Source organism: Aegilops tauschii, chromosome 3 (assembly GCF_002575655.3).
Source record: "Aegilops tauschii subsp. strangulata cultivar AL8/78 chromosome 3, Aet v6.0, whole genome shotgun sequence".
Lineage (NCBI taxonomy): Eukaryota > Viridiplantae > Streptophyta > Magnoliopsida > Poales > Poaceae > Aegilops > Aegilops tauschii.
Genome location: NC_053037.3, coordinates 28,956,410 through 29,028,117, shown reverse-complemented (window position 1 = coordinate 29,028,117; position 71,708 = coordinate 28,956,410). Strand labels below are relative to the sequence as shown.

Below are 71,708 nucleotides of genomic sequence, written 5' to 3'. Positions count from 1 at the left end.
ACGGGCCAGTTTCACCACGGGCCGTTAATAGGCCAAGAGTTACATAGGGCCTCATATGGGCCGAAAGACGTCATGGGCCATACATGGGTCAGAAGTGAAACGGGCTGGAATCATATTGGATCGCCCAGATGACGCTACTGGGCCTAATTCGGATAGGGCGTAACGGGCCTTGGGTTAGCGGGTTGTAAATGGGCTATATGCGAACAGGCCATTAACAGGCTTTCCATGGGCCGGCCTGCCACCTTTTGACCAAGTCAAACGGGCCGGCCTTTTCACAGGAATGGGCCTCTGTTGGGCCGTGCCATGTGTCGACGTATCATAGGCGCCTTCCGTCCAATGAGTGGATGACATCTGTCCGAACGATGAGCCGACACGTGTTTCCTCCAGCCAATGATGATTTTACACGTGGAAAATCCCCATTGGTCGGGGCTGTTAACGGGTTATCGGATCCAAAACCCGACCCGATAGCTTAACGGCGTTCCGTTACGGTGGATGCCACGTGTCGGTCACCCTTGACGAAAGCACTTCTGTGACGCGCGATTTATCGTCATGGAAGTGGACACTTCCGTGATGATAATTTTGGCAATGTCATGAAACACTTCTACGACAGCACAGGTATGACTATCTTTATTCTGTCATAAATTTGTCATGGATGTACATGCATGACAGAAAACGCGACCTACTGTGACAAACACGTATCATCACGGAAGTGTATTTTTTTGTAGTGACTCCTAGTAGCACCAGGGTATTAGATACCGGTTCGGTTGCTAAGTGTTGGTAACTCGAAATAAAAAGCTACGGAATAAATGGAGACTAACTAAAGGTGAGATGACGATATGTGTTGGAAGTGTTTCCAAGGTTGATGTGATCAAGCATCGCATGCTCCCTCTACCATCGAGATTGGTGTTAAACCTAAATAATTGTTATTTGGTGTTTGCATTGAGCATAGACATGATTGGATTATGTTTATCGCAATATGGTTATTCATTTAAGGAGAATAATGGTTACTCTATTTATTTGAATAATGCCTTCAATGGTCTTGCACCTAAAAAGAATGGTTTATTGAATCTCGATCGTAGTGATACACATGATCATGCCAAAAGATATAAGATAGTAATGATAGTACCACATACTTGTGGCACTGCCATTTGAGTCATATTGGTATAAAACGCATGAAGAACTCCATGTAGATGGATCTTTGGACTCACTCGTTTTTGAAAAGATTGAGACATGCGAACCATGTCTATTGGTATATATGCATGAAGAAACTCCATGCAGATGGATCGTTTGGACTCACTTGATTTTGAATCACTTGAGACATGCAAATCATACCACATGGGCAAGATGACTGAAAGGCCTCGTTTTCAGTGAGATGGAACAAAAGAGCAACTTGTTGGAAGTAATACATTTGATGTGTGCAATCCAATGAGTGCTGAGGCACGCAGTGAATATCATTATGCTCTTACTTCACAGATGATTTGAGTAGATTCTAAGTATATTTACTTGATGAAACACAAGTTTCAATTATTGAAAGGTTTAAGTAATTTCAAAGTGAAGTTGAAGATCGTTGTGACAAGAGGATAAAATGTCTATGATATGATCATAGAGATGAATATCTAAGTTACGAGTTTGGCACACAATTAAGACATTGTGGAAATTGTTTCACAACTAATACCGCCTGGAACACCATAGTGTGATGGTGTGTCCGAACATCATAACTGCACCCTATTGGATATGGTGCATACCATGATGTGTCTTATCGAATTACCACTATCGTTTATGGGTTAGGCATTAGAGACAACCGCATTCACTTTAAATAGGGCACCACGCAATTCCGTTGAGACGACATCGTATGAACTATGGTTTAGAGAAACCTAAGCTGTCGTTTCTTAAAAGTTTGGGGCTGCGACGCTTATGTGAAAAAGTTTCAAGCTGATAAACTCGAACCCAAAGCGGATAAATGCATCTTCATAGAATACCCAAAACAGTTGGGTATACCTCCTATTTCAGATCTGGAAGCAAAAGTGATTGTTTCTAGAAACGGGTCCTTTCTCGAGGAAAAGTTTCTCTCGAAAGAATTGAGTGGGAGGATGGTGGGGACTTGATGAGGTTATTGAACCGTCACTTCAACTAGTGTGTAGCAGGGCACAAGAAGTTGTTCCTGTGGCACCTACACCAATTGAAGTGGAAGCTTATGATAGTGATCATGAAACTTCGGATCAAGTCACTACCAAACCTCGTAGGACGACAAGGATGCGTACTATTTCAGAGTGGTACGTAATCCTGTCTTGGAAGTCATGTTGCTAGACAACAATGAACCTACGAGCTATGGAGAAGCGATGGTGGGCCCAGATTCCGACGAATGGCTCGAGGCCATAAAATCCGAGAGGATCCATGTGTGAAAACAAAGTATAGACTTTGGAAGAACTACTTGATGGTCGTAAGGCTGTTGGGTACAGATGGATTTTAAAAGGGAAGACGGACAATGATGGTAAGTATCACCATTAAGAAAGCTCGACTTGTCGTTAAGATGTTTTCCGACAAGTTCAAGGAGTTGACTACGATGAGACTTTCTCACTCATAGCGATGCTAAGGGTCTGTTGGAATTATATTAGCAGTTACTGCATTATTTATGAAATCTTGCAGATAGGATGTCAAAACATTGTTTCCTCGACGATTTTCTTGAGGAAAGGTTGTATGTGATACAACCAGAAGGTTTTGTCAATCCTGAAAGATGCTAACAAGTATGCAAAGCTCCAGCAATCCTTCTAAGGACTAGAGTAAGCATCTCGGAGTTGGAATATACGCTTTGATGAGATGATCAAAGATTTTGGGTTTATACAAAGTTTATGAGAAACTTGTATTTCCAAAGAAGTGAGTGGGAGCACTATAGAATTTTTGATGAGTATATGTTGTTAACATATTGTTGATCAGAAATGATGTAGAATTTCTGGAAAGCATCCAGGGTTATTTGAAAAGTGTTTTTCAATGGAAAACTTGGATTAAGCTACTTGAACATTGAGCATCAAGATCTATAAGGATAGATCAAAAACGCTTACTAGTACTTTCAAATGAATACATACCGTGACAAGATTTTGAAGGAGTTCAAAATAGATCAGCAAAGAAGGAGTTCTTGGTTGTGTTACAAGGTGTGAGTATTGAGTAAGACTCAAGACCTGACCACGGCAGAAGAGAGAGAAAGGACGAAGGTCGTCCCCTATGCTTTAGACGTAGGCTCTACAGTATGCTATGTTGTGTACCGCACCTGAAGTGTGCCTTCCCATGAGTTAGTCAAGGGGTACAATAGTGATCCAGGAATGGATCACATGACAGCGGTCGAACTTATCCTTAGTAACTAGTGGACTAAGGAATTTTCTCGATTATGGAGGTGGTAAAAGAGTTCGTCGTAAAGGGTTACGTCGATGCAAACTTTGACACTAATCCGGATGACTCTGAGTAGTAAACCGGATTCGTATAGTAGAGCAGTTATTTGGAATAGCTCCAAGTAGCACGTGGTAGCTGCATCTACAAGATGACATAGAGATTTGTAAAGCACACACGGATCTGAATGTTGCAGACCCGTTGACTAAAACCTCTCTCGTAAGCATAACATGATCAAACCCTAGAACTCATTGAGTGTTAATCACATGGTGATGTGAACTAGATTATTGACTCTAGTAAACTCTTGGGTATTAGTCACATGGCGATGTGAACTTTGAGTGTTAATCACATGGTAATGTGAACTAGATTATTGACTCTAGTGCAAGTGGGAGACTGTTGGAAATATGCCCTAGTGGCAATAATAAAATGGTTATTATTGTATTTCCTTGTTCATGATAATTGTCTATTGTTCATGCTATAATTGTATTAACTGGAAACAGTAATACATGTGTGAATACATAGACCACAACATGTACCTAGTAAGCCTCTAGTTGACTAGCTCGTTGATCAATAGATGGCTATGGTTTCCTGACCATGGACATTGGATGTCATTGATAATGGGATCACATCATTAGGAGAATGATGTGATGGACAAGACCCAATCCTAAGCATAGCACAAGATCGTGTAGTTCGTTTGCTAAGAGCTTTTATAGTGTCAAGTATCGTTTCCTTAGACCATGAGATTGTGCAACTCCGGGATACCGTAGGAATGCTTTGGGTGTACCAAACGTCACAACATAACTGGGTGGCTATAAAGGTGCACTACAGGTATCTCCGAAAATGTCTGTTGGGTTGGCACGAATCGAGACTGGGATTTGTCACTCCATATGACAAAGAGGTATCTCTGGGCCCACTCGGTAATGCATCATCATAATGAGCTCAATGTGACTAATGAGTTAGCCACGGGATCATGCGTTACGGAACGAGTAAAGAGACTTGCCGGTAACGAGATTGAACGAGGTATTGGGATACCGACGATCGAATCTCGGGCAAGTAACATACCGATAGACAAAGGGAATTGTATACGGGATTGATTGAATCCCCGACATCGTGGTTCATCCGATGAGATCATCGTGGAACATGTGGGAGCTATGGGTATCCAGATCCCGCTATTGGTTATTGGCCGGAGAGGTGTCTCGGTCATGTCTGCATGGTTCCCGAACCCGTAGGGTCTACACACTTAAGGTTCGGTGACGCTAGAGTTGTTATGGGAAATAGTATGTGGTTACCGAAGGTTGTTCGGAGTCCCGGATGAGATCCCGGACGTGACCAGGAACTCCGGAGTGGTCCGTAGGTGAAGATCGATATATTGGACGAAGGGTATTGGAGTCCGGAATTGTTCTGGGAGTACCGGGTGACGACCAGCGTGACCAAAAGGTGTTTCGGAGGCCCCGGCAAGCGTTGGGGGGCCTTATGGGCCAAGGGGAGGGGGCACACCAGCCCACTAAGGGGCTGTGCGCTCCTCCCAACCCCTCTCACGTAAAGTGGAGAGGTGGGGGCGCCTCCCCTAGGGCAGCCACCCCTCCCGGCTTGGGGGGCAAGTTTCCCAGGGGTGGGGGCGCCCAAACCCATCTAGGGTTTCCCCTGTGGCCGCCGCCCCTCCCCTAGGGAACCCTAGGGCGCCTCCTCCACCCCCCTTCCCCCTATATATAGTGAGGGAGAGAGAGGGCAGCCGCACCCCTTGCCTGGCGCAGCCCTCTCCTCCTCCAACTCCTCCTCCGTAGTGCTTAGCGAAGCTCTGCCGGAGAACCACGAGCTCCATTGCCACCATGCCGTCGTGCTACTGGATTTCTCCCTCAACTTCTCCTCTCCCCTTGCTGGATCAAGAAGGAGGAGACGTCCCCGGGCTGTACATGTGTTGAACGCGGAGGCGCCGTCCGTTCGGCGCTAGATCGGATCTTCCGCGATTTGAATCGCCGCGAGTACGACTCCATCAACCGTGTTCTTGTAACGCTTCCGCTTAGCGATCTTCGAGGGTATGAAGATGCACTCCCTCTCTCTCGTTGCTAGCATCTCCTAGATTGATCTTGGTGACACGTAGGAAAATTTTGAATTATTGCTACGTTCCCCAACATCTATTTCACCTAGGTTAGCTCATAAACGACCCATTTCACCTAACTTAGCTAAAAACGATCCATTTCACCTAGGTTAGCTCCAAAATGACCCATCTTACCTAGGTTAGCTCTAAAATGATGCATTATACCTAAGTTAGCTCATAAACGATCTATTTCACCTAGGTTAGCTCATAAACGATCCATTTCAACTAAGTTAGCTCATAAATGATCCATTTCACCTAAGTTAGCTCATAAATGGCATATACTTCTTCTTCTAGTCACCTTTTTCTAACTTTCTTATTTGCCATTTTGCAGATTTCATTCACTTCACGGAAGCTAGCTTGCTATGATGGAGTGCTTGTTTTTTCTTTCATTCTCCTCTAGTATTCTTCTAGCTTGCTATGATGGAACTTGCTATCTTGATGAAACTTTGTATGGATGGAACAATGTGTATGTGCAACTTGCTATGTATGAATGGATGGAACTATATATGTATGCACGATGAAACTTATGTGTTGGATATGTCATATGTTTGCTGTTAAATAGCCCTATGAAATATATATATATGTCATATATTTGCTGCGAAAATTGCTGGATTAAAAAAAACAGAAAAAAGAGGCACCTTTGCCGTCAGCCGCTGATGGCAAAGGCTCCTTTGCCGTCTGCTGCGGACGGCAAAGAAGCCACGCGGCGGCCACCTGTGCTCCCTGGGAGCTGACCCATTTGGTCAGTTTGCCTACAGCGGCGGACGGCAAAGAATGCCCACATTTTCCTACAGCAACAGACGGCCAAGCCTTGTCCCGCAGTGACGTCCAGCTGACGTCATTCGGCGGACGACAAAGGCCGGATGCTCTTTGCCGTCAGCGGCGGACGGCAAAGGCTACCGTTAGCCGCCTAACGGACTAACAGCGCATTTATTGTCGTCGGCTTTCTTTGCCGCTGATACCAAAGGCCCCTTTGCCGTCCGCTTCAAAAAGCAGACGGCAAAGAAGCTCTTTACCGATGCCTACTTTGCAGGAGCCTTTTGCCATCCGCGGCAGACGGCAAAGGCCTTTGCCGTCCGCCATCCTTGCCTTTGCCATCTGCCGTGGCAGACGGCAAAGTAGCTGATTCCTGTGGTGTCTGTAGTAGTTCTTGTTGGGGAACGTAGTAATTTCAAAAAAAATCCTACGCATAGGCAAGATCATGGTGATGCATAGCAACGAGAGGGGAGAGTGTTGTCCACGTACCCTCGTAGACCGATAGCGGAAGCGTTATTACAACGCGGTTGATGTAGTCGAACGTCTTCACGATCCGACCGATCAAGTACCGAACGTACGGCACCTCCGAAGTTCTACACACGTTCAGCTCGATGACGTCCCTCGAACTCCGATCCAGCCGAGTGTTGAGGGAGAGTTTCGTCAGCACGACGGCGTGGTGACGATGATGATGTTCCACCGACGCAGGGCTTCGCCTAAGCTTCGCGACGGTATTATCAAGGTGTAATCTGGTGGAGGGGGGCACCGCACACGGCTAAAGTATCGTATATCAAGTGTGTTCTTAGGTGCCCCCCTGCCCCCGTATATAAAGGAGCAAGGGGGAGGCCGGCTGCCTATGGGGCGCGCCAAGGAGAGGGGGGGAGTCCTCCTCCTAGTAGGAGTAGGACTCCCCTTTCCTAGTCCTACTAGGAAAAGAATGGGGGAAGGAAAGAGAGGGAGAGGGAGAGGGAAAGGGGGCTGCGCCCCCCTCTCCTAGTCCAACTAGGACTCCTCTGGGAGGGGGCGCACCACCTCCTGGCTGCTGCCCTCTCTCTCCCCTCAAGGCCCACTAAGGCCCAATACTTCCCCGGGGGGTTCCGGTAACCCTCCGGCACTCCGGTTTAATCCGAAACTTCTCCGGAACACTTCCGGTGTCCGAATATAGTCGTCCAATATATCAATCTTTACGTCTCGACCATTTCGAGACTCCTCGTCATGTCCGTGATCACATCCGGGACTCCGAACAACATTCGGTACATCAAATCACATAAACTCATAATATAACTGTCATCGCAACTTTAAGCGTGCGGACCCTTTGGGTTCGAGAACTATGTAGACATGACCGAGACACCTTTCCGGTCAATAACCAATAGCGGGACCTGGATGCCCATATTGGCTCCCACATATTCTACGAAGATCTTTATCGGTCAGACCGCATAACAACATACGTTGTTCCCTTTGTCATCGGTATGTTACTTGCCCGAGATTCGATCGTCGGTATCTCGATACCTAGTTCAATCTCGTTACCGGCAAGTCTCTTTACTCGTTCCGTAATACATCATCCCGCAACTAACTCATTAGTCACAATGCTTGCAAGGCTTATAGTGATGTGCATTACCGAGTGGGCCCTGAGATACCTCTCCGACAATCGGAGTGACAAATCCTATTCTCGAAATACGCCAACCCAACAAGTACCTTTGGAGACACCTGTAGAGCACCTTTATAATCACCCAGTTACGTTGTGACGTTTGGTAGCACACAAAGTGTTCCTCCGGTAAACGGGAGTTGCATAATCTCATAGTCATGGGAACATGTATAAGTCATGAAGAAAGCAATAGCAACATACTAAACGATCGGGTGCTAAGCTAACGTAATGGGTCATGTCAATCACGTCATTCTCCTAATGAGGCGATCCCGTTAATCAAATAACAACTCATGTCTATGGCTAGGAAACATAACCATCTTTGATTAACGAGCTAGTCAAGTAGAGGCATACTAGTGACACTTTGTTTGTCTATGTATTCACACATGTATTATGTTTCCGGTTAATACAATTCTAGAATGAATAATAAACATTTATCATGATACAAGGAAATATATAATACTTTATTATTGCCTCTAGGGCATATTTCCTTCAGTCTCCCACTTGCACTAGAGTCAATAATCTAGATTACATAGTAATGATTCTTACACCCATGGAGTCTTGGTGCTGATCATGTTTTGCTCGTGGAAGAGGCTTAGTCAACGGATCTGCTACATTCAGATCCGTATGTATCTTGCAAATTTCTATGTCTCCCAGCTGGACTAAATCCCGGATGGAATTGAAGCGTCTTCTGATGTGCTTGGTTCTCTTGTGAAATCTGGATTCCTTTGCTAAGGCAATTGCACCAGTATTATCACAAAAGATTTTCATTGGTCCCGATGTACTAGGTATGACACCTAGATCGGTTATGAACTCCTTCATCCAGACTCCTTCATTCGCTGCTTCCGAAGCAGCTATGTATTCCGCTTCACACGTAGATCCCGCCACGACACTTTGCTTGGAACTGCACCAACTGACAGCTCCACCGTTCAATGTAAATACGTATCCGGTTTGCGATTTCGAATCGTCCGGATCAGTGTCAAAGCTTGCATCAACGTAACCATTTACGATGAGCTCTTTGTCACCTCCATATACGAGAAACATATCCTTAGTCCTTTTCAGGTATTTCAGGATGTTCTTGACCGCTGTCCAGTGATCCACTCCTGGATTACTTTGGTACCTCCCTGCTAAACTTATAGCCAGGGACACATCAGGTCTGGTACACAGCATTGCATACATGATAGAGCCTATGGCTGAAGCATAGGGAACATCTTTCATCTTCTCTCTATCTTCTGCAGTGGTCGGGCATTGAGTCTTACTCAATCTCACACCTTGTAGTACAGGCAAGAACCCTTTCTTTGCTTGATCCATTTTGAACTTCTTCAAAACTTTGTCAAGGTATGTGCTTTGTGAAAGTCCAATTAAGCGCCTTGATCTATCTCTATAGATCTTAATGCCTAATATATATGCAGCTTCACCGAGGTCTTTCATTGAAAAACTTTTATTCAAGTATCCCTTTATGCTATCCAGAAATTCAATATCATTTCCAATCAGTAATATGTCATCCACATATAATATCAGAAATGCTATCGAGCTCCCACTCACTTTCTTGTAAATACAGGCTTCTCCAAAAGTCTGTATAAAACCAAATGCTTTGATCACACTATCAAAGAGTTTATTCCAACTCCGAGAGGCTTGCACCAGTCCATAAATGGATCGCTGGAGCTTGCACACTTTGTTAGCTCCCTTTGGATTGACAAAACCTTCCGGTTGCATCATATACAACTCTTCTTCCAGAAATCCATTCAGGAACGCAGTTTTGACATCCATTTTCATAATCATAAAATGCGGCAATTGCTAACATGATTCGGACAGACTTAAGCATCGCTACGGGTGAGAAGGTCTCATCGTAGTCAATCCCTTGAACTTGTCGAAAACCTTTCGCAACAAGAGCTTTATAGATAGTAACATTACCATCAGCGTCAGTCTTCTTCTTAAAGATCCATTTATTTTCAATGGCTTGCCGACCATCGGGCAAGTCAACCAAAGTCCATACTTTGTTCTCATACATGGATCCTATCTCGGATTTCATGGCTTCAAGCCATTTTGCGGAATCTGGGCTCACCATTGCTTCTTCATAGTTCGTAGGTTCGCCATGGTCTAGTAACATGACCTCCAGAACAGGATTACCGTACCACTCTGGTGCGGATCTTGATCTAGTTGACCTACGAAGTTCAGTAATAACTTGATCTGAAGTTTCATGATCATTATCATTAACTTCCTCACTACTTGGTGTAGGTGTCGCAGAAACTGATCTCTGCGATGTTCTACTTTCCAATAAGGGAGCAGGTACGGTTACCTCATCAAGTTCTACTTTCATCCCACTCACATCTTTCGAGAGAAACTCCTTCTCTAGAAAGGATCCATTTCTAGCAACAAATATCTTGCCTTCGGATCTGTGATAGAAGGTGTACCCAACGGTCTCCTTTGGGTATCCTATGAAGACACATTTCTCCGATTTAGGTTCGAGCTTATCAGGTTGAAGTTTCTTCACATAAGCATCGCAACCCCAAACTTTAAGATACGACAACTTTGGTTTCTTGCCAAACCATAGTTCATAAGGCGTCGTCTCAACGGATTTCGATGGTGTCCTATTTAGAGTGAATGCAGCCGTCTCTAAAGCATAACCCCAAAACGATAGCGGTAAATCAGTAAGAGACATCATAGATCGCACCATATCTAGTAAAGTGCGATTACGACGTTCAGACACACCATTACGCTGTGGTGTTCCGGGTGGCGTGAGTTGCGAAACTATTCCGCATTGTTTCAAATGTAGACCAAACTCGTAACTCAAATATTCTCCTCCACGATCAGATCGTAGGAATTTTATTTTCTTGTTACGATGATTTTCAACTTCACTCTAAAATTCTTTGAACTTTTCAAATGTTTCAGACTTATGTTTCATTAAGTAGATATACCCATATCTGCTCAAATCATCTGTGAAGGTGAGAAAATAACGATATCCGCCACGAGCTTCAATATTCATCGGACCACATACATCTGTATGTATGATTTCCAACAAATCTTTTGCTCTCTCCATAGTTCCGGAGAACGGTGTTTTTGTCATCTTGCCCATAAGGCACGGTTCGCAAGTACCAAGTGATTCAAAATCAAGTGTTTCCAAAATTCCATCAGTATGGAGTTTCTTCATGCGCTTTACACCAATATGACCCAAACGGCAGTGCCACATATAAGTTGCACTGTCATTATTAACTCTGCATCTTTTGGTTTCAACATTATGAATATGTGTATCACTACTATCGAGATTCATTAAAAATAGACCACTCTTCAAGGGTGCATGACCATAAAAGATATTATTCATATAAATAGAACAACCATTATTCTCTGATTTAAATGAATAACCGTCTCGCATTAAACAAGATCCAGATATAATGTTCATGCTCAACGCTGGCACCAAATAACAATTATTTAGGTCTAAAACTAATCCCGAAGGTAGATGTAGAGGTAGCGTGCCGACGGCGATCACATCGACTTTGGAACCATTTCCCACGCGCATCGTCACCTCGTCCTTAGCTAAACTTCGCTTAATCCGTAGCCCCTGTTTTGAGTTGCAAATATTAGCAACAGAACCAGTATCAAATACCCAGGTGCTACTGCGAGTATTAGTAAGGTACACATCAATAACATGTATATCACATATACCTTTGTTAACCTTGCCATCCTTCTTATCCGCCAAATACTTGGGGCAGTTCCGCTTCCAGTGGCCAGTCTGCTTACAGTAGAAGCACTCAGTTTCAGGCTTAGGTCCAGACTTGGATTTCTTCTCCTGAACAGCAACTTGCTTGCTATTCTTCTTGAAGTTCCCTTTCTTCTTCCCTTTGCCCTTTTTCTTGAAACTAGTGGTTTTACTGACCATCAACACTTGATGCTCCTTTTTGATTTCTACCTCCGCTGCTTTTAGCATTGCGAAGAGCTCGGGAATCGTCTTATCCATCCCTTGCATGTTATAGTTCATCACGAAGCTCTTGTAGCTTGGTGGCAGTGATTGAAGAATTCTGTCAATGACGCAATCATCCGGAAGTTGAACTCCCAGTTGAATCAAGTGATTATTATACCCAGACATTCTGAGTATATGCTCACTGACAGAACTATTCTCTTCCATCTTGCAGCTATAGAACTTATTGGAGACTTCATATCTCTCAATCCGGGCATTTGCTTGAAATATTAACTTCAACTCCTGGAACATCTCATATGCTCCATGACGTTCAAAACGTCGTTGAAGTCCCGGTTCTAAGCCGTAAAGCATGGCACACTGAACTATTGAGTAGTCATCAGCTTTGCTTTGCCAGACGTTCATAACTTCTGGTGTAGCTCTTGCAGAAGGCCTGGCACCTAGCGGTGCTTCCAGGACGTAATTCTTCTGTGCAGCAATGAGGATAATCCTCAAGTTACGGACCCAGTCCGTGTAATTGCTACCATCATCTTTCAACTTAGCTTTCTCAAGGAACGCATTAAAATTCAACGGAACAACAGCACGGGCCATATATCTACAATTAACATACACAAGCAAGATACTATTAGGTACTAAGTTCATGATAAATTTAAGTTCAATTAATCATATTACTTAAGAACTCCCACTTAGATAGACATCTCTCTAATCATCTAAGTGATTACGTGATCCAAAGCAACTAAACCATGACCGATTAACACGTGAGATGGAGTAGTTTCAATGGTGAACATCACTATGTTGATCATATCTACTATATGATTCACGCTCGACCTTACGGTCTCTGTGTTCCGAGGCCATATCTGTATATGCTAGGCTCGTCAAGTTTAACCCGAGTATTCCGCGTGTGCAACTGTTTTGCACCCGTTGTATTTGAACGTAGAGCCTATCACACCCGATTAACACGTGGTGTCTCAGCACGAAGAACTTTTGCAACGGTGCATACTCAGGGAGAACACTTTTATCTTGAAATTTTAGTGAGAGATCATCTTATAATGCTACCGTCAATCAAAGCAAGATAAGATGCATAAAGGATTAACATCACATGCAATCAATATAAGTGATATGATATGGCCATCATCATCTTGTGCTTGTGATCTCCATCTCCGAAGCACCGTGCTTGTGATCACCATCTCCGAAGCACCATCATGATCACCATCGTCACCGGCTCGACACCTTGATGTCCATCGTAGTATCGTTGTCGTCTCGCCAACTTATTACTTTTACGACTATCGCTACCGCTTAGTGATAAAGTAAAACTATTACATGGCGATTGCATCTCATACAATAAAGCGACAACCATATGGCTCCTGCCAGTTGCCGATAACTCGGTTACAAAACATGATCATCTCATACAACACATTATATCACATCATGTCTTGACCATATCACATCACAACATGCCCTGCAAAAACAAGTTAGACGTCCTCTACTTTGTTGTTGCAAGTTTTACGTGGCTGCTACGGGCTTAGCAAGAACCGTTCTTACCTACGCATCAAAACCACAACGATAGTTTGTCAAGTTGGTGCTGTTTTAACCTTCGCAAGGACCGGGCGTAGCCACACTCGGTTCAACTAAAGTGAGAGAGACAGACACCCGCCAGTCACCTTTAAGCAACGAGTGCTCCGAACGGTGAAACCAGTCTCGCGTAAGCGTACGCGTAATGTCGGTCCGGGCCGCTTCATCTCACAATACCGCTGAACCAAAGTATGACATGCTGGTAAGCAGTATGACTTATATCGCCCACAACTCACTTGTGTTCTACTCGTGCAAAGCATCAACGCATAAAACCTGGCTCGGATGCCACTGTTGGGGAACGTAGTAATTTCAAAAAAATTCCTACGCATACGCAAGATCATGGTGATGCATAGCAACGAGAGGGGAGAGTGTTGTCCACGTACCCTCGTAGACCTACAGCGGAAGCGTTATTACAACGCGGTTGATGTAGTCGAACGTCTTCACGATCCGACCGATCAAGTACCGAACGTACGGCACCTCCGAAGTTCTACACACGTTCAGCTCGATGACGTCCCTCGAACTCCGATCCAGCCGAGTGGTGAGGGAGAGTTTCGTCAGCACGACGGCGTGGTGACGATGATGATGTTCCACCGACGCAGGGCTTCGCCTAAGCTTCACGACGGTATTATCGAGGTGTAATCTGGTGGAGGGGGGCACCGCACACGGCTAAAATATCGTATATCAAGTGTGTTCTTAGGTGCCCCCCTGCCCCCGTATATAAAGGAGCAAGGGGGAGGCCGGCTGCCTATGGGGCGCGCCAAGGAGAGGGGGGGAGTCCTCCTCCTAGTAGGAGTAGGACTCCCCTTTCCTAGTCCTACTAGGAAAAGAAGGGGGGGAAGGAAAGAGAGGGAGAGGGAAAGGGAAAGGGGGCTGCGCCCCCCTCTCCTAGTCCAACTAGGACTCCTCTGGGAGGGGGCGCACCACCTCCTGGCTGCTGCCCTCTCTCTCCCCTCAAGGCCCACTAAGGCCCAATACTTCCCCGGGGGGTTCCGGTAACCCTCCGGCACTCCGGTTTAATCCGAAACTTCTCCGGAACACTTCCGGTGTCCGAATATAGTCGTCCAATATATCAATCTTTACGTCTCGACCATTTCGAGACTCCTCGTCATGTCCGTGATCACATCCGGGACTCCGAACAACCTTCGGTACATCAAATCACATAAACTCATAATATAACTGTCATCGTAACTTTAAGCGTGCGGACCCTTTGGGTTCGAGAACTATGTAGACATGACCGAGACACCTTTCCGGTCAATAACCAATAGCGGGACCTGGATGCCCATATTGGCTCCCACATATTCTACGAAGATCTTTATCGGTCAGACTGCATAACAACATACGTTGTTCCCTTTGTCATCGGTATGTTACTTGCCCGAGATTCGATCGTCGGTATCTCGATACCTAGTTCAATCTCGTTACCGGCAAGTCTCTTTACTCGTTCCGTAATACATCATCCCGCAACTAACTCATTAGTCACAATGCTTGCAAGGCTTATAGTGATGTGCATTACCGAGTGGGCCCTGAGATACCTCTCCGACAATCGGAGTGACAAATCCTATTCTCGAAATACGCCAACCCAACAAGTACCTTTGGAGAAACCTGTAGAGCACCTTTATAATCACCCAGTTACGTTGTGACGTTTGGTAGCACACAAAGTGTTCCTCCGGTAAACGGGAGTTGCATAATCTCATAGTCATGGGAACATGTATAAGTCATGAAGAAAGCAATAGCAACATACTAAACGATCGGGTGCTAAGCTAACGTAATGGGTCATGTCAATCACGTCATTCTCCTAATGAGGCGATCCCGTTAATCAAATAACAACTCATGTCTATGGCTAGGAAACATAACCATCTTTGATTAACGAGCTAGTCAAGTAGAGGCATGTCGGTTTGCATCGGAGCGCATCATGGCGTGTCATGTCTATGATCTTGCAAGTACATTCAATGTACTGACCTGGCGTGTCATGCCAGCTTTCAGGCAAGTCGGTTTGCATCGGAGCGCATCTCGCGTCTAGGCCGTGTCCACGTCGGTGTCCCTGTGCTATGGAGTTCCACTTCGTCGTTCTTCCGTTGTCGCGTAGTTCAAGTGATCGAGGCCCTCGTCATGTTAATTAAATAATGTACATACTGTTCAGCAGCACCGTGTGTGCCGCCTGGCCTCGTATCTCGATGTAACATCAGACTTATGTAATCCGCTAGTATCAATAAAGCGGTTGTTTCTGTACCATGTTGTTGTGTATTGCCAGAAGACTTGCTCTCTGGGATGGCAATGCAAGGTAAACCGGTTGCTCTGAGCCGGGGTGCCACATGTTTTTTCCTTGTTTTTGATTTTTACAGAAAAGGAATACCAAACGGAGTCCAATTGACGTGCCAATTTTTGATGATTTTTTATGGACCAAAAGAAGCCCCCGGAGTAAAAGAGTTGGGCCAGAAGAGTTCCAAGCCGTCCACGAGGGTGGGGGCACGCCCTACCCCCCTGAGCGCGCCCCCCTATCTCGTGGACGACTCGGGGACCCCCCTGACTTGTTCCCGATGCCAAAAATTCCTACAAATACCCAAACCTCCAGAACATAACCTAGATCGGGAGTTCCGCCGCCGCAAGCCTCTGTAGCCACCAAAAACCAATCGGGACCCTGTTTCGGCACCCTGCCGGAGGGGGATCCTTCACCGATGGCGATCTTCATCATTCCGGCGCTCTCCATGACGAGGAGGGAGTAGTTCACCCTCGGGGCTGAGGGTATGTACCAGTAGCTATGTGTTTGATCTCTCTCTCTCTCTCCCTCTCCCTCTCTCTCGTGTTCTTGATTCGGCACGATCTTGATGTATCGCGAGCTTTGCTATTATAGTTGGATCTTATGATGTTTCTCCCCCTCTACTCTCTTGTAATGGATTGAGTTTTCCCTTTGAAGTTATCTTATCGGATTGAGTATTTAAGGATTTGAGAACACTTGATGTATGTCTTGCATGTGCTTATCTGTGGTGACAATGGGATATTCACGTGATCTACTTGATGTATGTTTTGCTGATCAAATTGCGGGTTCAGTGACCTTGTGAACTTATGCATAGGGGTTGGCACACGTTTTCGTCTTGACTCTCCGGTAGAAACTTTGGGGCACTCTTTGAAGTACTTTGTGTTGGTTTGAATAGATGAATCTGAGATTGTGCGATGCATATCGTATAATCATACCCACGGATACTTGTGGTGATATTGGAGTATTTAGGTGACATTAGGGTTTTGGTTGATTTGTGTCTTAAGATGTTATTCTAGTATGAACTCTAGGATAGATCGAACGGAAAGAATAGCTTCGTGTTATTTTACTACGGACTCTTGAATAGATCGATCAGAAAAGAGGTAAAAGCATCCCAAGTACCCTAACTTGTATGGAATGTGATGATTTAGTCACAAACTTGCAAAATGCAACTCCATCATACTCCAACTTGCATTGGATGTGATGATTTAGTCCCCGGCCTATCACAGCACGATAAATGGCAGCCAGCTGGCCGGACAAGTCGTCGCCTGCACTTTTACAAAAAAACACCCTGTGTCTTGTCTAATTAACCCCCGCTACAGGCAGCTCTTCTGTTGCTCTGTGTCCTGAATTTCGAGGACAGCACCGGCAAGGTGTGGCGGTTCCGCTACTCGTACTGGAACAACAGCCAGAGCTACGTCCTCACCAAGGCTGGAGCCGCTTCGTGAAGGACAAGGGCCTTGGCGCCTGAGACGTCGTCGGGTTCTACCGCTCCGCCACCGGCAGCACTCGCGAAGGCACCAAGTGTTAGAAAATAAACCGTGACGCGTGTGAGTCTATGGTCACCAGCGTGTGTGCGTGTGTATGTCTAGGTCTACACCGGACGCCGGTGCATGCCTGCGTGGGTGCTCGAGTTCGAGCCGCAGTCCATTGGCGTCGTGCGCGCGTAGAGCTAGCTAGTTAGTTGGATACGTCGTGCGCGCGGTCGTATCAGTAGTAGTTAGTTAATGTGTAGCGTGCATGCACTAGTCAGTTAGTGCATGCATGTAGATATCTGTTGGTTGCCAGCCGAGACGTACGCGTACGAGCACGCATCGTGGGCGCTAGCGAGTGCGGATCACGCGAAACAGTAGACCTGGCTCCCCGTGCCCGCCAGCCGCGCCTCCAGCCCCTCGGCGAAGAAGTGCGCCAGCCTCTGCGTGGCGTCTCCCGTCGGCCCGGAGTGCTGCTTGATCTGCCTGAGCAGCTCCGTCGCGCCCCGGCGGTCGCCCGCGGCCACGGCCTGCGCGCGGTGGATGAGCATGGTGCGCAGGTCGACCGCCTCGCTCTTCTTCGCGCGCGCCGCCTTCTCGTTCTTCTTCTTGGCCTCGCTGTCCATGGCGAGGCGCAGCTCCTCTATCCCCTGCATGCATGCCTCGTACCCCTCCAGCATTATTTCGTCGAACATCTCGCGGGCGCCGGTCTCCTCGATGTCCGGCATCATCAGCTTGCTGCTCCTGGCGGTCTCCGCCTTCAGGTCGTCCTCGTCGTACCTGTATTTGCGGCCCCGGCCATTGCCGGACGTCGGTGTTCCATTCGCCACCTCCTTCTTGACGGTGAAGCCGCGCTCCTTGCCGGGGATGGCTTCGAGGAGGGTGTTGTTGGTCGGCAAGAAGTTGTTGGCCTCCTCCATGCCCTTGAGGAAGGTCGGGTTGAGCATGTGCATGTCACCGCCATTACTGAAGAAGGCCGAGAGCAGCCCGCCCTGGCCGCCATCGACGGCGGAAAACATCGCCATCTTCCGCTCGGCCTCCTTCTCCTCCGCTGGGTCATTTAAGATTGCCGAACTCTGGGTGCCCGGGTTGCTGCCGTTCTGGCCGAAGAAGGCGCTGGCCCCATCGGCCGCGCAAGGTGCGCTGGATTCTGCTGGAACCCCGCAGCTGGGGCGTCAGCAAGGAACAGGATACTATTTAATTAGACAAGACGCATCGTGGGCGCTGGCGAGTGCGGATCGCGCGAAAGTATCCTGTAAATCGCGCGAAAGAGAAGAGCTGCCTGTAGCGGGGTTAATTAGACAAGATGCAGGGTGTTTTTTGTAAAAGTACAGGCGACGACCTGTCCGGCCAGCTGGCTGCCACTTGTCATGCCGTGATAGGCCAGGAACTAAATCATCACATCTAGTGCAAGTTGAGGTATGGTGGAGTAGCATTTTGCAAGTTTGGGACTAAATCATCACATTCCATGCAAGTTAAGGTACCTGGGGTGCTATTACCTCATCAGAAAAGATAACTTTGAGGTGGTTTTGTATCCTACAATAATCTCTTCGTTTGTTCTCCATTATTAGTGACTTTGGAGTGACTCTTTGTTGCATGTTGAGGGATAGTTATATGATCTAATTATGTTACCCTTGTTGAGAGAACTTGCACTAGTGAAAGTATGAACCCTAGGCCTTGTTTCAACGCATTGCAATACTGTTTTCGCTCACTTTTATCATTAGTTACCTTGCTGTTTTTATATTTTCAGATTACAAAAACCTATATCTATCATTCATATTGCACTTGTATCACCATCTCTTCGCCGAACTAGTGCATATACAATTTACCATTGTATTGGGTGTGTTGGGGACACAAGAGACTCTTTGCTATTTGGTTGCAGGGTTGTTTGAGAGAGACCATCTTCATCTTACGTCTCCCACGGATTGATAAACCTTAGGTCATCCACTTGAGGGAAATTTGCTACTGTCCTACAAATCTCTGCACTTGGAGGCCGAACAACGTCTAAAAAAAAGGTTGTGTAGTAGACATCATGGCGCAAGAAGAATGGCTCTATGATCGAACAAGTGCTCATACGGTGGTCAAATCAAGCAAACACCCTTGACAGCTGGGATGACGGCGAAGAGGCGGCTGTTGAGACGTCGCGTCAGCCCCTCAAAAGGCTTCGCCGCGGTGTTCGGGAGGAGACCCCGGTTCACTGCGAGCCTCGTGGGGACTCTATGAAGTACCCCTTTTCAAGAAAAAAGAATTCTGAAATATGAAATGCATCAGTGCCAATTCCCAACACCTTCCATGAACGCATCGTGCTGAATTCCCAGAATTGCCTTCAATAGTTGAGCTTCTTTTTCCTTTTGTGAATGAGACTCCTTCATATATTTTTTGACTAGCAGTAATCGTTAACAAGAAAGCATGGGAGCCATGCACACTCTCAACGGTAACAAGAAAAACCATGGCTGCACACTATCAACGGTAACAAGAAAAACCATGGCTGCAAATGGCACAGTTTGGTAGGACTTTGAGCTGCCTCGGATAGACAGACGATCGACCACATCAACCTCACACACGAGTCAACAAAACAGGCTCAAGAACACTGCAGAGATACTCTGACTATATGATATGAACACGGATTTCGACCATGCGTTCGTATGAAACTTTGGTGGTTTGGCCCTGGGTATCTTCAGCGTACTGGTACATATGATCAGCGACCCCCCGTACAGTCACGCTATCGTCGTGGTCATCGCTGATCGACTCGACGCAATGGAGAAGGTTGTCAACTCTGGAGAATCAGTCCTGCAAGGTTTGTTAAAAGAGGAGTGAGAAGTACATCACATTACTTGTTTGAAGGTCAGCCAAGCGGTGAAGACACCATTGACATTTTAGCGCTAGGCTTTTGACAAATAACTCTGGAGAATATATGAAGCAGGAAGAAGTTGTTAGTAGGAAACCTTGGCTGGAACCAGTATGGGCATGGCAACGGGGATCGAGAGCTTGCCATGGACACTAGTAGTCGCTCTAACAATAGCCGTGGTGAATGCCAGCGAACGAGGCCGCACTGTATCAGATAAATGCAAAATGTAAAATCCTTGTGTTCTACAATAATGTAGCCGTTCTCAGCATATTACAAGATTTCTTAAAAGTTTCAAAGATTTGAGAAATCACATGCACAATCCAGAATGCTGGCAACATAAATTTATCGCTCCAAGCAAATCAGCAGTCAGGCTGTTAACAAAGAATTGTCTGCGTACTAAAATCACAGGAAGCAGTATGCAGCAGCAGCAGTAATTGACCCTGACATTTCACATATCCGGTAACAAAATGCATATATTTGAAGCACAAGAAATTTGTCACAGTCTAGAAATGCATTAGTTTCAGTTTCCAAAATCAGTACCATGTAATCCTTCTAACGCGGGTAATACTCGCATTATAGTAGCACTAGCACATCAATTTTGATCAATTACTCGCATGATTATAATACTCCAATGTAACCAGATGTCTACTTGGAGTAGATTCTGCGGATATATAAAGTTTAGTTTTCTGATTGAACACAACGTCAAGATGGCCGAGTTGGTCTAAGGCGCCAGTTTCAGGTACTGGTCCGAAAGGGCGTGGGTTCAAATCCCACTCTTGACATACTTTTCGTTCTTGTTTTTTTCTCTTGTATACTTATTACACAATTATTTTGCATTCTGAAACGTTCCCTCAATTTATTTATTTATGCATTCTGAAACGAGCAGCATTAGTTCATGCTTCAGATAGGATCGGTAGACAAAAAATTCAGACTGCGCCACAAAGCAGAGTCCATCTGTACAGAGAAACATTAGACATGGGATGCAGCAGTGACATCATATGGATACACTGGACAATATGCGATAGGTTCTGACCTTGCCTCCACGTTAAGATATCACCCACGTATCCCAAATCAAAGAGGTCACATTTCTTTTTTTTTGACGGAGCTACGGCAGGCTTACGCCGGCTTGAACCATTTCATTATAAGATAGAGTACATTTACGAAGGTGAGAGTTGGGGGCGAGGGTGAGATTACAAAAATAGTTGGGTTACAATCTCATAGATAAGTGGAACAACATAGTACACCTATCACGCAGATGGTTCACGGCCTGCTCGTTGGAGCATCTGTTGGACCAAAGTATGAGGTCGTCTGCAGCCGAGCGGGCGATGAGGTGGATAGGTTGCAGATCCTGCCTAAAAACTTTTGCATTTCTTCTTTTCCAGATATTCCAGAGAATAGCAATGATGACCGTTGATCGTGGTCTGTTGGCCAGGTCCATGCCCCAAAGATGCTGAAAGTCCGACGGTATTGTAGCAGAAAGAGAGACAGTTCCTGCCAAGGAGGGCGAAGATTGGGGCAATGAAGGAATAGATGACTCGTTGATTCAGAGGCTGGGCAGAACGGGCAGCAGTTGGAGTCAGATAGGCCCCTGTTGAAGCGTCTTTCGTTGGTGAAGAGTCGATTTTTACTTGCGAGCCATAGAAAAATTCTGCATTTGTTGGGTACATAATTTTTCCAAATGGCTGGAGCGAAGTAGTCGATAGGCTTGTCGCTCCAAATAGCCTTGTAAGCCGAGTTGCAAGTCAGCGGCTTGCCGTCGATACGTCCAATTCGTTTGTCATGTACTTGCACATTCAAGGAGGCAGTTGCCAGCATAGCGCACAGGTTTTCTAGTTCCAGCTCAGCGACATGAGAAAGGCGCGGTACCAAATCCAGATTAAAAGTAGGAATGCTTAGAACCCGGGCAACTGTGGCCGAGGGTCTGAGCGTATGGGGGAACAGAGCAGGGAAAATTGTTGCGAGATTATGGTTGGAGTTTTGTACCCAAAGATCCAGCCAAAAGGCGGTGGTCATACCATTGCCAATATGCACCTTGGTTATTGATTGGAAAAATTGAAGCCCCTTGGCAATGTCATGCCAAACATTAGATTCAAAAGGGTGAGGAGTATCAAGGTCCCGGTTATCATACCATCCATACTTGACAGCGAGGTGGGAGCGAGCCCCAGTATCAAAAGTTGAGTGAAGCTTATTTAGGTGGGAAAGCAGTAGGCAAGAGTTTAAGTGATGCAGAGAAGAAAAACCTAGACCCCCTCGAGAGAACGGCGCACACACAAATTACCAATCCACTTTACACTGTCCGCCTGAAACTTTATCTTGACCCGCCCAGAAAAAGGCCCTACAACGTTTATCGATTTCCTGGACAATACCCATAGGTAGCAGGAGAGCGGCCATGGCATAGAGTGGTAAGGCTCGAAGCACTGCCCTAACCAAAACAGCACGGCCTGCTAGGGTGAGGAGAACCCCTCGCCAACCCGCGAGACGACGATCAATCTTGTCAACGATGAAGAAGAAATCCTTTAGGTTTAATTTGTGAGTGGAGAGGGGAAGGCCAAGGTAGGATTGAGGGAACGATGCAACCGCGCAGCCAAAACTAGTTGCAAGTTGAGATGCAAGTTCCGGATCAACATGAATGGGAGCAAAAGTGCTTTTGTGGAAATTAATCACCAGACCCGTGGCGTTTGAGAAATCAAGAAGGATAGATTTTAAAGTTTGAAGTTGGTCATGGCCAGCTTGCAGAATGATAAGTGTGTCCTCAGCGTACTGTAGTACCGGGCAACGAATGCTCGGATCGATCGGGTGTGATAGAAGGCCATTAGCGGATGCCTGCAGGATCAGACGTTGCAACACATCGGCTACAATAATGAAGAGATAAGGAGAGAGCGAGTCGCCTTGACGAAGCCCCTGTCTGCAGTTGATCCATGGGCCAGGTTTACCATTAAGAAGCACAGCCGACTAGCTAGTCTGATTAAGATTATGAATCCAATCACACCACACCGGAGGGAAGCCCTTAGCTCTCATAATGGCAGACAAGGTTGTCCAAGACACGGAGTCAAAAGCCTTGCGGAAGTCTAGTTTTAGGACGATAGCCGATTTTTTTGCGTTTGAAGCAAGTTTGAACAATATCAGCAGCATAGGAAAAATTATGAGCAATACCTCTTCCCCTAATAAAAACGGACTGGTCCTAGTGAATGATTGAGGAGATAAAAGGTTGAGCTCTGGTGGCCAGGCATTTTGAGTTGATCTTGATGACACAGTTTTGCAGGGGAAACCGGCCTGAAGTTAGCGGGGGTCGTGGCTCCAACTCTTTTTGGAAGAAGCACAATGAAGGCTTTGTTGATCCCCGCTAACTCAGCGCAGCCCTTATGAAAATCATTCATCAGGTCACGGGATGCAGCAGTGACATCATATGGATACACTGGACAATATGCGATAGGTTCTGACCTTGCCTCCACGTTAAGATATCACCCACGTATCCCAAATCAAAGAGGTCACATTTCTTTTTTTTTGACGGAGCTACGGCAGGCTTACGCCGGCTTGAACCATTTCATTATAAGATAGAGTACATTTACGAAGGTGAGAGTTGGGGGCGAGGGTGAGATTACAAAAATAGTTGGGTTACAATCTCATAGATAAGTGGAACAACATAGTACACCTATCACGCAGATGGTTCACGGCCTGCTCGTTGGAGCATCTGTTGGACCAAAGTATGAGGTCGTCTGCAGCCGAGCGGGCGATGAGGTGGATAGGTTGCAGATCCTGCCTAAAAACTTTTGCATTTCTTCTTTTCCAGATATTCCAGAGAATAGCAATGATGACCGTTGATCGTGGTCTGTTGGCCAGGTCCATGCCCCAAAGATGCTGAAAGTCCGACGGTATTGTAGCAGAAAGAGAGACAGTTCCTGCCAAGGAGGGCGAAGATTGGGGCAATGAAGGAATAGATGACTCGTTGATTCAGAGGCTGGGCAGAACGGGCAGCAGTTGGAGTCAGATAGGCCCCTGTTGAAGCGTCTTTCGTTGGTGAAGAGTCGATTTTTACTTGCGAGCCATAGAAAAATTCTGCATTTGTTGGGTACATAATTTTTCCAAATGGCTGGAGCGAAGTAGTCGATAGGCTTGTCGCTCCAAATAGCCTTGTAAGCCGAGTTGCAAGTCAGCGGCTTGCCGTCGATACGTCCAATTCGTTTGTCATGTACTTGCACATTCAAGGAGGCAGTTGCCAGCATAGCGCATAGGTTTTCTAGTTCCAGCTCAGCGACATGAGAAAGGCGCGGTACCAAATCCAGATTAAAAGTAGGAATGCTTAGAACCCGGGCAACTGTGGCCGAGGGTCTGAGCGTATGGGGGAACAGAGCAGGGAAAATTGTTGCGAGATTATGGTTGGAGTTTTGTACCCAAAGATCCAGCCAAAAGGCGGTGGTCATACCATTGCCAATATGCACCTTGGTTATTGATTGGAAAAATTGAAGCCCCTTGGCAATGTCATGCCAAACATTAGATTCAAAAGGGTGAGGAGTATCAAGGTCCCGGTTATCATACCATCCATACTTGACAGCGAGGTGGGAGCGAGCCCCAGTATCAAAAGTTGAGTGAAGCTTATTTAGGTGGGAAAGCAGTAGGCAAGAGTTTAAGTGATGCAGAGAAGAAAAACCTAGACCCCCTCGAGAGAACGGCGCACACACAAATTACCAATCCACTTTACACTGTCCGCCTGAAACTTTATCTTGACCCGCCCAGAAAAAGGCCCTACAACGTTTATCGATTTCCTGGACAATACCCATAGGTAGCAGGAGAGCGGCCATGGCATAGAGTGGTAAGGCTCGAAGCACTGCCCTAACCAAAACAGCACGGCCTGCTAGGGTGAGGAGAACCCCTCGCCAACCCGCGAGACGACGATCAATCTTGTCAACGATGAAGAAGAAATCCTTTAGGTTTAATTTGTGAGTGGAGAGGGGAAGGCCAAGGTAGGATTGAGGGAACGATGCAACCGCGCAGCCAAAACTAGTTGCAAGTTGAGATGCAAGTTCCGGATCAACATGAATGGGAGCAAAAGTGCTTTTGTGGAAATTAATCACCAGACCCGTGGCGTTTGAGAAATCAAGAAGGATAGATTTTAAAGTTTGAAGTTGGTCATGGCCAGCTTGCAGAATGATAAGTGTGTCCTCAGCGTACTGTAGTACCGGGCAACGAATGCTCGGATCGATCGGGTGTGATAGAAGGCCATTAGCGGATGCCTGCAGGATCAGACGTTGCAACACATCGGCTACAATAATGAAGAGATAAGGAGAGAGCGAGTCGCCTTGACGAAGCCCCTGTCTGCAGTTGATCCATGGGCCAGGTTTACCATTAAGAAGCACAGCCGACTAGCTAGTCTGATTAAGATTATGAATCCAATCACACCACACCGGAGGGAAGCCCTTAGCTCTCATAATGGCAGACAAGGTTGTCCAAGACACGGAGTCAAAAGCCTTGCGGAAGTCTAGTTTTAGGACGATAGCCGATTTTTTTGCGTTTGAAGCAAGTTTGAACAATATCAGCAGCATAGGAAAAATTATGAGCAATACCTCTTCCCCTAATAAAAACGGACTGGTCCTAGTGAATGATTGAGGAGATAAAAGGTTGAGCTCTGGTGGCCAGGCATTTTGAGTTGATCTTGATGACACAGTTTTGCAGGGGAAACCGGCCTGAAGTTAGCGGGGGTCGTGGCTCCAACTCTTTTTGGAAGAAGCACAATGAAGGCTTTGTTGATCCCCGCTAACTCAGCGCAGCCCTTATGAAAATCATTCATCAGGTCACGGGATGCAGCAGTGACATCATATGGATACACTGGACAATATGCGATAGGTTCTGACCTTGCCTCCACGTTAAGATATCACCCACGTATCCCAAATCAAAGAGGTCACATTTCTTTTTTTTTGACGGAGCTACGGCAGGCTTACGCCGGCTTGAACCATTTCATTATAAGATAGAGTACATTTACGAAGGTGAGAGTTGGGGGCGAGGGTGAGATTACAAAAATAGTTGGGTTACAATCTCATAGATAAGTGGAACAACATAGTACACCTATCACGCAGATGGTTCACGGCCTGCTCGTTGGAGCATCTGTTGGACCAAAGTATGAGGTCGTCTGCAGCCGAGCGGGCGATGAGGTGGATAGGTTGCAGATCCTGCCTAAAAACTTTTGCATTTCTTCTTTTCCAGATATTCCAGAGAATAGCAATGATGACCGTTGATCGTGGTCTGTTGGCCAGGTCCATGCCCCAAAGATGCTGAAAGTCCGACGGTATTGTAGCAGAAAGAGAGACAGTTCCTGCCAAGGAGGGCGAAGATTGGGGCAATGAAGGAATAGATGACTCGTTGATTCAGAGGCTGGGCAGAACGGGCAGCAGTTGGAGTCAGATAGGCCCCTGTTGAAGCGTCTTTCGTTGGTGAAGAGTCGATTTTTACTTGCGAGCCATAGAAAAATTCTGCATTTGTTGGGTACATAATTTTTCCAAATGGCTGGAGCGAAGTAGTCGATAGGCTTGTCGCTCCAAATAGCCTTGTAAGCCGAGTTGCAAGTCAGCGGCTTGCCGTCGATACGTCCAATTCGTTTGTCATGTACTTGCACATTCAAGGAGGCAGTTGCCAGCATAGCGCATAGGTTTTCTAGTTCCAGCTCAGCGACATGAGAAAGGCGCGGTACCAAATCCAGATTAAAAGTAGGAATGCTTAGAACCCGGGCAACTGTGGCCGAGGGTCTGAGCGTATGGGGGAACAGAGCAGGGAAAATTGTTGCGAGATTATGGTTGGAGTTTTGTACCCAAAGATCCAGCCAAAAGGCGGTGGTCATACCATTGCCAATATGCACCTTGGTTATTGATTGGAAAAATTGAAGCCCCTTGGCAATGTCATGCCAAACATTAGATTCAAAAGGGTGAGGAGTATCAAGGTCCCGGTTATCATACCATCCATACTTGACAGCGAGGTGGGAGCGAGCCCCAGTATCAAAAGTTGAGTGAAGCTTATTTAGGTGGGAAAGCAGTAGGCAAGAGTTTAAGTGATGCAGAGAAGAAAAACCTAGACCCCCTCGAGAGAACGGCGCACACACAAATTACCAATCCACTTTACACTGTCCGCCTGAAACTTTATCTTGACCCGCCCAGAAAAAGGCCCTACAACGTTTATCGATTTCCTGGACAATACCCATAGGTAGCAGGAGAGCGGCCATGGCATAGAGTGGTAAGGCTCGAAGCACTGCCCTAACCAAAACAGCACGGCCTGCTAGGGTGAGGAGAACCCCTCGCCAACCCGCGAGACGACGATCAATCTTGTCAACGATGAAGAAGAAATCCTTTAGGTTTAATTTGTGAGTGGAGAGGGGAAGGCCAAGGTAGGATTGAGGGAACGATGCAACCGCGCAGCCAAAACTAGTTGCAAGTTGAGATGCAAGTTCCGGATCAACATGAATGGGAGCAAAAGTGCTTTTGTGGAAATTAATCACCAGACCCGTGGCGTTTGAGAAATCAAGAAGGATAGATTTTAAAGTTTGAAGTTGGTCATGGTCAGCTTGCAGAATGATAAGTGTGTCCTCAGCGTACTGTAGTACCGGGCAACGAATGCTCGGATCGATCGGGTGTGATAGAAGGCCATTAGCGGATGCCTGCAGGATCAGACGTTGCAACACATCGGCTACAATAATGAAGAGATAAGGAGAGAGCGAGTCGCCTTGACGAAGCCCCTGTCTGCAGTTGATCCATGGGCCAGGTTTACCATTAAGAAGCACAGCCGACTAGCTAGTCTGATTAAGATTATGAATCCAATCACACCACACCGGAGGGAAGCCCTTAGCTCTCATAATGGCAGACAAGGTTGTCCAAGACACGGAGTCAAAAGCCTTGCGGAAGTCTAGTTTTAGGACGATAGCCGATTTTTTTGCGTTTGAAGCAAGTTTGAACAATATCAGCAGCATAGGAAAAATTATGAGCAATACCTCTTCCCCTAATAAAAACGGACTGGTCCTAGTGAATGATTGAGGAGATAAAAGGTTGAGCTCTGGTGGCCAGGCATTTTGAGTTGATCTTGATGACACAGTTTTGCAGGGGAAACCGGCCTGAAGTTAGCGGGGGTCGTGGCTCCAACTCTTTTTGGAAGAAGCACAATGAAGGCTTTGTTGATCCCCGCTAACTCAGCGCAGCCCTTATGAAAATCATTCATCAGGTCACGGGATGCAGCAGTGACATCATATGGATACACTGGACAATATGCGATAGGTTCTGACCTTGCCTCCACGTTAAGATATCACCCACGTATCCCAAATCAAAGAGGTCACATTTCTTTTCTTTTGACGGAGCTACGGCAGGCTTACGCCGGCTTGAACCATTTCATTATAAGATAGAGTACATTTACGAAGGTGAGAGTTGGGGGCGAGGGTGAGATTACAAAAATAGTTGGGTTACAATCTCATAGATAAGTGGAACAACATAGTACACCTATCACGCAGATGGTTCACGGCCTGCTCGTTGGAGCATCTGTTGGACCAAAGTATGAGGTCGTCTGCAGCCGAGCGGGCGATGAGGTGGATAGGTTGCAGATCCTGCCTAAAAACTTTTGCATTTCTTCTTTTCCAGATATTCCAGAGAATAGCAATGATGACCGTTGATCGTGGTCTGTTGGCCAGGTCCATGCCCCAAAGATGCTGAAAGTCCGACGGTATTGTAGCAGAAAGAGAGACAGTTCCTGCCAAGGAGGGCGAAGATTGGGGCAATGAAGGAATAGATGACTCGTTGATTCAGAGGCTGGGCAGAACGGGCAGCAGTTGGAGTCAGATAGGCCCCTGTTGAAGCGTCTTTCGTTGGTGAAGAGTCGATTTTTACTTGCGAGCCATAGAAAAATTCTGCATTTGTTGGGTACATAATTTTTCCAAATGGCTGGAGCGAAGTAGTCGATAGGCTTGTCGCTCCAAATAGCCTTGTAAGCCGAGTTGCAAGTCAGCGGCTTGCCGTCGATACGTCCAATTCGTTTGTCATGTACTTGCACATTCAAGGAGGCAGTTGCCAGCATAGCGCATAGGTTTTCTAGTTCCAGCTCAGCGACATGAGAAAGGCGCGGTACCAAATCCAGATTAAAAGTAGGAATGCTTAGAACCCGGGCAACTGTGGCCGAGGGTCTGAGCGTATGGGGGAACAGAGCAGGGAAAATTGTTGCGAGATTATGGTTGGAGTTTTGTACCCAAAGATCCAGCCAAAAGGCGGTGGTCATACCATTGCCAATATGCACCTTGGTTATTGATTGGAAAAATTGAAGCCCCTTGGCAATGTCATGCCAAACATTAGATTCAAAAGGGTGAGGAGTATCAAGGTCCCGGTTATCATACCATCCATACTTGACAGCGAGGTGGGAGCGAGCCCCAGTATCAAAAGTTGAGTGAAGCTTATTTAGGTGGGAAAGCAGTAGGCAAGAGTTTAAGTGATGCAGAGAAGAAAAACCTAGACCCCCTCGAGAGAACGGCGCACACACAAATTACCAATCCACTTTACACTGTCCGCCTGAAACTTTATCTTGACCCGCCCAGAAAAAGGCCCTACAACGTTTATCGATTTCCTGGACAATACCCATAGGTAGCAGGAGAGCGGCCATGGCATAGAGTGGTAAGGCTCGAAGCACTGCCCTAACCAAAACAGCACGGCCTGCTAGGGTGAGGAGAACCCCTCGCCAACCCGCGAGACGACGATCAATCTTGTCAACGATGAAGAAGAAATCCTTTAGGTTTAATTTGTGAGTGGAGAGGGGAAGGCCAAGGTAGGATTGAGGGAACGATGCAACCGCGCAGCCAAAACTAGTTGCAAGTTGAGATGCAAGTTCCGGATCAACATGAATGGGAGCAAAAGTGCTTTTGTGGAAATTAATCACCAGACCCGTGGCGTTTGAGAAATCAAGAAGGATAGATTTTAAAGTTTGAAGTTGGTCATGGTCAGCTTGCAGAATGATAAGTGTGTCCTCAGCGTACTGTAGTACCGGGCAACGAATGCTCGGATCGATCGGGTGTGATAGAAGGCCATTAGCGGATGCCTGCAGGATCAGACGTTGCAACACATCGGCTACAATAATGAAGAGATAAGGAGAGAGCGAGTCGCCTTGACGAAGCCCCTGTCTGCAGTTGATCCATGGGCCAGGTTTACCATTAAGAAGCACAGCCGACTAGCTAGTCTGATTAAGATTATGAATCCAATCACACCACACCGGAGGGAAGCCCTTAGCTCTCATAATGGCAGACAAGGTTGTCCAAGACACGGAGTCAAAAGCCTTGCGGAAGTCTAGTTTTAGGACGATAGCCGATTTTTTTGCGTTTGAAGCAAGTTTGAACAATATCAGCAGCATAGGAAAAATTATGAGCAATACCTCTTCCCCTAATAAAAACGGACTGGTCCTAGTGAATGATTGAGGAGATAAAAGGTTGAGCTCTGGTGGCCAGGCATTTTGAGTTGATCTTGATGACACAGTTTTGCAGGGGAAACCGGCCTGAAGTTAGCGGGGGTCGTGGCTCCAACTCTTTTTGGAAGAAGCACAATGAAGGCTTTGTTGATCCCCGCTAACTCAGCGCAGCCCTTATGAAAATCATTCATCAGGTCACGGGATGCAGCAGTGACATCATATGGATACACTGGACAATATGCGATAGGTTCTGACCTTGCCTCCACGTTAAGATATCACCCACGTATCCCAAATCAAAGAGGTCACATTTCTTTTCTTTTGACGGAGCTACGGCAGGCTTACGCCGGCTTGAACCATTTCATTATAAGATAGAGTACATTTACGAAGGTGAGAGTTGGGGGCGAGGGTGAGATTACAAAAATAGTTGGGTTACAATCTCATAGATAAGTGGAACAACATAGTACACCTATCACGCAGATGGTTCACGGCCTGCTCGTTGGAGCATCTGTTGGACCAAAGTATGAGGTCGTCTGCAGCCGAGCGGGCGATGAGGTGGATAGGTTGCAGATCCTGCCTAAAAACTTTTGCATTTCTTCTTTTCCAGATATTCCAGAGAATAGCAATGATGACCGTTGATCGTGGTCTGTTGGCCAGGTCCATGCCCCAAAGATGCTGAAAGTCCGACGGTATTGTAGCAGAAAGAGAGACAGTTCCTGCCAAGGAGGGCGAAGATTGGGGCAATGAAGGAATAGATGACTCGTTGATTCAGAGGCTGGGCAGAACGGGCAGCAGTTGGAGTCAGATAGGCCCCTGTTGAAGCGTCTTTCGTTGGTGAAGAGTCGATTTTTACTTGCGAGCCATAGAAAAATTCTGCATTTGTTGGGTACATAATTTTTCCAAATGGCTGGAGCGAAGTAGTCGATAGGCTTGTCGCTCCAAATAGCCTTGTAAGCCGAGTTGCAAGTCAGCGGCTTGCCGTCGATACGTCCAATTCGTTTGTCATGTACTTGCACATTCAAGGAGGCAGTTGCCAGCATAGCGCATAGGTTTTCTAGTTCCAGCTCAGCGACATGAGAAAGGCGCGGTACCAAATCCAGATTAAAAGTAGGAATGCTTAGAACCCGGGCAACTGTGGCCGAGGGTCTGAGCGTATGGGGGAACAGAGCAGGGAAAATTGTTGCGAGATTATGGTTGGAGTTTTGTACCCAAAGATCCAGCCAAAAGGCGGTGGTCATACCATTGCCAATATGCACCTTGGTTATTGATTGGAAAAATTGAAGCCCCTTGGCAATGTCATGCCAAACATTAGATTCAAAAGGGTGAGGAGTATCAAGGTCCCGGTTATCATACCATCCATACTTGACAGCGAGGTGGGAGCGAGCCCCAGTATCAAAAGTTGAGTGAAGCTTATTTAGGTGGGAAAGCAGTAGGCAAGAGTTTAAGTGATGCAGAGAAGAAAAACCTAGACCCCCTCGAGAGAACGGCGCACACACAAATTACCAATCCACTTTACACTGTCCGCCTGAAACTTTATCTTGACCCGCCCAGAAAAAGGCCCTACAACGTTTATCGATTTCCTGGACAATACCCATAGGTAGCAGGAGAGCGGCCATGGCATAGAGTGGTAAGGCTCGAAGCACTGCCCTAACCAAAACAGCACGGCCTGCTAGGGTGAGGAGAACCCCTCGCCAACCCGCGAGACGACGATCAATCTTGTCAACGATGAAGAAGAAATCCTTTAGGTTTAATTTGTGAGTGGAGAGGGGAAGGCCAAGGTAGGATTGAGGGAACGATGCAACCGCGCAGCCAAAACTAGTTGCAAGTTGAGATGCAAGTTCCGGATCAACATGAATGGGAGCAAAAGTGCTTTTGTGGAAATTAATCACCAGACCCGTGGCGTTTGAGAAATCAAGAAGGATAGATTTTAAAGTTTGAAGTTGGTCATGGTCAGCTTGCAGAATGATAAGTGTGTCCTCAGCGTACTGTAGTACCGGGCAACGAATGCTCGGATCGATCGGGTGTGATAGAAGGCCATTAGCGGATGCCTGCAGGATCAGACGTTGCAACACATCGGCTACAATAATGAAGAGATAAGGAGAGAGCGAGTCGCCTTGACGAAGCCCCTGTCTGCAGTTGATCCATGGGCCAGGTTTACCATTAAGAAGCACAGCCGACTAGCTAGTCTGATTAAGATTATGAATCCAATCACACCACACCGGAGGGAAGCCCTTAGCTCTCATAATGGCAGACAAGGTTGTCCAAGACACGGAGTCAAAAGCCTTGCGGAAGTCTAGTTTTAGGACGATAGCCGATTTTTTTGCGTTTGAAGCAAGTTTGAACAATATCAGCAGCATAGGAAAAATTATGAGCAATACCTCTTCCCCTAATAAAAACGGACTGGTCCTAGTGAATGATTGAGGAGATAAAAGGTTGAGCTCTGGTGGCCAGGCATTTTGAGTTGATCTTGATGACACAGTTTTGCAGGGGAAACCGGCCTGAAGTTAGCGGGGGTCGTGGCTCCAACTCTTTTTGGAAGAAGCACAATGAAGGCTTTGTTGATCCCCGCTAACTCAGCGCAGCCCTTATGAAAATCATTCATCAGGTCACGGGATGCAGCAGTGACATCATATGGATACACTGGACAATATGCGATAGGTTCTGACCTTGCCTCCACGTTAAGATATCACCCACGTATCCCAAATCAAAGAGGTCACATTTCTTTTCTTTTGACGGAGCTACGGCAGGCTTACGCCGGCTTGAACCATTTCATTATAAGATAGAGTACATTTACGAAGGTGAGAGTTGGGGGCGAGGGTGAGATTACAAAAATAGTTGGGTTACAATCTCATAGATAAGTGGAACAACATAGTACACCTATCACGCAGATGGTTCACGGCCTGCTCGTTGGAGCATCTGTTGGACCAAAGTATGAGGTCGTCTGCAGCCGAGCGGGCGATGAGGTGGATAGGTTGCAGATCCTGCCTAAAAACTTTTGCATTTCTTCTTTTCCAGATATTCCAGAGAATAGCAATGATGACCGTTGATCGTGGTCTGTTGGCCAGGTCCATGCCCCAAAGATGCTGAAAGTCCGACGGTATTGTAGCAGAAAGAGAGACAGTTCCTGCCAAGGAGGGCGAAGATTGGGGCAATGAAGGAATAGATGACTCGTTGATTCAGAGGCTGGGCAGAACGGGCAGCAGTTGGAGTCAGATAGGCCCCTGTTGAAGCGTCTTTCGTTGGTGAAGAGTCGATTTTTACTTGCGAGCCATAGAAAAATTCTGCATTTGTTGGGTACATAATTTTTCCAAATGGCTGGAGCGAAGTAGTCGATAGGCTTGTCGCTCCAAATAGCCTTGTAAGCCGAGTTGCAAGTCAGCGGCTTGCCGTCGATACGTCCAATTCGTTTGTCATGTACTTGCACATTCAAGGAGGCAGTTGCCAGCATAGCGCATAGGTTTTCTAGTTCCAGCTCAGCGACATGAGAAAGGCGCGGTACCAAATCCAGATTAAAAGTAGGAATGCTTAGAACCCGGGCAACTGTGGCCGAGGGTCTGAGCGTATGGGGGAACAGAGCAGGGAAAATTGTTGCGAGATTATGGTTGGAGTTTTGTACCCAAAGATCCAGCCAAAAGGCGGTGGTCATACCATTGCCAATATGCACCTTGGTTATTGATTGGAAAAATTGAAGCCCCTTGGCAATGTCATGCCAAACATTAGATTCAAAAGGGTGAGGAGTATCAAGGTCCCGGTTATCATACCATCCATACTTGACAGCGAGGTGGGAGCGAGCCCCAGTATCAAAAGTTGAGTGAAGCTTATTTAGGTGGGAAAGCAGTAGGCAAGAGTTTAAGTGATGCAGAGAAGAAAAACCTAGACCCCCTCGAGAGAACGGCGCACACACAAATTACCAATCCACTTTACACTGTCCGCCTGAAACTTTATCTTGACCCGCCCAGAAAAAGGCCCTACAACGTTTATCGATTTCCTGGACAATACCCATAGGTAGCAGGAGAGCGGCCATGGCATAGAGTGGTAAGGCTCGAAGCACTGCCCTAACCAAAACAGCACGGCCTGCTAGGGTGAGGAGAACCCCTCGCCAACCCGCGAGACGACGATCAATCTTGTCAACGATGAAGAAGAAATCCTTTAGGTTTAATTTGTGAGTGGAGAGGGGAAGGCCAAGGTAGGATTGAGGGAACGATGCAACCGCGCAGCCAAAACTAGTTGCAAGTTGAGATGCAAGTTCCGGATCAACATGAATGGGAGCAAAAGTGCTTTTGTGGAAATTAATCACCAGACCCGTGGCGTTTGAGAAATCAAGAAGGATAGATTTTAAAGTTTGAAGTTGGTCATGGTCAGCTTGCAGAATGATAAGTGTGTCCTCAGCGTACTGTAGTACCGGGCAACGAATGCTCGGATCGATCGGGTGTGATAGAAGGCCATTAGCGGATGCCTGCAGGATCAGACGTTGCAACACATCGGCTACAATAATGAAGAGATAAGGAGAGAGCGAGTCGCCTTGACGAAGCCCCTGTCTGCAGTTGATCCATGGGCCAGGTTTACCATTAAGAAGCACAGCCGACTAGCTAGTCTGATTAAGATTATGAATCCAATCACACCACACCGGAGGGAAGCCCTTAGCTCTCATAATGGCAGACAAGGTTGTCCAAGACACGGAGTCAAAAGCCTTGCGGAAGTCTAGTTTTAGGACGATAGCCGATTTTTTTGCGTTTGAAGCAAGTTTGAACAATATCAGCAGCATAGGAAAAATTATGAGCAATACCTCTTCCCCTAATAAAAACGGACTGGTCCTAGTGAATGATTGAGGAGATAAAAGGTTGAGCTCTGGTGGCCAGGCATTTTGAGTTGATCTTGATGACACAGTTTTGCAGGGGAAACCGGCCTGAAGTTAGCGGGGGTCGTGGCTCCAACTCTTTTTGGAAGAAGCACAATGAAGGCTTTGTTGATCCCCGCTAACTCAGCGCAGCCCTTATGAAAATCATTCATCAGGTCACGGGATGCAGCAGTGACATCATATGGATACACTGGACAATATGCGATAGGTTCTGACCTTGCCTCCACGTTAAGATATCACCCACGTATCCCAAATCAAAGAGGTCACATTTCTTTTCTTTTGACGGAGCTACGGCAGGCTTACGCCGGCTTGAACCATTTCATTATAAGATAGAGTACATTTACGAAGGTGAGAGTTGGGGGCGAGGGTGAGATTACAAAAATAGTTGGGTTACAATCTCATAGATAAGTGGAACAACATAGTACACCTATCACGCAGATGGTTCACGGCCTGCTCGTTGGAGCATCTGTTGGACCAAAGTATGAGGTCGTCTGCAGCCGAGCGGGCGATGAGGTGGATAGGTTGCAGATCCTGCCTAAAAACTTTTGCATTTCTTCTTTTCCAGATATTCCAGAGAATAGCAATGATGACCGTTGATCGTGGTCTGTTGGCCAGGTCCATGCCCCAAAGATGCTGAAAGTCCGACGGTATTGTAGCAGAAAGAGAGACAGTTCCTGCCAAGGAGGGCGAAGATTGGGGCAATGAAGGAATAGATGACTCGTTGATTCAGAGGCTGGGCAGAACGGGCAGCAGTTGGAGTCAGATAGGCCCCTGTTGAAGCGTCTTTCGTTGGTGAAGAGTCGATTTTTACTTGCGAGCCATAGAAAAATTCTGCATTTGTTGGGTACATAATTTTTCCAAATGGCTGGAGCGAAGTAGTCGATAGGCTTGTCGCTCCAAATAGCCTTGTAAGCCGAGTTGCAAGTCAGCGGCTTGCCGTCGATACGTCCAATTCGTTTGTCATGTACTTGCACATTCAAGGAGGCAGTTGCCAGCATAGCGCATAGGTTTTCTAGTTCCAGCTCAGCGACATGAGAAAGGCGCGGTACCAAATCCAGATTAAAAGTAGGAATGCTTAGAACCCGGGCAACTGTGGCCGAGGGTCTGAGCGTATGGGGGAACAGAGCAGGGAAAATTGTTGCGAGATTATGGTTGGAGTTTTGTACCCAAAGATCCAGCCAAAAGGCGGTGGTCATACCATTGCCAATATGCACCTTGGTTATTGATTGGAAAAATTGAAGCCCCTTGGCAATGTCATGCCAAACATTAGATTCAAAAGGGTGAGGAGTATCAAGGTCCCGGTTATCATACCATCCATACTTGACAGCGAGGTGGGAGCGAGCCCCAGTATCAAAAGTTGAGTGAAGCTTATTTAGGTGGGAAAGCAGTAGGCAAGAGTTTAAGTGATGCAGAGAAGAAAAACCTAGACCCCCTCGAGAGAACGGCGCACACACAAATTACCAATCCACTTTACACTGTCCGCCTGAAACTTTATCTTGACCCGCCCAGAAAAAGGCCCTACAACGTTTATCGATTTCCTGGACAATACCCATAGGTAGCAGGAGAGCGGCCATGGCATAGAGTGGTAAGGCTCGAAGCACTGCCCTAACCAAAACAGCACGGCCTGCTAGGGTGAGGAGAACCCCTCGCCAACCCGCGAGACGACGATCAATCTTGTCAACGATGAAGAAGAAATCCTTTAGGTTTAATTTGTGAGTGGAGAGGGGAAGGCCAAGGTAGGATTGAGGGAACGATGCAACCGCGCAGCCAAAACTAGTTGCAAGTTGAGATGCAAGTTCCGGATCAACATGAATGGGAGCAAAAGTGCTTTTGTGGAAATTAATCACCAGACCCGTGGCGTTTGAGAAATCAAGAAGGATAGATTTTAAAGTTTGAAGTTGGTCATGGTCAGCTTGCAGAATGATAAGTGTGTCCTCAGCGTACTGTAGTACCGGGCAACGAATGCTCGGATCGATCGGGTGTGATAGAAGGCCATTAGCGGATGCCTGCAGGATCAGACGTTGCAACACATCGGCTACAATAATGAAGAGATAAGGAGAGAGCGAGTCGCCTTGACGAAGCCCCTGTCTGCAGTTGATCCATGGGCCAGGTTTACCATTAAGAAGCACAGCCGACTAGCTAGTCTGATTAAGATTATGAATCCAATCACACCACACCGGAGGGAAGCCCTTAGCTCTCATAATGGCAGACAAGGTTGTCCAAGACACGGAGTCAAAAGCCTTGCGGAAGTCTAGTTTTAGGACGATAGCCGATTTTTTTGCGTTTGAAGCAAGTTTGAACAATATCAGCAGCATAGGAAAAATTATGAGCAATACCTCTTCCCCTAATAAAAACGGACTGGTCCTAGTGAATGATTGAGGAGATAAAAGGTTGAGCTCTGGTGGCCAGGCATTTTGAGTTGATCTTGATGACACAGTTTTGCAGGGGAAACCGGCCTGAAGTTAGCGGGGGTCGTGGCTCCAACTCTTTTTGGAAGAAGCACAATGAAGGCTTTGTTGATCCTCGCTAACTCAGCGCAGCCCTTATGAAAATCATTCATCAGGTCGAGCAAGTCAAGTTTGATAAGATCCCAATTAACTTAAAAAAAAGGCTGGCCCAATCAAAGAGGTCACATTCTTTGAGAACTTTGCGAAAAGCTTACATTCGTCTTTGTGGGTGAAAAGCGACCCTTCCTTCTCAGTTCCACAAGGAATTTTATTCGAGTCCTGGAGATACTCCCAAGTCATGTGCATACAATCTCTGCTAGGTTCTCAAAAGCAAGTCTTTTTCTACATGCCTTTATCCTCTCAATATACATCTCCGTAGTACGTTTAACGGGGTATGATGTCGTGTCATGCAGATCCACATCTGTTCCATCAAAGGATTCATTCCAATAGTCGTTTCATCTCCCTTCAACCTTCTCTGCCTCACCCTTTTCCACACCCTCCTCGGCGCCCACCTTGCGGGTTCTCTCCCCTGTGGAAAGGCAGCACTATCATAGGCGCAAGCAACAAATCACCCCATTGCATATCCTTTGGTTCATCTTTGCATTACCATGCTCTAGATAGGTGTGTTCAAGAAGCCTGCACGCATAGCATAATTTGGGGACCTCTTCATAAAAACACCTGGTAGTTCATTTTTTTCTTCTCTTTCATGATTGCGAGAAATATGGTGAAAGGTTTGTTCACATCCATCCTCATGCGAATTCGCACAAAATTTCCATCACCCAAAGGGGTTAGGTTCACATGCATTACTTTACCAACTCTTTTACATAAATATTCATGCACCGCTTTTGTCCGGTATCCGGGCAGCACGTTATGAACTTGGATCCATAATGGCAAGCGATAAAGGACCACCTCATCCAGCTTGGTGAAACCATCAAATGATTCAATAAGAACTCCATTATCTCGGAAGATCCATGCACTAGTAGAAAACAGGGCATCAGTCCCAGTTTCAGAGGGCCTTTAGTCCCGGTTCTGCAACCGGGACTAAATGATCGGGACTAATGCCCACCACTTTTAGTCTCGGTTGTGTTACGAACCGGGACTAAAGAAGATCCACGTGACCGCTGTGAGGCGCCCAGGCAGGAGGACCTTTAGTCCCGGTTGGTAACACCGACCGGGACTAAAAGGCAGCCACGCATCAGCAGCTGCCAGGCACCGTGGTTTTCTTTAAGGAGGGGTTTAGGGGTTTTGGAGGGTATTTTCTTCTGCATATTTTCTGCACGTGGGTCGTGCCTGGCACGTGGCACGGCACGCACAGTAATGGGCCGGCACGGGCACGACATGGGAGGAATCCTATCTATCGAGAGATTCCTTCGATAACAGAAAGAGTCGTTGGCTTGCATCCGCTGGTGAAAACGTGAGGGTAGTAGCGGGATGGGTGATAGACCATGTAAAGCATGAATTCTTGGGTTTCGATGCAATGAAGAGCCTCCTCCTTCTATTGTGACTGAACCTGTAGTGTTTCTAGTTTGTAATGGAAGGACAGTGCATTGTTCTATATGTTATTGTCCCTATATCAGTCTGTAGGTGAGCTCACGGAAGGGTGCTAGAGGGTGGTAGAGTATACGGTGGGTAGGGTTTAGGGGGGAGGTTAGAGGGGTTTAGGTGGGATTTGAGGGGTTTAGGTTTGTTTTGTCTCAATTTTGAATATTTGAACGTTGTAGGGCAAATTAGGTCCCAAAAAAAGTTAGATTTTTGCTATAGAAAGGGCTGCCCAACCCTCTCATTTTTCACACTCAAACCTCCTCTCCCTCTTATTTCTCACACTCAAACATGGATGATCCCATGGGTAGTGATCCCAGTCGGTTCGATTTTAATACTAGTGATCTAGATGTGGACATCCCCGAGTGGATGGATACTACAGCCCACAATACCACCACATACCCCTCTTCCGAGGAGTATGGAGCGCCCGTCAGCTAATCCACTACCCAGTCTAGTACCTCCACCTCCATCGGTCCAAAGAGGGTTCGACGCAAAACCTCAACCTGCTGGGACTAGTTCTATGAAGAAATAGTCGTGGAGGACGACATCAATATGTTGAAAGCTCGGTGCAAGAGATGCGCCCGCTTGCTTTCCAAGGGGGGGCGCAAGGAGGAACTGGCCACCTCAACGGGCACACCCTCAAGCACCAGAAAACGTACAAGCAGTCTGCGGGAACACGAGCCACGCTCAAGTTCAACCCCGACGGTACAGTACAGAACTTCATCTATGATCCTGATCTTCATATAGAAGGAATTTGTCGTTTAATTGCTTCTAATGACTTGCCATTAGGTGGATTCGCTCGGTTTTATCGAATACATTCAAAAAGTTCATACTCCTAGTTTCAAATCAGTTTCTAGACAAACTACAATTAGGGATATGACAAAATTATGCAAAACTAGTCTTCAAAAAATAAAAGATGATTTTACTACATGCACTTTTTCAGTCTCTTTGGCATCTGATATCTGGAGTGGTCGGGCAAAGCAAGACTACATTAGTGTGGTTTCTCATTATGTTAACAAAAAATGGGAACTACAAAAAAGAATTATAGGATTTGAATTAATTGACGAAGCACGCACTGGTGAAAACATAGCTCAGGCTATACTTAATGTTGTGTTAGAATTTGGTCTGACCGACAAGATATTTGCAGTAACTTTGGATAATGCTTCATCAAATACAACTGCAATGGAGAGCCCCACTCATCTATTTTTTGTATGTGCTACATCTTTTTTACTGCATCAACATTGTGCTTGTCATATAATTAATCTTATGGCTAAATGTGATATCAAAAGATGCAAGAAAGAGGCTGAGATTATACGCACTGCAATTTCTTTTCTTGGTAACTCTACTCAGCGAATTAGTAGCTACAAGAGATATTGCATAGCATTAGAAAAATTCCTCATAAGTACAATCTAGACATGCTTGTTAGATGGAACTCTACATATATGATGCTTAAGGCAGTTATCCGAGACGAAATTGCATTCTCGGGATGGATTAATGCAAATATGGAAAGAGAACATATCACTGCTGATACTTGGAATGTTGCTAATGCTTTGGTCAAGTTTTTAGAGATATTTTATGATACACCAATTTCTTTGTCTGGGGTTTATTATCCCACATCTCCTTTAATGATGCACACTCTTGTAGACATTGCATCTCACTTGAAAGCATTTGAATATAATGTATTATTAAGTTCTATGGTTTCTTGCATGAAACTCAAATATTGCAAATATTGGGCGAAGATTCCTAGTTTGTATGCATTTGCATTTATCTTGGATCCTAGGGTTAAACTTGAATTGTTTGCTAGTGCACTCACTATACTAACTAGGGCCCTAGGGATAGATTATATCGCTTATTCCACTGAGGTTCGTGATAAGCTTTGTGACGTTTATACTAAGTACGCTCAAAAGTATGCCGGAGTTCGCATGCAGCGGCCTCCACCAGCACCAACTGGAAAAATGAAACGAGCATGGAGCAAGTTATTTGGTTCTTCCACCTTTGCCCCGAGCTCTTCCATATCAGGACCATCGCCTGTACTTTTAGGTGGTGGGGAGTTAGCGAAGTACCTCAACAGCGACAAAGTCAACTTCAATGAAGATGAGGACAACGACTTTGACATAATTCAGTGGTGGCATGAACACAATGTTACATATCCGGTGTTTTTTCATATTAGCATGGGTTGTGTTATCAGTACCCGTCTCATCTACATCACCAGAGTCTGCTTTCAGTCTAGCTGAAAGAATACTTGAGGAAAGAAAACGAGTCTCCCCCGGATATGATGAGAACACTCATGAGCGTGAAAGACGGAGAACTAGCCAGAAGAAGAGACGAACACACGGTCGAGAACAATGAACTGATGGCCACGTTTGAAGAACTTACACTCAAGAAGGAGAAGAAGAAGAGCATTGTAGTCTTTGTATTTTTTTCCTTTTGTAATTTTCTTATGCTTTTGTAACTTTCTTTTTCTTTTGTAATTTAGAGTGTGTCTTTGTACTCTTCTACTTTTCAGGGATGGAATGTTTTAATAAGGCATTCACGCATAAAACTCAAGATTTATCTCACATGATGGCATTTTCCTTATTTTAATTTTCTGGACTTATTATCATATAACGTGCCTAACGTACCTAGTGTGCTTAACATGCCAGCCCATATAAAAATTATAAGTTTTTTTGGCTATATAAAAAACTGCCTAGCTCTCTTATTACTCACACTCTCACACTCAAGCAGTGAACCCTGAAGCCCCGCGAACCCTGATAAACTCGGTCGAGGCCCGCTGAGGCCCTTTTTCTGGCCCCCGGAGCCCGGTCCCCTCTGCCAACACTCACCCCTGTAACTCCCTCCCCTTCTCTCCCGAGCGCCGCCGCCGGCTCCGTTCCCGGCCGCTGCCAGCCGTCTTCCGCGCTTCTCTCCCCCGGCGCCGCTCCGCCCCCGAGCGCCTGCTCTTCGTCATGCCTCGCGCGTGGCCTTGCGGCCGTAAGGGTTCCCGGCGCGGCGTCGCCATGGACATCGGAGCGGCCTCCCGCGCGTCTCCGTGTCCTGGCTGTGGCCCTTGCGCCTCGCGCGTGCTGGCCGGCTCGGTTGGTGGCCGTGGTCGTCGGCCTCAGATGACGCTGCGGTCGCTGGCCGGGGCGGCCTCCCGCGCGTTCGGCTGGCTCCTCCGTCGCCTACCGCGCGGTCGGCTGGCCGCACCCCTCCCCTCCGCCACTCGTCCTCGTCTTCAACATTTGAGCAACATCGTTGGTGATGCCAGCAAAGAGGCGGTTCTGGAGGCCACATGATCGTCCGGCTCGAGCGCAACAGCCGATGTAGCTCCTCCCACCTACATCCGCCATGCCGCTCTTGCAGCTCCGGGGATGGAGGCAACACGCACACTGGCCGTGAGTTCTGCAAGGATTTATGGCAGAGCAAACATGTAAAAACCGAGAATGAACTGCAAATGAGTTATTCCTTTTGGAACTGTGAATGTCTGCCCAAGGCAGCTCAGTCCCTTCAGACCATTTATTCCGGTTACTATGCTTTATCTCTACTACTATAGTACATCAATTTTTGAACATGGACTAGCAGTGCATCGTGTTGTAGTAGCAAACCCTTAGCCGTTGATTTGTTACGCCAGGTGAATCTCCACTGTTTATCAATACTAGACTTAACTGATCCAACGGCTGAGGTTTCCTGGATTCGTGTTGTACCGATGCGCGCCAAAACGCTGCCAATCTGGATCTTCCAGACTTGTCACGGACGCGCCGTTGGACTGCAACCATAGCGGTCTGCTGCAGTGAAGAATTAAATATTCCACCAACGAGTATTTACATGTACACGCTCGAACTATCTAGACCAGATGCGTGTGAGGATATCAGCCTGTACTACTACAGTAGCGATTTACTCCATCTCACGGAGTGCTACATGCATGGAAGCATTTCTCACTTCTCTCAAAAGAAGTAATGTGCTGTAGAAAAGACTGTACACATTTTTGTTTGTAGATGAAGAAAAGAGTGTACACATGGCAATATTGCTGGTTGCTGAGAGAAATATTCAAAAAAACCAGTAGAAAATTTTGATTTTGATTTTATATTATTTTTCTTAACAAGATGTTAAGTTATTTAACACGCTGTGAGGGCGACGACACAAATGAAATAGATTTTATAAGAAACCTCTGGCGTAAAGGTGTGAAGATTACTGCATCAAACTAATTTACTCTATATTTCAAATTTCAATTTTTAAAATATAAGATTTCACAAACATGTCAATAACAATAACATTTCTCTTGGAAAAAATGAATGTTTTTTCTAAAGCATTCTTCGTATAGGAATTCGTTGTGCTACTGTTGTTTGATGTGAATAGCAAAAAAAATCCATGAGCTCCCACTCGAAAACACAAATGTACTTTTGAAAATTGCATGAAAGTTTTATCATAAGATAGGCAATTTAGTTTTAGTTTAAATGATTTAGTATTTTGATTACTCATAATAATCTAACGTGCAAAGCACGTACAAATTACTAGTACTGTATAGTACTCCCTCCGTCCGATAAAAGTTGTCCGCGATGACAATTTGTGAAAACCCCCCTCGCATTAATCCGACAAACGACACAGCCCACACCGCGTCCCCCCATCCTTCCCTCCTCAATCTTGCGACGGCGACGGCGACATCCTCACCCCCGGCCGCCTGCCCCGGTCATGGATCTGCTTTGTTTTGCCATGCTAACTGAACCATGAGTAAGAGTAATGTGGCAAGCACCGATGAAACAAAAATTGTTGTCGAAACATATGGAATTATAGATATGAAATCTAGTTTCGAAGGTCTCGCCATGAGGAAGCCAATGGTGAAAGCGGATCGTCAATCAAGTTAACAGTTTGAGGGATAAAACTTTTTAAAAATTCATATTTTCAGAAATATTTGTTAACATAAACAAAGATCATACGATGTGGTCATAAGATTGTATCATCTCAAAGCCCTCGATTCAGAGAGTAATCATGCTGTAATTTTGACATAAGACAAATGTCTTGACAAAACATATATGGAAACAAGCTCATAAATCTTGGAGTGGTGACTTCTATTCACACTATAGTGATCCTTAACCGATCGCATCTTTACATTTCAAGAAGAACTATAATCCTCTACTTGTGGAATAATGCACCGTCAAACCTAGTTCACTTGCAGAGCTGCAAACACATGGAAACAAACCACTAAAAACCTTTCATCAATGGACGCTGCAACAGATTCCATTAGTAGTCTTTGTCCATTCATTCATCTGGTAGTCTTTGGGCTCCAAACACAAGACAACCAACATAATTATTTTCTAACCATCCTTTTAACATGATTTATTTCAGTACCCACGACCCAAACGCCGAGATGAACACATGCATACGCAGCCTCGGACGACAGTTTTTATGAAGGCTGGAATCTATCCACTGTGAGGAGCAAGAAAGGCAATAGAGTGAGCGAGAAGTAAAGCAATGATTGTATGAAACATATGGAAAAACAGAGTTTTTGGAGGTCTCTTGACCACCAAACACCACCCCAGAAATAGCACGGCAAAACGCGACCGCTACCCTCCCGGAATCCACCCCTGATGCCACTATAACTTCAAAACGGAATGGCAACCTCAACTTTACCAACTTTAGGATAGGTCCAGCAGAACCCATTTTGCTCGCCTTTTACCAGCACAACATCATCCCCTGAAAAAGCAGGCTCCGGCTCCTCCCGAATTTCAGTTTCCGGATTCGCCTTCATTTCCTGCACACAGACATGAACGGACTCAGAAAATTGAAGAAGGGGATCAGCGGCAAGCGAGGCGACCCCCACGTCGCCCAACACGGTAAGAGATTTGTTGGCGTCGATTGTGATTTTTGTCAGGATTTCATCTTCCCCTAAGCACATGTTTCCGATTCCTCACGGTGCTGCATGGCTTCATCAATGTTTTGCCATTCTCTCCTCTGCAAAGATGTTTGGGCGCTCACTCACCCTGCTGAAAATGGAAATTTGCCCATAGCTTAACCTTGGGTGACCGTTGGTTTGCAGGCCAAACTCCATATGATGAATGGGAGGAGCAACAACGATATTATTCGCCTTCACCGTTGGTGAGCTCATCACCACGGACGCCGCTGGTGAGCGCTTCACCACGGACGCCGCTGGTGAGCCCTTCACTGAGGACGCCGCTGGTGAGCCCTTCACCGCGGGCGCCACCGGTGAGCCCCACGGGGTCGCCAAAGACCCCAGGAGGGAGCCAGAAGAAGCCAGTGCTGGGCAAGGTAAAGAGCAAGGCTAAGAAATGGATGCACCTTCTGCATCACAAAAAGAAGCATCCCTCGCACGATGAGATGATGATGTGGACACCACGTATCGGGCCCAGCTCGGATGACACCTACGGCAGGGGGGGACAATACGATGATGATGAGCGCCTTGGAACCCCAAGCACGGCACTACACCCATCTTCATGTATGCTAAGTTCAAATGAAACACCACCTGTCTAACTATCTCCAGTTCAGTTCAGCAAACACACCAATTCTTTATAGTTCAGTTGCGACGAAACACGATAAATTTTTATGTCCATGTGAACTGCAGTTGCTGAGTCGGAGTTCGAACCTGAGGTCTACGTGCAAGCATCATCAAGGCAGAACACGCCAGCCCCGAGCCCCACCGCTTGCCAGGAACAACCATTCTTCAAGGTCAGCAGCAGGTTCGAGTCAGAAATGAAGGAAGCCAATGAAATGCTGATGGAATCAAAGAAGCTGCGGGTCAAAACATCCAAGCAGAAGACCGTGACATTTGCACCGATACTAGAATACAGGCCAGAAATCGAAAACAAAGTCTACAGCAACAAGGAATGCCCTGAATCGACAACCGAGATATTCAGAAAGGCATGTGCTACAGTATTCCAGGCTGCCCTCAAGATGGTCTCTAGAATCCAAGATACAATGGTAGCATACAATATCGACAAAAGGCACATGGTAGAGATATTAGTATCAGTTAATAGATACCTTCTGCTCAAACTGGAGCCTAGTCCAGATGACGAAGCACTTGCGGAAGTTATCACTGAGGCTGCCCTAAATCTGTTAGACGCGTGGACTGAGAATGTTGAAAGGCCTTTGATGCAGAGGGCAAAGAAAATCTCTTCTTGGTTCCTGCAAGAAGGGAGAGTAGAATTTCCTCCTGTTTCGCTGTCTACACGTCCTTGTGCTGCAGAAGGTAAGCCACTATTGTGCAAGGACAATCCTATCTGCAAAAATATGTTACTGAACACTATATTAGCTAACTGGAAACTTATGACATGCAGATGCAGAAGAGTTCTATTAATTAGAGGATTAACTACTGCTTGAAGCAAGAGATGAACACAGTGACACGGCATCAGTAGAGAGTTATTCACCTTACAGTATATAGATGCTGGAGGCGAAGACCAAGAGCATGCCCCGAGTAATACTTTGTTCGTAGAATTGATAGTAAAAACATCTTGTGTGTTGTAAAATGAAACCAAAGGAGGTTTCTTTACCTTTGTACAGGAGAGTAAAGTAAAGGACTACAATCTTGATCAAGTTCCTCTTCAGATAAACCCCAGCACTATGATTCTGTCACAGATTCCTTTGACAATAACTGAACCAAAAAATACTCAACTCTACAGTTAATTTATGCGAAAACAGGCACAAAAAATGCCCATCACACTGAATATGGATGTTATGACAAGAAACACAAAAAATAACACAGGCGAACTTTCGATAAAATAAACAAATTGATACTTTTTTCCCAGAATACTGAGATTGCAAAAGGATAAGTTACATAATTGTTTGGTCTGGCACAACCATACATACATAACATCTCAACTATTTCAAAGGAACATCAGGAACTACGGGTTCAATACACACACAGTATATGTTCATATTGGCAAGCACAGGAAGTTCGCCCGTTAATCTCTGCCACTTCAATTAATAGCGTCATGCATGTCACTGCAGCTCATACGAAGAAAAGGTGAACCCAGATTGTTTCTCGTTGGTGCACTTCAATTCAAGCTTCTGAAATGGACTACACACAAAGAAAACAAAAGATGTTTGAAACAACTTACTAATTACAGTAAGAAATTCTGTAGTAAGCTTGCAATGTGTAAACTGTGGCAAATTATTCATTACCTGCTGTTTGGGTCGTAATAAAAGCCACTAATGGATCCATCGCTACAAGAAAAGCAGACGTAATAGAAACCAGCTATGGTCAACCCGCAGTCCACTCCCACATTAACAAAGTACTGCTCTTTCCATCTCTGCAAGTAGCATCAGAAAATTGGAAGCTAATAAATGCAACAGATAAGCATTTCAAGATATGATGATGCTTCTACATATGAACATGTCAGGTGGTACAGTACCATAAATATATAAGGATAGTTGCTAAGGTCCACAGACTTGCCACCATCTGCCTCAATCTGACTCTGCAAAACAAAATAAATTAGTAACACATTCTCAAATTCATGTTGCTGACCACACCAATTTAAGCAATTGGTTACCAGAAGAGGGGTAAATGATGGGAACTTGGACCAGTGTCTTACATCATCCTCTGCTCTGCAAAACAAAAACAAGAATTGTGTTTCCAAGAGTAAGTTTGGAATGTTATCCTGCACCAGGACATATGTGTGTGAACAAAAGTTAAATGATGGCATTGACATAAACAATACTCACGATGCCTCCCACTTGCCAGTAAAAAAAGTATAATTTTTAGCATCTACTATCTCCCCCTCCCAGAATGTCACCACCTATGGAAAGAAAGAGAGCCCATAAGCGAAGTTGAAGTTAATGTAAAAAACAGATCGTGGGGGAAATGCATCAACTATAAATCTAGAAACTCTGACGATTATCCACAAAGTACTTTATTTTTCCTTTAAAACCCCAATACTTGATTTTCTGCCTGTTGGATTTTCTTCTCAAGTAGTGCAATTGTTTCTAGAACTTTAAAAAAAAATCAGCATGCCTCTGAGAACTGAGTGCTAGCTCATGGTGAGATAATTGCACGTATCGTCCTCGAAGTCGGCGGCAAGGTCCAACATGGTCCTCGAGGTTGAGAAGTGCTTCAATACGGTCCCGGTACATGGAAATACGTGATCAATACGGTCCTGATACATGGAACGACGGTCCTGGCTCTACACATCGCATACGTATTGCGTAACGCGCTGCTGGACAACAGGTCAACTCTCTCTCTCTCTCCACCTGTGTGGGACCTGCCTGTCAGTGAGTGCGAGGAGAAAATACAAGTTAAAATTGCTATCGCCTAGCGAGTCGAACACACGACCAGGCAGAATGCATGTTCGCTCGCTCGCTCGCACGTGCTAGCCAACTCAACCAGGGCTATCGATATTAATAAATAGATTATTCCCTTCTTATGAGCACTAGTGCGCCTGCATGCATTTTCTTCTTAAAAATCCTTAATGTGGCCATTTCAAGTTCGTTCGCTCACTGATAACCAGAAGCTAATAATGAAAGAAACATTAATTTTATTATTCGACCACGTAAATCATCAAATCCACAAGGATCCAATTTTTTTACTTTGGAATTTCACAACCATGACAAATGGAAGAAATATATGGATTACTTCTAATGATATATGTAAGCAGATTCCGAAATCAACATGTGCTTTCAGGGTTGAAAACTTAAACACATAGTTCCGCAAAAAAATAACTTTAACACATAACACTGAATGGTACATATATATAGCACATCCGGAAAACAGCATGTGTGTGTTTTTGCGGTGTAAACTTGGCACGGTAATCTATCAAACATGAGATTAATTTATTATGTTTTTGCATATTTAGAATAGAAAACTAGCGCTTGAAAATCTACTAAAATCAGTTCACTGACACAAATGAAAATAGATATGAAATGCGAAGAAATTGTCCAAAGTGTGCCTTCACTTAAACAATAAAATTTATCTTACCTACAACAAATTTAGAAGAACTTCTATTTTCCACAAGTAATCATTTGTTTTTAGTTTCTGACATCTAAGTAAATATTTTTCATGCATAAGGACAAGGTAAAATGTGACAAGCTAAAGTTATTAGTCCAACAAAATGACAGGTTATACAAAAATATAAATCCATTTTCTTTGTCTGTTTGTCTAAATATAAAACCATGTGCATCTTATTAGGAGCAAATACTACTGTTTTTCGCGACAAAAACAAATACTGCTGCCAGCTTAATTTGCTAGCACGCGCGTCCTCAGGGGGAAAAAAGTGTGTGTGTGCTACAGCGGAAAAGACAATGAGGTATATATAATAGGAAATACATCCCTACAGCAATCAAGAGAAAGCGCTTGTCTGGTGGCTAAGCACACGCGACGTACGTGCCGAGGTCGCAGGTTCGAAACCCCCCACCGCCTTTTGTTTCTTCTATTTCTGGCTCCCACTGACACATGGGTCCTATACGGACGTGGCCCCGTGCTGACATGTCGTACGCGAGAATATGCAATATGTATGCAGCGTGTAGAGCTAGGACTGCCGTTTCAACTTCCAGGACCGTATTGATCACGTATTTCCATGTATCGGGACCGTATTGAAGCACTTCTCAACTTCCAGGATCATGTTGGACCTCGCCGTCGACTTCCAGGACGGTACGTGCAATTATCTCCTCATTGGTAGAAGCACTGCCTGGTACTCTGAGCAAGCCAGGTTCGGACCCCACAGGGGTGAATACCGCACCCAAGTTTATTGTTTCTTCTTCAAAAAAGGCCTGGGTGCCCTCCCCCTCTTGTCTCCTTAAGAAAAATCAGTCTGCCTCTGCAGCAGCACATTTCTCTAGTTCATTTTAAAAAAATTATATGGTGACCCGGTATTTAATTTAATGTATCTAAATGCACATTGACATTGGAAATTTAGTAATGATAATAAGACAAAAAAAACTAAATTTCGTAATTTATAAAAGGAAAAACTGGTTTTCATCTGTCCATAAATGTTTCTCGAGGAAAAGATATAACATATAAAGTCAGGGAGTCAAAATGGAAGAAGAAACAAGTTTCTTACAGGTGTGTCGGCTAAGGGAACATTAAGTGCCTCCATTGTTCCACATAAATAACCCTGTTCAATATCACAACCATGGATACGAACATTGACTTTCCATGCTTCATCTTTTTGTAAACTTGAAACATTCTGAGTTCCTGCAAAACACTGGATGAAATATACAGGTAGATTAGGCTAATTCACAGTGACATGAGCACCACAGCTTTTATTCAAGGATAGCAAAGAGAAAATGGAGGGAAAACAGCACTCTAGCTTGACATCATACCCAACTAATGACACTGACAAAGTTGTACTAAACCAGCAACAAGTAATATGGATTGGAGGGAGTAATATATTTCACATTTGCTTTACGGGAGGACAGGGTAGTAACAAAAATCAGTCAAACTGCATGATAACTGTGGTTTTGAACAACCCTTTTGATAAACAATAATTCAAGCTTCAGCTGTTCCACCTCAATCGAAGGTTCAAATATGGCACCAAAAAGACTTACTCTTCCAGCAGTTAAGAGTGAGCAGCTAGGAGGAGACGGCTGCACAGCATTTGCCTCTTGTCCTGCAACAATAATTTCAATCAGTATTATATGACGAGCTGCCAAACAAGAAAAGCATCATAAAAACAGCTAAGGCTGCAAGGCGATAACCATGTTAATTTTTCGACATTGATTTCAGACCCCCGATGCAAAAGCGTGGACCAAATTTATGGTCAAATTGTTCTTTGAATAACAAGATCTCTAATATGTTTCTTTTTCTCCAGATACAGCAACTTGGAACAGTATTGAGCACAGCTTTTCACACGCCCAATGCATTCAGGAGCTCAAACGCCGTGACACAAATTCACCACGCGCGAATGATTAAAATCAGTCAAACATATGCAACACTTGATTATCTAGGAATCTTCCTTAAACAGCCGACAGAAAATCAAAAGGAATTCAGAGGTCAGAACCAATCGGTTCTACCCCAAATCCCCGGTACTCCCAGGTGGCACTGGAGCAGCAGGTTCATAGAATCATCTGGACCCTCCTCAAGATCACAATAACGCACTGCACGAGTGGCCGGATTACAGCAGCCTGCTTTACGCGGTCAGAAGGATACAGAGTCATACAAATCCTAAAATCAACAGCATACCAAATTACTCGCACAATCCGGTCCAGCCTAAGAGTGATCTGGATCCGACACGCGCTGGATCGATCCGGAGCGGGTGCCAGAGCAGCCCCCGATCGGATCTGGAGCTGGGAACCGGCGACGAGCAAAGCGGGCGCGCGTGGGTAGATGGGAGGGGGGCAAGGGAGGGAGGGAGGGAGGGCGGGCGAAACCTGATGAGGACTGCGAGGAAGGGGTGGCGGTGTCGACCACCCTGACCGGCATCTTCGGCGGCGGCTGCGGCGGCGGGTGAGGTCGCCGGCGACGAGGCTGGATGGATGTTTCGAGAAGAAGTGTGGCGTTTTGGTGCCTCGAGTCGTGTCTCAACGATGAATTGTTGACAGGTATTTTGCACCAAAAAAGGTTGTCAATATGATCACTTATTCACTTTTGCTACTGTACCTTTTTTTCACTTTTGTTATCAATGCGATCAACTTTTGCTACCTTGTGGAGCTTATGGTTGCAATGGATTTGTGTTTTAGCATGTAAAAAAAATGAATTTGTGTTTTAGGGGGCTTGCAAAGTCTGAAGTGTGTCCTGGCTTGGTGGGAGCTCTGGTGCCATAATGGAAGGTGCTATGCGCAAATGCTCGAGCTGTCTTGCTCTTAGAATGCTTCCTCCTCATGGAGGAGAGCTTCATAGGATTGCTTGGTTTTGAGTTTGTTGTTAGGTGGTTCTTCATGTTGTTTGTATTTGTGCGCCTCTCTATCTGGGATCCTGTCGAGCGTCTAGTGCGTCGTTTTGTTTTACTAAAAATTTGTAATAATGTCGCCGCAGCTACTACTGGTTGTGACCGAGAGTTATAAAAACAATGTGGGACGTTTGCCTCAGCTTTATAAAAGTTGGGGCAGAGAAAACCCCTTTGATTCACAAAAAAAAATACTCAATAACATGTTTTTATTTCATGGGTACCAACCAACTAGCTTTATCCAGTCTCCTCACCGACATGGTGACATCCCTAAATCCTCTCATTCAACTGCGCCTGCCATGACGCTAGGCCTCCAGGAGGACAATGTTCTCACTGCCTCCCTAGGCACTAGAGGTCGCCACTGCTATCTACCCATCGTGTTGGATAGGTCTCATGGCTCCTACACCTCCCGGCGAGCACGACAAGCGCGGCGCATCCTCCTAGACTCGACTTTTGATCTGCATTCGTGGTTGCACAACGTCCCCACATGTGTCGTGTCGTTGGCACCCTCAACATTATGCTCCATTGTCAGGGTGACGACATCAACAACCATGGCACCATGTGTGCCTCCTCCCTTGCCTACATGTTCCGTGTGGCCATGTTGTACATGGGGATGACTAATGAGGAGCGGTTGCGCCGGTCGATCAACTCTTCGCTAGAGTGACCCTGGCCAGCACCTAATCGAGAGCCCCATCGCTCTCCAATCTTCTCACAAGTGACGACGCTACTGCCAGGTCTAGAGGCTAGTGCAGTGGTGTGTATCTATTCCTTTAGACCATGCGGTCAACTACTTTTGAGAGGGCACCCGTGGGACATGGAGGTCGACGATGTCATATCAAAGTGATGTATGTGTGTGGTTTTGATAATTAAAGGCAATCCATGGGGTTTAATGATTTTTCTTGAGTTATTATATATAAAGATATGTTCCATAGATGATGCATGAAATGTATTGGATGAGTGTGAAGAATGCCATCAACACTAAGATGTGCATCAAGAGCATTGGGTTTAAGATATGAATACATTATGATCAACGAGAAGCAAATGTAATGGATTTTGTAGTTTCCAGATCTTGAGAGAATGAAGAGTAATTCAGGACTTGACGTCAAGATAAGGTCATGGTGTTATCATGAGTTGAGTCCTAATTGATCAAGTCTTGGTGTAGGGGATTCAAGTGAATAATTCATTGTGTCTCTCAAGTGGTTATTTTAGAGCATGAAGAAGATTGAGTGATGATTAAAATGATGCCAAGGTGAAACTCAATATGGTCACGAAGAATGTAGGGCACAATGTTAATGTGTTGTTCTTCATCTGGCCTGACTATTTCGGCCCCTAGGCCCGGCTATTAAGTTGTGGTAGCAAATCTAACTGGACGGCGTTAAAGACTAGAAGTGCCCGACCTAGTGTCCAGGTCCTTTTGTGTTTTCCCCCCGGGACAGATTGTTTGAGCCCAGATGCTTGAGCGGTAGAAGGTATGGGTGATTCCCGACGTCATTTCTAATTTGGCTTCATTTTGGCTAGTGTCCGGGGCACCTGTCCTTGATCCAGACTGTCCTGACCTCCTGTGTGATGCCTGGATTGTCTGACCCCTTGGTTTTCAGCTACGTTTGAACCTGTTGAGTAGGAGTTGTCCTGCCAACAATTACATATATGGACTATGCATGACATTTGGCCCAAACTGATAGGGCCCCGTGGGTTGAGGCCATGTTGAATGCATTTGATTGAGTTGGGAAGAGGAAGCATGTGGACTATCTTCTATATGGTCTTCCCACAATGATATACAGCGTGTAATCTAGTGGTATGGTGAGTAATTGTGAATTGCCCTTTGTGAGCTAACCTGTGTCTTGTGTGCTTTGGTACGGTTTTGCGAGTTAAGTGATACTGAGTAATGCTAGACCTACGAATGGTTTAATCGTAATCCTTACGTAATTAGACAGCTGGCAAGTTTTGATTAGGATTAGAGAGAAGGCGGGCTCCACCCCACTTAAAATAGGGGGAGAGGAGTATAGATGGAAAGTTACGTAAAAGTTTACGTTAGTCTTCGTAGGCGTAGTATTATCGAGTGATACTCATGGGGCTTGCATCACAATGAAGTTTTCATATAGGTCATGTGAGGATGATATCAAGTGAAGATGGTCATCAAGATAGGCATGTGCATGTTCAAGATAAGCATCCCGAGAGAAGATATGCTTAAAGCTTGCCCAATTTGGTGATAATGGGACAAGTAAATAATAGGTTCAAGGTGTGACCCGATATGTTGATGAAGAGAAGATGAATTTTGACCAAGATGAATTCTAGACGGTCAATATAGAGAATTCGAAATGTGCCACTTGTGAACATGTGATGAAATGGTGCTAGCTAAAAAAGCAATTTGTATATTCCATTTGGTTCCATTGTGTGGAATACAACGAGCGGCACCGAGCCGAGCGACAACCTCGAGCATCTGCAAGGCTGGGAATCATGTAGCGGCACCTGCCCGACTCCGGCCGGACAGCAGACGCACGCAAGGTGTTCGATGAAATTACCAAGGACCATTGTATACACGAAGCTCCGTGCAACAAATAGTATAAAAAGAATGGCGGTTAAATAGAAAACATATCAATCACGGTGATGCGATACATCATGCACGCATTACAGCTGCTTCGTCTTGTGCAAGATCTGCTCGGACGTGGTCGCCACCGCTTTCCGCCAAAGAAGCACCAGCAGCAGCAGCCATGCTAGTGGCCTCCTCACCGTCCCCGCCGTCGAAACCAGAGACAGCTGCGGCCGTGACGGCGACGACGACCTCCTCCTCCTCCTCCTCCTCCTCGGTGATGTCACCCTCTTTCGGCCGACGAGCTCCATTGCCATTGCCTTCCGTGTAGAGCCTCAGCAGGTTGGCCAGGTCCGGCGACGAGGAGTAGACCGAGCCCGGCAGGAAGTCCACCAGCGACTGGTAGTTCTTGTTCCCGCTCCAGCCCGCCTCGTCTTCCACTTCCAGGCCCATCGACTCACTGCCGCCGTCGCGGCTCAGCCGGCGGCCGAGCCGGCTGACCGGAGCAGAGTAGTCCGCCGCGTCCAAGCCGGCGGCCTCGTAGTCGTGGAGCTGGGCCCTGACCCTGAGCGCGTCGAGCTGCCGCTGCAGCTCGTGCTTCTCCGTCTCCGCCTCGTGGACGAGCTGCATGGCCACCCGCGCCGCCTCCCGGTCCAGCTCGCCCTGCTCCTCCAGCTCCGCCCTAGCGCGCCGCTCGCCGTGCAGCTCCGCGCGCGCCGCCTCCAGCTCCCTCCGCTGCGCGCGGAGGGCGGCGACGAGGCCGCTCACCGTCAGCGCCGGCTCGCCGCCTGCCGCGTCGCTCGGGGACGCTCTCTCGTCGTGCTCCGGCCTCGTCGTCGTCCTGTGACCGTGACCGTGAGGTGCTTCTTTGGCATCGTAATCCGGCGGCGGGTTGGCTTCCGGGAGGGCGACGAGGGGAGCGAGCTCGAACAGGGACACGTACGGGCCTTCGCCGCTGTCCATGCTCGACGTTCTTCCGAGGGTGCTGAGGTTGGTGGCAGCGGCACGAGGGTGGTCATCGTCGGCGCCACGATCTTGCTCGCAGATCTCGCTGCCGATGGAGACGACGCGGTGAGACTCCAGACCTGTGAACAACGTCAACTATCGGTTGTCAACACGAAGAATTCAAAGAGCATTTTCATTCGCTAATGTACAATTTTTTAGTTGGATTCGCTAATGTGCATTTGAAGTAGTAAATTGCTAGTAGGGAAAGGCCAAAAGCTTAAAAAAAATTATCACAAATTAGGGTTCACCTATCCTTCAGTTGACTGGAAAAAATGATAGGGTCAGTCGATTTGGAATAATCTGAACCGTTAGATCACAAATGAACGGCCAGATCGTCGACTTCTTCCTTGACCGTTTTCCTAGCACATGTCAAACCTCCGCTCATGGGTCATGGCGCGGCCTCGCCGGGATGCTGCGCCTACCTCTTCTTCCCGCAATAATCACTAGCACAATCAGGATTTTCAGGCAGCCGAGAAACAGAAAAACCGCACAAATTGTTGTTTCGCCGGTTCCAGCTTCATTCCTGTGTTTACTGCACTTGGAATTGTTCAACAACAACACTGAGGTGCAATTCGGCAACCCTGCCGATGCAGTTCACAGCATCATTCAGCAGACGGCTCCTGGCGCGGCAAGATGGGCTACAAAATCCATGATTATCCTAATCAACTGAGAAATTCGGCAAGAAAGGAACTGCTGCTCATTCGGGGAGAAGGAAAATTTTGTGAGGAGTTAGAACAGCTTGAGCCCAGGGGCTCCTTCTCTTTTCTGTTTTCAATATCATTCATGCGATCACTTGATCGACCGACCCTGTTTTCCGCTCTCTTCTACTAAATCAATGAATGAATGCCGGCAGCATGTTGGATCTTTCAAAAAAATAAAAATTAACTGAACTAGTGAATTGCCAAATTGGCAGGTGGACCACCTTTTTCATTGAGAACTACTGAAGGGCGCAATTGCCGAAACTGCGTTCAGGTTCCCTGTAACTCAATTTTGGGCAGTTGAAACCCATTGAGAAGCATTCCCATCTTCTGATTCCTGAGAATGACATTGACATCTCTAAACTGTTCTCATGCAGTCCATCACCGAATCATATCTATCAGATGGATGCATTGCTGTCTTGTTGAACTCGTATACTTTCTTATCCTATCAAAGGTGTGTCTGTTTACACCGCAACCATTTTTTGGTGGTATCACCAACAACTCGACCAGATAAACATACCGAAATTCATGTTGCTATGCAGAATCATTTTGTGGTTGCTAATTGGTGATACTAGTATTCTCTAGCAATTCCGGCAGAGACAGACCATTGGTGCCACGCCACGCTGCTAGTTCGAAGAGAATAAGAAAATCGATGGACTGATTACCTCCATATTTTGTCCCTGCGTCGACGTGATCAGAAGGAGAGCACGCCGGCTGCTCTGCTTCTTGTGCGCCTAAGCGCGCGATGGCGGCGACGTGAGCGTCGCAGAGCAGGCGGCGGAAGGCGTCTCGTTCTTCTTGGCCGCAGTCGGAGCAGAGCAGGCGGTGGACGCGTGCGCAGAGGAGGCATGGCGGGCCGAGGCGGAGCGAGGAGGCCGCGGCGGCGATGAGGCAGAAGGCGGCGCCGTTGGCGAGGAGCAGCGTCGCCAGCGCCCACTGCAGCGCCGCGCGCACCAGCACGGCCAGCAACTCGCGGACCATCACCCTCCCCACCGAAAACTCAGCAGAGGAAGAATCATGGGAGCTCTGTAGACCAATCCGGAAAACAGAGGAGGATGCCGATGAGCTGGAGGCGGGAGGCAGAGGAAAGGGAGGGGCAAGAGACAATGGCGGGTTAGGTGGACGGGGTGATAGGCTCCATTGGAGGCCAAGGGAAGCTGTCAACTTTGCAAAATGGAGCCCCACTATGAGTTGGAGAGATAATAAAATTGGGTATGATAGAATGATTGGGGTCAGAGATCACTTTTGAGAGCAGAGGTTGCGGAGTTGGAGGGGGAGAGACGTCATGGGTCGTCTACTCTGCCTCACTCTCATCAAAGTAAGTAGTATTATGCTTTCTCTTTGATTCCTACCACTCCGTCCAAATTGCGGTTCCTTTCGGCAAAATGACGTCTTTGCACGACGAGAATGTCGACGTTTATCCGGGGAAAGCGCCAATGGGATCACTAGTTAAAGAGCTATCCTCTAGAATCACCGGTTAGAGAAGAAGAAGAAGAAAACCGAGTTTTCTCCTCTCACCGACACCTAAGAGCAACTCCAACCGGCCGACCCAAACGGACGGCGCATTTGTCCGCATTTTGTCCGTTTAGGTCGGCCGCCCGCCCGGCGCCCGCCCAGTTTTGCATTTGGGTCGGCAGATTCAACGCGCCGACCCATTTCATGTCCACATTCAACTTTTAAATAAAAAAGGCCCGCGGCCGATCATGCCAGCGGCCATGTCTCATGCCGGCACCATGCCAGCGGCGGCATACAATGCCGGCTTCAGAAAATATCACCACAGTTCATGCTAGCGCACTCGCCAGCCGGCCGGCACACATGCCAGCACACAAAAAGGGTGGGACTTCAGTTCGACCACGCCATCGTCGATGTCGCACTCGTGGATCTTCCTCTAGCCCGTAGTCGTCCGGGAACTCGTGGTCGAGGGGGAAGCTGTCCAGGTCGATGCCGACCTGATCGCGCATGAAGGCCGCCTGATTGGGATCATAGCCAGCGGCCGGCGTGAATGCCCCGCGGCCATCCTGACTTTGTGTCTCGTTGGGATCGTAGCCAGCGGCCGGCGCACCACCCTCGAAGATGAGGTTCTGCATGTAGTCCTCGTCGACGGCGGACGGCATTTCCTCGAACAGGTTGCGAGCGTCCGGGAGCCCGCCGGCCGGCGTCTGCCGCGCGCGTTTCCTCGTGCCGCCGGATGACGAGCCACCGACCACCGGGGTGGCATTGGGGTCGATGGGCGCGGGCGTGGAAGGCGCGACCACGCTCACGTCGGGCGAGCACTCCCGGAGAGGCGCGAGGCCCGCGGGTAGACGTGGAAGCCGGGGATCGGGTTGCAAGCCGACGCACGGGGCGGGTCGGGCAGCACCATCCGAGGAAACGCCGACGAGCCGGTGCTAGCCGCGGCGACGGCGGCTTGGACGAGGCCGCGCTGGCTAGGGTTTAACCCTAGCATGTAGAGCACCTCCCTCGTTGCCGCCGCGACGTGGGCGTTGGTGACCTCCTGCTGCGTGGTGGCGACGACGGCGGCCTGCGCGGCGGCCTCATCCCTCGCGTCTGCGGCGTGCCTCCGACCCTTCCTCTTGGCCGACTCCCTTGCCCGCTGTTCGGGCGTCAGCGCCTTCTTGGGCTTGGTCGCGGCGGCGGTCTTGCGCGGGGAACGAGGCTTGCCTTTCCCGGAGGGGGCGGCGGCGCCGGACGAGGCGAGGGAGGCGAGGCCGGCGGCGGCGTCGAGGTCGATGGCGTCGTCCATGGCTGGTTGGGGGCGGGAGCGCGCGGGCGGGAGTGTTTTTAGGGAAAATGGTGGTGGCTCCCACCGCCCGGCGGGCCCGGGAGAGGAGTAGGCGCGCGCGCGTCCGTCTTGTGTCCGCGCCGACGCAAATCCGGCTCAAAATTGGGTAGGGAATGAGTCGCCCGCGGACGAAAAATGGACGCGCGTCCGTTTGGGTCGGCGCGTTGGGCCGACTTTTCTGTCCGCGCCGACCCAAACGGACGGCGGCGGACGAAATGGGTCACCCATTTGGAGTTGCTCTAACCCAAGCCAAAAAACCTACTCCTTTCGTTTCAAATTACTTGACCCATATTTATCTAGGCACGAATGTATCTAGACACTAAACAAGTATAGATACATCTGTATTTAGACAAATTCAAGTCAACTAATTTGCAACAAAGGAAATAGGAGTAAAACTTTTACTCCAAGCTGCGAGTGGTCTCCGCGCGGGAGAGGATGGAGGACCGGGAGGCTCGGAAGCGCATCATGGCGGAGGCGACCGACGAGGCGCACATGGCGGAGCTCCGCCACTGCTACGCGGAGCAAGTCGAGGCAGAGCGTCTTGTACGAGTAGTTAGCGGCCGGGGGCGGATGTCATCGCTATGTCTACCAATGACGACGACGGCGGCGGCAACAACGATGATGACAGCCAATACGCCGACCCCTATGATCGGTGGGAAGGCGATTGAAAGAGACTTGCCAAAGAGATAGTTAGTGATTGGTAAGTTTCAATTATGTATGTCTAAGTTTCAGCTTAAGTTCATCCAAATGTCAATGTAAAATATGTAACCAATTTCATTTTAGTAGATTCATTGGCATTGAATTTTGTTTTAGTAGGTTCATACGTACTTGTTTACATCGAATTTGTGCTTGTGCCACTCAATTCTTTCTTACTTGGCTAAAGTTTAGGGGATCCACTAGAAATGACCAAAATTTAGAGGAGTAAAAATACTGCACTAAAGGATACTTGGCCGTTTACTCTTCTAAATTTTAGGGGATCGGCTAGAGTTGCTGTAAGGGTTACACCTTGCGAAGATCACTCACACCTTCTGAGGCACTGAGTGCGTCACTTGTTGCAACATGAGAGTTTTCGTTTTTCATAGATTTATTTAGTCAAAACGTTTTATTTTTTTAACCGTACGTGCAAATTCCAAACTGTTTTCATTATTAGATTTCTCGCGTTGAGGATTTTGAAAGTAGATCCCATGTTAATAAGCTTCGACGAACTTATTTTCCAAAAGAAAAGGGAAACCAAAAAATGATTGGTAAAAATTATCGAAGCCTGAATCACAGTTGTTGCCCCCCCCCCCCCCCCCCCTTTTAAGAAGCACAAGCAAGAACATATGTGCTTCCCATAGATGCAAACCCGTGCCTCCACAGGGAGCAAATCTGTCCTTCTAGCACATTTTTTTTCTTTCCGAGTAGCGTAGTTCTGCTTTTTGTGGAATCAATCAGTGCCTCCACAAAAAGCAAATCAATGCTTCTCATGGAAGCACAATTTTTTTCCACGTAAAAAAATTCATGTAATTTTTTCCTCCAAAACCTAGGGAATACCGCGTGAAAACCAAAAAGCAAAAAAAGACATCTAAAACCTAAAAAAGCAAAAAGGAAAAAAAATCAAACCCGTAGGGAGCGCCCAACATGTGGTATCTGGTGGCGATTGGACGCAGCACTTGGAGTGCTCAGAGGCCACCAAAAATGACCCCTGAAGGTCCCCGCAAGGGGGGGGGGGGGGGGGGGGGGGGGAGGTGATACGTATCGCTTTACATGCTTGCCTCGCCTCATTGGCCCAGTAGAAGCCCAGTAAATCTCCTCGCAGATGTTTCTCCTCAATCTTTTGTTCAAACTGCGGATGCTGTTTTTAGAAAAAAGGTGATCTGTAACTGCAGAATGTACATTCACACGTAAATATTTTATTACATACGTTTTTCACTTTTATTTGTTTTTTTTCTTTTTCTTCTTCCAGTTCCAGTTTTTTTATTTTTTTTCTTTTCAAGCCTTTTGTTTTCTATAGTTTTTTATACTATAATTTGTTTTCTAACAAACGATGAACATTTTTCAAAATCCACACTGAACTTTTTTTTAAATTCCATGAACACATTAAACATTTACGTATACGGTGAATACTTTTTCAAATATGCACTGAACACATTTTCAATAAATTATGATCATTTTTTTAAATACAAAATGAATAATTTAGTAACATAAGATATACATGATTTACAATCTTCTCAATGTATGGTGAACTTTTTTTAAATATATGGTGAACCTTGTCTAATACACACAGAACATTTAAACTAAAGTAATAAATAAATATAGGAGAGAAAACAAAAAAACCAGAAAAAGAACCAACGAAAAGAATAAAAGAAAGAAAATACTCCCTCCGTTCCTTTATGTAAGGTATATTATTTTTGTCGCGGTGACCAAGACACATAATTATAGATAATTTAGGACTAAATTACCCGCTAATTCATTGATTAGCGGCAAGTAAATCGTTTCGGCTAGGAGAGAGATACTTTCCTTTTTTCTCTATAGGGAGAGATACATGCAATCGGGGAAGAGATACTTTCTTTTTTCTGAAGGGTTAAAAAAATTATGAGAAATTAGAACAAATGCACCTTACATTGTGGGATTTTATCAAAAATAAATACACCTTATATAAAGGAATGAAGGGAAAGAAAACTGAAAACTAGTGAAATAATGGAAGGTTCCTATAGGTCAGTCAGAAAATCAGAAAAAGAAAAAAGAAAAACCAAAAAAGAAAAAGAAAGAAAAATCGAAAGGAAGAAATAATACAAAAATGGACTGGCTCATACAAAAATGGGCCAGATCTTGTCGTGGACGATCTGCGCGCCGTATAGAATTTCTAAAAAAAGAACAAAATAAAAGGTCCACTCATAGGAAAACACAACCTTTTCCCGCATTCGGCACTAATCTATTTTTAACGTCTAATTAGAGCGGGGAATCACTTTAATTAGGAAACCTTTCCCTTCTATTGGTGCCCCGTGCTGCTAGCAAAGAAGGCAGCGCGCAACTCCTCCTTCCCCAGGCACAGCCTTAGGCCGGCTCATGTGTGGGGCGCGGCATTGTTTTTCGTTTCTTTTTGCTGTTGCTTTTGTTTTCAGTTTCTTTTTTGCTTCTTTAAAAAATACCAGGATCTAAAACTACTTTAGAATTTCAACAAATGTAACTAAATACAAAACAATTGTTCACGAATTTTAAAAATATTCGCGAATTCAGAAAGATGTTTACAATTTCTCAAAATTGATTTTTTTGAATTTTGATTGTATATGTTTTTAGTTTTTATGATTTTTCTATATAGATGAATCTAATTTGATATTTATGACCATTTTCCTGTATTTGATGAACAAAATTTAAATTCAATGAACAACTTTGTGAGTTGGCTGACCTAATCTTGAAGTTGAGAATATTTTCTTGAAATTGATGAATAATTTTGAATATGACGAGCATTTTTCTATAATGCATGAATATTTTTGAAGATGATCAACATTTTTTGATTTTGATGAGATTTTTATGAATTCAATATATATTTTTCATCTGATGAACAGTTTTTAGAAATTCATGAAAAATTTATAATATAATTAACTTTTTTGATTTCAATGAACAAATTTTGAATTTAAAACATATTCATGATTTGAAAAAATATTCTATTTTCAAAAAATATTCACCGATTTGAAAAACAGTCCCAGTCAGAAAATACTTGTGAATTTGGAGAAAAGGAAAAGTAAATTTGAAAAAAGAAGAAGAAGGAAAATCCTCGTGGACGACTGCCTCACCGTCCTGTGCGATGTCTCCGTCCACAACCCTTCCTTGCACGCCGAGGAGGTTGCCGCGGCAGCGGCGGAGCCGTTCAACAACCTAGGTGGGGAGCACATAGAGGGCATGTCGAACGAGACGGACGTGACGATCCACGTCGGCGGCGAGACATTCCCCGTGCACCGGTCGGTACTGGAGGCCGCGTCCCCCGCCTTTGAGGTGGACCTCGAGAACAACGCCACCGGCGAGGTACGCGTCGACGACATGGACGCGGAGGTGTTGTCCATAGATTATGTTGGATGGTTTGTTGTCTACCCTTCACAATCACCTTACATTGATTGTTTCTTGGGAATTGGCTCTTTTGTTGTCTTTATTGCAGGATTTCGCCCCTTCTGGTGTCGATGACGACAGGTAGCTCAACATGGTCATTGACTTGTCCGCCAAGCATGTGTATAACCTTCTCATGCAGGAGGGAGCACCACTCTAGAATACTAGGATCCCCATCAAGCTTAGGATATTTGGTTGGCTGCTTCTTAAGGACCGCCTAAACTCCAACGCCAACCTCTTCAACACGAACATCTTCAAATCCAGCGACTGCCCCCAATGTCGGCCCACTTAGGAGGATGCCTCGCATATCTTCCTCACATGTCCACATGTTTGTTCAAGTGTGACATCTTCTTGGTCTTCAGCCACCCGCACCATCATCGACATTTGGGAAGTCAAGACGCCCACGGGCCTCGCTGGTGAGGTTTGGCTGGATCTCGTCATCTCTATTTCTCTGAAAGCTCTGGGACTCGTAGAATGCCGCCACCTTCAGAAACAATCTTCACCAGCCCTCTGTCACCATTAGGAACATTGTATCCGATTTTACTCTTTGGTGTTCTAGATTCTCCAAGCAAAAGGCTGATGTTGTGTATTGGCGACAATAGCCTTGGGTTCTAGCGCATCTCTGTAACATCTTGCCATGATGACTCTTTGAGTAATGCATTCGTGTGGGGATACCCACTAGTAGAAAATAGGGCTTTGGTTGGGGCCTGGCCAGCCCATTAGTCCAGGTTCAGTCACGAACCGGGAGCCATGGGGGCATACGTCCCGGTTTATGCGGCTCGGGGGCCGGCCGGGCCTCGTGGGGCATTGGTCCCAATTCATCTGGACCCATTTGTCCCGGTTCCGGGCACGAACCGGGACCAATGGTCCTCGCTCCTGGCCCACAACCATTGGTCCCGGTTCGTGGCTGGAACCGGGACAGAAGGGGGGCCTTTAGAGCATCTCCAGCCGCGCCCCAGGAAGGCCTCCCCAGGCGATTTTTTCGCGCCGGTGCTGAAAAAACGGCCCAGTCGCGCCCCTAGGAGCCCGATTTTCGCCGGCCTGGGCCGAAATCAGCGCCGGCGGACCCAGGCTGAACCCGGCGCGCTGGGGGGCGCCCGGGGGCGCCGCGGCGAGTGGTTTTGGCGCAAAAAGCCGCGGGCCAGCCGCGTCAGCGACACCGCGCCTCGCCTTCCCCCAACGCCTCGGTTGCCGTGGGGAATCAATGGCAAGGCTGACCGCCAAGGCTGCCGCCGCCGGTCAGCCTTGCCATTGATTCCTCACGGGCGGCGCGTCACGGGACAGCGCGCCGACGCCTCCCCTCCCTCGCACGCGTACACACGGGCGCGGCGCGCCTATATAAGCCGGTGGCCTCGCTCGCCTGTGGCCACACCAGCCCAGCCCTCGCCGCCGAGCTATACCTCTCCCGAGCGCCGCCGCCGAGCCTTCCCTCTCCCTCTCCTTCTCCCGAGCGCCGCCGCCCAGCCCCTCCCTCTCCCTCCCCTCCTCGATGGCCGAGCGTTTCCCCGGAGACGAGGCGGCGGCCAACGGCTTCAGCCGCCGCACGCTCCGCGAACAGGAGTCCTGGCTCCTATTCCAGGCTAACATCCTGGCGCCGCCGGACATGCGCGCCGGGCCGACGGGCTGGAGGCTCAGCAACGGGGGAGTGCCCATTCCCCCGTTGCCCGACGCCGTGGCCAAACCCTCCTACTTCGCCGACGAGGTCGACGTCGTGCGCGCCTCCCTCACCGACGCCCAACTCTCCCTCCCCCAGTACGTCGCCGACAACCATGTGGCTTGGGCGGCGTACTTCGAGCGCCGTCAGCAGCAGCGGATGGCGTCCACCAACGGCGCGCCGGTGGTCGGTGGCCTGAAGAACAGCGAGGGGCGCCACCTGTGGTGGGGCATCCCCGGCCGCACACTCGAGGGCGTGCTGACGCACCTCGAGGGCGGCAACGACCCGCCGTTGGCGTACCCCCCGGCGAGGGCGGCCGCCCCGGCGCACCACCGACGCGACAGGCCATGGGCGCCAAGGAGGTTCGGCTCCTCCTCTTCTTCCTCCTCCTCGCGCTCTTCCTCGCACTCCTCCGGCACTCCGGTGCTGCTCGGCGTCAAGGCCGAGCCCGCGGCGGAGACGCCGCTCGGCCGGCGCACTCGCAGCGCCGGCATCGTCATCAACAAGGGTGGCCGGCGCGCCTCCTCGTCGGCTCCTCCTCCGCGCTTCGTCAAGCCAAAGACGGAGCCGGGGCTCGCGCCGGTGAAGGCAGAGCCAGGGCTCGCCGCCGTGAAGACGGAGCACGGCGAGGTTGAGCGCGACGACGACGCGACCCTTGAATGGGCACGCCAGGACTCCCTCAAGATGGCGAGGGAGCGCCAGTGCGCCGCCCTGCAGTGCTTCGCGGAGCGCCGCCGGGGCCGCGACGAAGGAGGAGTCGTCGTCATCGACGATAGCGACGACGACGACGCGCCGCCGCCGCCACCAGTCCGTCATGGCGACGCCGGGTCCAGCAGGGGCGCCCGCGTCAAGGAGGAGAAGGCCGACGACGAGGATGGCGGCGACGACGGCGACTACTCGGTGTTCAGCCAGTTTCTTTTAGATCAGTTTATTATATATTTGCTATGTAATGAAAATCGGCGAACTTTGTCGAAATATATGCCCAAGTTGGCCGAAATTTTTCATGTTTAGCCGAACTTCGCCGAACTGTGCCGAAATTTTCTATACATTTTTAATTTCTAAACGCGCCTCGGGGCGGCCCTAGGGACGGCGGCTGGGGACCAACTCGCCCCCAGGCCCATTTTTTGCGCCGGCTCACCCCCAGGCGGCGATTTTAGGCGCCCCTGGGGGGCCAACGGCTGGAGATGCTCTTAGTCCCGGTTCCAGCCACGAACCGGGACCAATGAGGTGGCTATATATACCCCCTCGCCGGCGAGCAGAGCACTCCACACTGCTCTATTTTTTCTGGCCGGCGAGGGGAGAGCTTTGTGGTGCTCTAGCTCACCTCCCATGCACATGAGGTGTTCGATGAAATGCCCGAGCCACACTAGTTAAGATTTTTTCAAGATTTGTCTAGATTTAGCGGTCCGTCATGTCCCGTCCCCGTCTTCACCGCCGTCGATCTCCCGTGCCGATCTCGTCGCCAGCACCACCGTGGTGAGCCTCTTGTTCTTATCTTCTTTCTGAAAGGAAAAAAATTCTGACTTTAGATAGATACTTGTCTAATTTTCTTACTTTTATTATTGCTTGTTATTATATAGTGCGATGGTTTTGGTATCTGCCCCCGTCGGCCCTCGTCCTGTCTATGATTCGGATGTGGTATATATTATCTTTTATAACTATTTGGTTCATTTATTGTTTATGACAATTATGCCGACCAACGTGACATAGATTTTATTTATCTAGGAGGTATGTGAACCGGAAATTCCAACCGACCCTATTGTCGAGAGGTTAAATTTAGTTGAAGAAGAAAACAATTACTTGAAGGAAAAAATAAAAAAAATTGAGGAGGAGAAGATGATATTGGAGTTGCATGTTGCGGATGTCGTTGATGATCACAGGATCAAGATGGACGCAATGCGTTTGAAGATTAGAAAGATTAGAAAATATGCCATTCATACCGAGGCTTGGTATCATTATGCCGTTGGATCAATTGTTACCTTGGTTGCGATTATGATCGCATTTGTTGTTACATTGAAATGTTTTACATAGTTTCAATGTATGGTTTAATTAGATGCTCTGGAGAGCTATATGTTGTTCAATGAGAACTATGTATGTACTTTGGTTTTAATGTGATGATGAACTTCTATTAATTTTGTCACTTATCTATCCATGATGTTTTGTAATGGTTTTTGACACACTTAATTATATATAATGCACGCAGATGAACCGGCAATGGATGTACGGTGACAGACACACCTCTGAGTACGTTAAGGGCGTGCATAATTTTCTCGAAGTGGCTGAGGGAAACAAGCAGAATGGTTTTATGTGCTGTCCATGCCCTATATGTGGGAATACGAAGTCTTTCTCTGACCGGAAAATCCTTCACAACCAACTGCTTTATAAGGGTTGATACGTCTCCAACGTATCTATAATTTTTGATTGCTTCATGCTATATTATATTCTGTTTTGGATGATTAATGGGCTTTGTTATACACTTTTATATTATTTTTGGGACTAACCTATTAACCGGAGGCCCAGCCCAGAATTGCAGTTTTTTGCCTATTTCAGAGTTTCATAGAAAAAGAATATCAAACGGAGTCCAAACGGAATGAAACCTTCGGGAACGTGATTTTCGGAACGAACGTGATCCAGAGGACTTGGACCCGACGTCAAGACATCAACCAGGAAGGCACGAGGTAGGGGGGCGCGCCTACCCCCTGGGCGCACCCTCCACCCTCGTGGGGCCCACGTTGCTCCACCGACGTACTTCTTCCTCCTATATATACCTACGTACCCCAAACCAACAGAGGCATCCACGAAAATCTAATTCCACCGCCGCAACCTTCTCTACCCGTGAGATCCCATCTTGGGGCCTTTTCCGGCGTCCTGCTGGAGGGGGCATTGAGCACGGAGGGCTTCTACATCAACACCATAGCCTCTCCGATGATGTGTGAGTAGTTTACCTTAGACCTTCGGGTCCATAGTTATTAGCTAGATGACTTCTTCTCTCTTTTTGGATCTCAATACAAAGTTCTACAGATTCTTGTGGAGATCTATTCGATGTAATCTTCTTTTGCGGTGTGTTTGTTGAGACCGATGAATTGTGGGTTTATGATCAAGTTTATCTATGAACAATATTTAAATCTTCTCTGAATGCTTTTATGTATGATTGGTTATCTTTGCAAGTCTCTTCGAATTATCAGTTTGGTTTGGACTACTAGATTGATCTTTCTTGCAATGGGAGAAGTGCTTAGCTTTGGGTTCAATCTTGCGGTGTCCTTTCCCAGTGACAGTAGGGGCAGCAAGGCACGTATTGTATTGTTGCCATCGAGGATAAAAAGATGGGGTTTATATCATATTGCATGAGTTTATCCCTCTACATCATGTCATCTTACTTAAAGCGTTACTCTATTCTTTTGAACTTAATACTCTAGATGCATGCTGGATAGCGGTCGATGTGTGGAGTAATAGTAGTAGATGCAGGCATGAGTCGGTCTACTTGTCGCGGACGTGATGCCTATATACATGATCATACCTAGATATTCTCATAACTATGCTCAATTCTATCAATTGCTCAACAGTAATTTGTTTACCCACCGTAATATTTATGCTCATGAGAGAAGCCACTAGTGAAACCTATGGCCCGGGTCTATTTTCCATCATATTAATCTCCCGACAACAAGCTATTTCTGGCACCGTTATTTTGCAATCTTTATTTTAATCTTTATCATAAAAATACCAAAAATATTATCTTATCATATCTATCAGATCTCACTTTCGTAAGTGACCGTGAAGGGATTGACAACCCCTTTACTGCGTTGGTTGCGAGGATTTTATTTGTTTGTGTAGGTGCGAGGGACTCGTGCGTGGCCTCCTACTAGATTGATACCTTGGTTCTCAAAAACTGAGGGAAATACTTACGCTGCTTTACTGCATCACCCTTTCCTCTTCAAGGGAAAACCAACGCAGTGCTAAAGAGGTAGCAAGGGTTTCATGCCACACTATAATATTTGGACCAGGCACGGAGAAATAGGGGTTATGATGGAAGACAACGAAGAAGAAGAGGACGATGACAACTATGTGCCCCCAGAATACGGTGATGCTGCAACGGGGGAAGCTGCTGAAGATCAAGAGGAACCAGACGATATTGTGCCCGATGATGATCTCCGCCTGGTCATTGTTGATGCAAGGAGACGGTGCGAAAGTCAAAAGGAGAAGCTGAAGCTCGATCGCATGTTAGAGGATCACAAAAAAGGGTTGTACCCCAATTGCAAAGATGGCAACACAAAGCTCGGTACCATACTGGAATTGCTGCAGTGGAAGGCACAGAATGCTGTGCCTGACAAAGAATTTGAGAAGCTACTGAAAATATTGAAGAAGAAGCTTCCAAAGGATAACGAATTGCCCGACAGTACGTACGCATCAAAGAAGGTCGTATGCCCTCTAGGATTGGTGGTGCAGAAGATACATGCATGCCCTAATGACTGCATCCTCTACCGCAGTGCGTACGAGGATTTGAACGCATGCCCGATATGCGGTGCATTGCGGTATAAGATCAGATGAGATGTCCCTGGTGATGTTGACGGCGAGCCCCCCCCAGGAAGACAGTTCCTGCGAAGGTGATGTGGTATGCTCCTATAATACCACGGTTGAAACGTCTGTTCAGAAACGAAGTGAAGGAAATATACCCTAGAGGCAATAATAAAGTTGTTATTTATATTTCCTTATATCATGATAAATGTTTATTATTCATGCTAGAATTGTATTAACCGGAAACTTAGTACATGTGTGAATACATAGACAAAACAGAGTGTCCCTAGTATGCCTCTACTTGACTAGCTCGTTAATCAAAGATGGTTATGTTTCCTGACCATAGACATGTGTTGTCATTTGCTGAACGGGATCACATCATTAGAGAATGATGTGATGGACAAGCCCCATCCGTTAGCCTAGCATAATGATCGTTTAGTTTTATTACTATTGCTTTCATCATGACTTATACATGTTCCTCTGACTATGAGATTATGCAACTCCCGAATACCGGAGGAACACCTTGTGTGCTATCAAACGTCACAACGTAACTGGGTGATTATAAAGATGCTCTACAGATGTCTCCGAAGGTGTTTGTTGGGTTGACATAGATCGAGATTAGGATTTGTCACTCCATGTATCGGAGAGGTATCTCTGGGCCCTCTCGGTAATGCACATCACTATAAGCCTTGCAAGCAATGTGACTAATGAGTTCGTCACGGGATGATGCATTACGGAACGAGTAAAGAGACTTCCCAGTAACGAGATTGAACTAGGTATGATGATACCGACGATCGAATCTCGGGCAAGTAACATACCGATGACAAAGGGAATGATACGTCCATTTTGCATCATGCTTTTATATCGATATTTATTGCATTATGGGATGTTATTACACATTATGTCACAATACATATGCCTATTCTCTCTTATTTTACAAGGTTTACATAAGGAGGGAGAATGCCGGCAGCTGGAATTCTGGGCTGGAAAAGGAGCAAATATTAGAGACCTATTCTGCACAACTCCAAAAGTCCTAAAACTCCACGGAAGTTATTTTTGGAAATAATAAAAAATATTGAGCGGAAGAAATACCAGAGGGGGCCCACACCCTGGCCACGAGAGTGGGGGGCGCACCTCCCCACCTGGGCGCGCCCCCTGCCTCGTGGGCCCCCTGTTGGTCCTCCGGTGCCCATCTTCTGCTATATGAAGTCTTTCGTCCAAAGAAAAATCATAAGAAAGCTTTTTGGACGAGACTCCACCGCCACAAGGCGGAACCTTGGCGGAACCAATCTAGGGCTCCGGCAGAGCTGTTCTGCCGGGGACACTTCCCTCCGAGAGGGGGAAATCATCGCCATTGTCATCACCAATGCTCCTCTCACCGAGAGGGGGCCAATCTCCATCAACATCTTCACCAGCACCATCTCCTCTCAAACCCTAGTTCATCTCTTGTATCCAATTCTTGTCTCTAAGTCTGGGATTGGTACCTGTAAGTTGCTAGTAGTGTTGATTACTCCTTGTAGTTGATGCTAGTTGGTTTATTTGGTGGAAGATCATATGTTCAGATCCATTATGCATATTAACACCCCTCTAATTATGAACATGAATATGCTTTGTGAGTAGTTATGTTTGTTCCTGAGGACATGGGAGAAGTCTTGCTATTAGTAGTCATGTGAATTTGGTATTCGTTCGATATTTTGATGAGATGTATGTTGTCTCTCCTCTAGTGGTGTTATGTGAACGTCGACTACATGACACTTCACCATTATTTGGGCCTAGAGGAAGACATTGGGGAGTAATAAGTTGATGATGGGTTGCTAGAGTGACAGAAGCTTAAACCCTAGTTTATGCGTTGCTTCGTAAGTGGCTGATTTGGATCCATATGTTTCATGCTATGGTTAGGTTTACCTTAATACTTCTTTTGTAGTTGCGGATGCTTGCAATAGGGGTTAATCATAAGTGGGATGCTTGTCCAAGTAAGGACAACACCCAAGCACCGGTCCACCCACATATCAAATTATCAAAGTACCAAACGCGAATCATATGAACGTGATGAAAACTAGCTTGACGATAATTCCCATGTGTCCTCGGGAGCGCTTTTCTCTATATAAGAGTTTGTCCAGGCTTGTCCTTTTCTACAAAAAGGATTGGGCCACCTTGCTGCACTTTATTTACTTTTGTTACTTGTTGCTCGTTACAAATTATCTTATCACAAAATTATCTGTTACCTATTATTTCAGTGCTTGCAGAGAATACCTTGCTGAAAACCGCTTATCATTTCCTTCTGCTCCTCGTTGGGTTCGACACTCTTACTTATCGGAAGGACTATGATAGATCCCCTATACTTGTGGGTCATCAAGACTCTTTTCTGGCGCCGTTGCCGGGGAGTGTAGCGCCTTTGGTAGGTGGAATTTGGTAAGGAAAAATTTATAGTGTGCTGAAATTTACTGTCACTTGTTA

The 71,708-nt window shown here is 46.6% G+C and overlaps 3 protein-coding genes and 1 non-coding gene across 4 annotated transcripts; 2 read left to right on the top strand and 2 right to left on the bottom strand.

Annotated features, from left to right (window-relative positions):
• The first annotated feature begins 20,631 nt into the window (after positions 1-20,631).
• TRNAL-CAG (transfer RNA leucine (anticodon CAG)) lies at positions 20,632-20,712 on the top strand. The gene has a single exon. It is a non-coding gene; the product is annotated as a tRNA-Leu (tRNA).
• Positions 20,713-45,213: 24,501 nt separating this feature from the next.
• LOC120976396 (uncharacterized) lies at positions 45,214-46,582 on the top strand. The gene is made up of 3 exons (XM_073511512.1): positions 45,214-45,424; positions 45,738-46,361; positions 46,450-46,582. Exons 1-3 carry the CDS (start codon positions 45,214-45,216, stop codon positions 46,467-46,469), a joined length of 855 nt encoding a protein of 284 aa, XP_073367613.1. The 3' UTR covers positions 46,470-46,582.
• Positions 46,583-46,880: 298 nt separating this feature from the next.
• On the bottom strand, positions 46,881-51,717 carry LOC109776921 (uncharacterized). The gene is made up of 8 exons (XM_020335583.4): positions 51,473-51,717; positions 50,651-50,712; positions 50,164-50,307; positions 47,834-47,907; positions 47,662-47,716; positions 47,524-47,586; positions 47,294-47,421; positions 46,881-47,189 (listed from the first exon to the last, which is right to left on the bottom strand). The coding sequence occupies exons 1-8, from the start codon at positions 51,522-51,524 to the stop codon at positions 47,111-47,113; spliced, it is 657 nt and encodes a 218-aa protein (XP_020191172.1). The 5' UTR covers positions 51,525-51,717; the 3' UTR covers positions 46,881-47,110.
• A 2,622-nt stretch (positions 51,718-54,339) lies between these two features.
• LOC109776920 (uncharacterized) lies at positions 54,340-57,455 on the bottom strand. The gene is made up of 2 exons (XM_020335582.4): positions 56,886-57,455; positions 54,340-55,602 (listed from the first exon to the last, which is right to left on the bottom strand). Exons 1-2 carry the CDS (start codon positions 57,199-57,201, stop codon positions 54,605-54,607), a joined length of 1,314 nt encoding a protein of 437 aa, XP_020191171.1. The 5' UTR covers positions 57,202-57,455; the 3' UTR covers positions 54,340-54,604.
• Positions 57,456-71,708: the final 14,253 nt, after the last annotated feature.

Bases quoted from the DNA above. Each gene is read 5' to 3' on its own strand.
- LOC109776921 (XM_020335583.4), bottom strand. From the start codon at position 51,524: ATGCCGGTCAGGGTGGTCGACACCGCCACCCCTTCCTCGCAGTCCTCA. The intron at 50,308-50,650 runs GTAAGTCTTTTT...TATTTCATCCAG, and splicing joins CACTCTTAACTGCTGGAAGA to TGTTTTGCAGGAACTCAGAA. The intron at 47,587-47,661 runs GTAACCAATTGC...TTTGTTTTGCAG, and splicing joins CATCATTTACCCCTCTTCTG to AGTCAGATTGAGGCAGATGG.
- LOC120976396 (XM_073511512.1), top strand. From the start codon at position 45,214: ATGGGAGGAGCAACAACGATATTATTCGCCTTCACCGTTGGTGAGCTC. The intron at 45,425-45,737 runs GTAAAGAGCAAG...TGTGAACTGCAG, and splicing joins AGAAGCCAGTGCTGGGCAAG to TTGCTGAGTCGGAGTTCGAA. The intron at 46,362-46,449 runs GTAAGCCACTAT...TATGACATGCAG, and splicing joins ACGTCCTTGTGCTGCAGAAG to ATGCAGAAGAGTTCTATTAA.
- LOC109776920 (XM_020335582.4), bottom strand. From the start codon at position 57,201: ATGGTCCGCGAGTTGCTGGCCGTGCTGGTGCGCGCGGCGCTGCAGTGG. The intron at 55,603-56,885 runs GTAATCAGTCCA...CGTTGTTCACAG, and splicing joins CGCAGGGACAAAATATGGAG to GTCTGGAGTCTCACCGCGTC.